Genomic DNA, 55,110 nt, shown 5'->3' with positions numbered 1-55,110 from the left:
AGACGCAACTTCCCCAGGGGAGGCTCAGCATAAGGAATGCCTAGATAGGCTGTCACAGATCCAAGACCAGACAAGAACGTCTTGCCCTTAATAGGGCCATTGCTGGTTATGACCACTGTGTCCCCATTAGAAGCAGAACTAGAAGCCAGTGGAAAGAGGAGGAGGAGGAGGCAGCGTAAGAGTGACGAGAATAGCAAACAAGGCATTGCAACAGTAGGACTAGTCAGTGGACCTGGAAAAAAATGGAACCAATATGAGAATATTCCTCTTACTGCATAAGCCCACGTAATGCCAATTCATCATTGATTTACTGTGATGGTGGGGCTCCCTTTTTGTTGATGACACTAATGGGGAGCAGGGAGTGACTTAGTCACCTTTCTCCTTCTCCATGAAGAGTCTCCAAGGTTCCAGAAGAACCGCTTAGAACTCCTGGTTACCGATCAGCTAGCTCAGCGAATTGAGTTTTTTGTGATATTATTTAAATAGTTGATTGTAGAAATCATAATCAGTCAGATGGGTGGCCTTATAAATTTGTCAAATCAATATTTTTTTTCTTTATATAGCCATCCATCTCACAAAAACAAACCCTGATGGACACACAGCGATCAATAAAATTAAACAAAATAATTTCCACAGTGGAGAAAGTCATTGAAAAACTGATTTTTTTGCCACTGTAGTCCTTTCATACATGGATACTGTGAGAAAGAAGAAGGGGATATTTTGGGGGATATTAAAAAGGCATATTTCTCCTAAAATATATTTCTCCTGGCCTGAACAAAACAAAATAAATTATTGATCACTGTTAATTTTAATTCAATTTTTTTTAAAAAAAATGTCATTGTCAATTTTAATTGGGTTTGGGATATTCTCTTTATTTATTTTTAACGTTTGTATTATGTGTTTCTTTTAATGTTGTACGCCGCCCTGAATCCTTGGGAGAAGGGCAGCATATAAATCTAAAAAACCTAAACCTAAATTAAAAATGGGAAAAATCTTAAGGGAGACAGAAACCAGAACCAGTCTCCCTGCCCAAAACAGAAACTGAGGAGGCCAGTTTATAGAAATGAAGATTTGGTAAGATTGGGTCTTTCAGATGTTCAGGTGTTAAAAAGTAAAAAGCACTGCCTTAAACTGGTTAACTGTCCTCACTATTGGAAGTTTCTCCTTAATTCCAGGTTGCTTCTTTTAGAATAGAATAACAGAGTTGGAAGGGACCTTGAGGGTCTTCTAGTCCAACGACCTGCCTAGGCAGGAAACCCTATACCATTCCAGACAAATGATTGTCCAATCTCTTCTTAAAAACTTCCAGTGTTGGAGCATTCACGACTTCTGGAGGCAAGTTGTTACACTGATTAATTATTCTAATTGTTAGGAAATTTCTCCTTAGTTCTAAGTTGCTTCTCTCCTTGATTAGTTTCCACCCATTGCTTCTTGTTCTACCCTCAGTTGCTCTGGAGAATAGTTTGACTCCCTCTTCTTTGTGGCAGCCCCTGAGATATTGGAAGACTGCTATCATGTCTCCCTTAGTCCTTCTTTTCATTAAACTAGACATACCCAACTTCTGCAACCATTCTTCCTATGTTTTAGCTCCAGTGCACATGCACGAGTTGGCCAACTGAGTTCCCTAAAGCCTCCAGAGTGCAAAAAACTGGCCCTATGGGCAAACCGGAAGTTCGGCAACGGACTTCTGGTTTGCTCGTAGAGTCATTTTTTGCCCTCCGGAGCTTTAGGAAAGCCTCCTGAATGTGCCTGAAGCCTCCGGAGGGCCTCCCGGGGGGGGAGGGGCAGAGGCTTTATAGGAGCCTGGGGAGGATGAAAAAAGCATGCAAAAAATGGGGCGAGCGCCTCTCATGCACACATGTGCACTGCGGGGATCGCCCGTTGCATTATTGGTGTGGCACACCTGCACATGCGCTCCCCCCACCTATGGCATGTGAGCCAAAAAAGGTTCGCCATCGCTGACATATACTGTATCTGTGCATTTCGTTTTTCTTACCTAAATGTTTTCTTGCCTAAATTTTGTCTGACATTCCCTTTTCTGCCAGCTGTAACGTTAATCATCTTTGGGCATTTCTAATCTTGAATTTGGTCACAGCACATATAATCCTCGACTTATGACCACAACAAAGCCCAACATTTCTGTTACTAAGCAAGACAGTTAAGTGATTTTTGCCCTATTTTTTGCGATCTTTCTTACCACAGTTGTTCAGAATCGCTGGAGCTGTGAAGTTAGTAACATGGTTGTTAAGTGAATCAAGCTTCCCCACTGACTTTGCTCAGCAGAAGGTCCCAAAAACGTGATCATATGACCCCCCCCCAGGACATGCAACTGTCATAAATACATGCCAGTTGCCAAGTATCTGAATTTTGATCCCGTGACTGTGGGGATGCTGCAATGGTTATAACCTGCCTGGAATCCCCGAGAGTGAGTTGAACAGGCATACAAAATTACAAAGTTTGGTATTTTGACTGAAGGGATTGTGGTCTCTTTGCATATGTCTAGCCTGGAATAGGACTGACAGGCTAGAAAAAAACCAAAAAATTCTAGTCCCATTCCTAAAAATAATCTTCCAGTTCTAAATGGGGGGAAAATGATATTTTAAAATTCTACAGACTTACCTGCTTGTCAGATTGAACAGGACTGCTTGTAAATATCACCTTCTGCTTATTCCAAAGGGGGGAGCAGTTTCTTAGATGATCAGACTGTATTCTGATATCGCACAAATAACGATCATGAAAAGAGAAACTTTATATATTGCAGGGATTTGCATTGACCAACTGGATTTTGCACATAAAGAGGGAGGAATCAGCAAATATTGGCAAAAGGTTTCAAAATCAAAGCGGTGGAAAAACAGAGAACTTCAATCAAAGGGGGTACAGAGGACAGTTGCTATCTCTGGTATGCAACCTGCAGCCTTGAAAAGAGCCATTACAACATCTGCCCAGATTTCAATTAAAGAACCTGAAAACAAATAACAAATATCCGAGGTGTTCTTAAACTCAGATGCTAATCAGGTTCAGTTTCCTTGCTTCTTCCTGGGTATTGTTCCTATTGAAAAAGAAGGATGAATAACTAAGCGTGTTACTAAAGGTTAATAAAAGCCATTCCTTTCATATAACTTTTTCATAGAATCATCAGGCTGGAAGGGGCCTTGGAGGTCTTCTAGTTCAACGTCACACACAAGCAGGAGATCTAGGCTTATACCATCCCAATCAAATGGTTGTCCAGTCTGATTTTTGAAAACCTGCACTAATAGAGCAACCACAAAAACAAGAGTCAAGCTATAGCACTGATTATGTTTCTTACCATGTTTCCCCGAAAATATGACATGATCTGATATTAAGGCTAAGCCACATTTTTCTGGTGAGCAAAAATATAAGCCCTCCCCCGCAAATAAGCCCCCTGAACAACCCACCTCTGGCCAGGCAGAACGCCGCTCACCAACCTAGCGGTATCCCAAAGGTGCCAATGGGGGGGGGGAGGCAAAGATTATTGTGTTGTTTGGCGCCTTCGGGATACCGCTAGGTTGGTGAGCAGCGCTGTGCCCAGCTGAAGAGAGGGGTTGCCGGGCGGCTGCTCTCTTGCGAGCAAGCTCCCAAAGAGACAGGCACAGCCTCATGGGCGAATGGCTGTGTTGTGTGTACGCTCTATGGTTGTACGCTCCACCAGCAGCTGGCCCACAATCACAGAGCATACGCCCAGAGTGGCCACTGCCGGAAGATTCGGTTTGGATGCCGCCAAAAAAGCCATGCAGCAGCGGCAGCGGAGGTACTCTTCCTCTGCAGAGAGAGCTGGGCCAGGGCATTGTAAGGCTGGGAGGCACACGAGCGGGAGTGGAACAGCCACTTGCGCAACCCCCCTCTCCAGCCATGCAGAGTATCTTTCACTGGTATTTCGAAGGTGCCAAGCCACGGGAGCTGGGCGGTGGCGAACAGGCGCTCACACTGCTTGGCAATACCCCTAGGACAGTGAATGGTGCTTTGCCCAGCTGGAAAGGGGTTTGCCGGGTGGCTGCTCGTGAGCGTGGTCTCTTCATGGCTGTTGTGCTGCGCTGCTGCAGCACAGCACCACTGTTCCCTCTAAGGTGCGCGCGTGCGCGGCCGCGCACATGGAAAGAAATCCCCGCGCAGCAGTTTCTAACTGCCACACAGAGATTTCTACCAAAGCAAACGTGGGGAAGTCCTTTGCAGGCGGCTAGAACTGGCCGCCCGCAAAGGACCTCCCCAGACTTGTTTTGATGAGCCACCAGTCCTCTTGCTTCTTCTCCTTCACCAGCAAAGCTCCCGCTGGCTTCCCCGCCCGTGGCAGAGCCCAGCTGCCGCCTCCACCTCCGCCGCTTTCCTACTAGCTCCCGCGGCCTCAAAAGCACGGCAGAGGAGGAAGGGGGAGGGATAACGCGGGAGCCAGCTCAGGTGCTCCGCGTGGAGGGAGAGGCACCACTGCCACTGCCATGGGCAGGGAAGCCAGCGGGAGCTTTGCCGGTGAAGGAGAAGAAGCAAGAGGACTGGCGGCTTTGAAATGCAACCTCCTGGTCCTGCCGGCCGCGGATTTGATTCAGCGTAAGTGGGGGCCGAACACATGCTGAGCCGACTTTGCGCAGTGAGGTGGAGTAATTCAAACCCCCCCCCAAAGAACGTGTGTGTGTGTGTGTGTGTGTGTGAGAGAGAGAGAGAGAGAGAGAGAGAGAGAGAGTTGGATCAAAATTGGTGGCCAAAGGAGTGGAGGGAGGGAGGGAAGGAAGGGAGGGAGGGAGGGAGGGAGGGAGGGAGGAAGGAAGCCCTGCCCCCTGTGAAAAAAACTGAAGATGGAGCAGTGAATGAATAAACCATAAAAGCAACAAACAGTTAATGCGTAAGTAAGCTGAGGAGCAAGTTCTCAACTAAGGAAGAAATAAAAGAAATATAAAAAGCTCAATATGCCAAAACACTTATTTTAGTCTTCATTTAATTACTTGTATTGTAGTCTGATGTAACATCTTTTTAAAGTTAACGTTAGTTAGAAAAGATAGGGTACAAAACTTAAATAATAAAAAAATTGTACATTCATTTTGAAAAATAAATGCAATACTTAATTAATTTCATATCTTTATTTAAAATAGTTTTGGCATGGCATATGATTTTATTGACTCAGTTGGAAATGATGTGGATGTTGTATCTGATTCTGAGGTATATATATTCTTAAGTAACATAACATATAGCATATTGTCCAAACTTGCTAGACTATTTAATTGATCTTACTACTTTAAAGGGGGAGAGTTTCATGATAAATTATTTTATTACATTTATGTTGCATTTATATATTATATTTATTACATTTATATTCCACATTATATATTTGTATTGTTATTTTAGTGTATATTGTCAATTTCGATAGATATTATATTGATATATCAATACTGATTTTAATCATACTAAATAACAATTACTGCTATTATTTATCAGCATTACATATTTACAGTTTTTAATATTGAGTTAGTCATATTTTAGAATAATAGCGTTATCTTTTAATAGGATAATTGGCAAAATCTAATTCACATGTGATGGGTTGCATTCCAAAGGAATGTGAGAGGACAGGTTGCCTGCAAAATGCCAGGACCCAGGACCCTGTTGGTGCCATGTCTCTCTCTAGCCAGTCTAACAATCTAAAAGCTGAGCAGAGAGCCTTTTTTTTTTCAGGGTGAGCGGAAAAGTATAGTGTTTGAGTGGCACTTTTCATGTCTGGCATTCATCGGGCTGAAACCTCGCTCGCAATTGGCACTTGACGCTTGGAAGGTTGCGCAAATGTCCCGCAGACGCGACAGCAGTTCAAACTGTGGCTCTCTTAGGTGCTCAGGCATGAAACTGTGCAGCTCACACACTATACTTTTCCGCTCACACTGAAAAAAAAATTAGAGGGAACATTGCGCAGCACAGCCATTCGCCCCTGAGGCTGTGCCCGGCTCTTTGGGAGCCCGCTCGGAAGAGAGTAGCCACCTGGCAACCCCAAAACAATAAACCCTCCCCTCATAATAAGACCCAAGCCATATTTTGAGGGTAAAAAGAAAATAAGACCCTGTCTTATTTTCGGGGAAACACAGTACTATTGAATTTCATTTTGTTGGATAGGGCCAATTGTTCAAGTCTGTCAAGATCTTTCTGGATCTTGAGCCTATCTTTTATAGATAAAGGAGGGGCCAGCCAGTGGTAGGATTTTCCAGTTCGCCAAACTGCGCAGAATCGTAACAACAGGTTCATTCGAACCAGCTGAATCCCACCCCTGATACATGGAGGGAAGGAAGCTGTGGGATACCACAAGGTTCCGTCTTAGGCCCAATACTCTTCAGTACAGTGATGTGCAGTCAGGGGAAGCAGGGGAGGCAGAGCCTCACCACTGTCATCATGAAAAGAAAAAAAATGTAAAGGAAAAAGGCTGAGGTAGTTACCGCCAGAGTCACAGTGGATGACTCTGCTTAGTGCTTAACTGTTTAAAAAAGCCTCTAAAAAAGTGCCCTCTACAGGAGGAGGCGGGAGAACCACGTGCCTCATTTAGTCTATCTTTATGATCACTCGAGCAGAGTTAAGCAAGGGTTAAAAGCTGAAAAATTCCTTATGTAGATGAGGCACGTGATTCTCTAGCCTCCTCCTGTAGAGGGCGTTTTTTTAGAGGCTTTTTTAAACAGTTAAGCAGAGTCATCCATTGGGGACTCTGGCAGCAGCTAGCCCAGCCTGACCTCAGCAGCTCTTGCCTTTTTCCTTTTATATTTTTACATTTTCATATGGCAGACAAGAGCAGAGTTGAAATCCTCTGTGATTGTGAAACAGCTGGAAAAGGTATGTGGGTCGGAGGGAGGGGGAGGAATTCAAAATTACCGTATTTATCGGCGTATAACACGCACCGGCGTATAACACGCATCCCCCATTTTAACACAAAAATTTGAGTAAAAATTTTTTTCATTAAAAATAAATGACTTGGAAGCTCGGAACTTAAATGTTGGATTAAAATTTATAACATTAGAACATGAATTATAACATTAACTCCTCTTAAAAGGCAAATATGAAATGAAAAAACACCTCTTTGAGCAAAAAGTTATTTCCATTTTCTTCCTTATATAATATTTTCTGTTTCAACATAAAGTGCCTTCCTTCCTTCCCTCCCTCCCATCCCTTTCTTTATGTTTTCTTCATGCTTTCTTTTCTTTTTCCTCTGCTCTTTTTAAATCCCCCCCCCCTTCTTCTCCTCCTCTACATTTAGGTTGGATTAGTTTGTACAACGGTCATCAAACTTCTGAAGTAAAAATAAATAAATAAATCATATTTAAGAAGAAGAAGAAAAAGGAAGACGTTTTTAGTTAAGTCAAACGTTTTAATAAAAGTTTCATCTTTTAAGATTTGTCCAACACATCCAATTGTAACCTTAACAGTAAAGAATATCACCCCAGCTGCTAAAGGTTCAACCAGTCTGAGAACCATTGAAAAGACAACAGTGCAAAATCCAAAAGACACAACTTCCTCACCGCCATTGCTTTGGTACCAAATCTTTGAGGAAGGGGCTCCAGAAAGAAGGAGGAGGAGGAGGAGGAGGAGGAGGAGGGAACCAAAGAGAGGCTTTTACCGAGTCTGCGCCCCACAGCCAGGACCGTCCTTGCGCCTCCAGCCGCGTTTCTTCCCCGCAAAGCCCTTCGGGCAACCCGAGAGTTCCGCTTGACGCCAGAAGGGCTTTGCAGGAAGAAACGCAGCGTTTCTTGTGTGTGTGTGTGTGTGTGTGTGTCTGTCTGTCTCCGCCATCCCCAACCTCTACACCTTGCAGGACTGCTGCGCCTTTGAGAAGCCGGGGTGGGGGGGAGAGGGGGACGGGAACGACGCCTAACCCCCACCCACACAACCCGGTCCCGGGGAATGCCGCTCCCGCCGTTCAGAAACCGAGGGGGAGAAAAGTTCAAAAGCCGCCGGAGCCAGCTGGAAAAGGAGCGACTTTCCCCATTAGCCGGCGCCCTCCGCCAATCCGCAACGGCCTCGCAAATTAAAAACCGAAGGAAGGCGGCGAGCTCAGCCAAGCGCGGCCAGGCAGCCAGCGGCGCGCACCGGCTTCCCCGCGCAGGGAACTTCTCCGGCGGCTGGGGGGAGGCCGTCAAGCGGAACTCTCGGGTTGCCCGAAGGGCTTTGCAGGAAGAAACGCGGCGTTTCTTCCTGCAAAGCCCTTCTGGCGTCAAGCGGAACTCTCGGGTTGCCCGAATGGCTTTGCAGGAAGAAACGCGGCTGGAGGCGCCAGGACGGTCCTGGCTGTGGGGCGCAGACTCGGTAAAAGCTCTCTTTGGTTCCCTCCTCCTCCCCCTCCTTCCACAGTCTGTGTGACGCTGCCGCCAGGCTGAGATCGGCGTATAACACGCAGGCAGGGTTTAAGCTTCCAATTTTAGTTTTAAAACTGCGTGTTATACGCCGATAAATACGGTAATGTAATTTGTAAGTAATTGTAAGTAATTTGTGTGTGTGTGTGTCTGTCTGTCTGTGTCTGTGTGTGTTTGTGTTTGTGCTTTTCTTCACTTAGAGGAAGAGGCAGGGAGGGCAGCCCGCCAGCTTTCTTTCTCTGTATCGGGGAAGCCCGCCAGCAGAGGTGGGTCTTTTACCCGCCACTGCTGGCGGACTGGCACTTTCTTTCTTTCTAGAAAGTGGCTATGCCCGACATAGAGGTGTCCCGCCTCTATGTTGAACATAGTGCCGGGGACTGCTTTATATCCGACATAGAGGCGGGATGCCTCTATGTCAGACATAGCGGGAAGGCGGCTTTTGCCCGCTTTCAAGAAAGCGGGCAATAGCCGCTTTCTTTCTTTTTGCCTCACCAGCCATAAACCTCACAGCACGTCACTGCTTCAGTATCTTCATAAATTACTTAGATGAGGGAATAGAAAGGGAATTTACCAAATTTGCAGATTATACTAAGCTGGCAGGAATAGCCAACACCCTAGGTGATGGTTCAAGATCCAAATAAAACATACGATGAACAGTTGCTGGAACTGGGCATGTCTAGTCTAGTGAAGAGAAGGACCAGGGGAGACATGACAGCAGTGTTCCAATATTTGAGGGGCTACCACAGAGAGGAGGGGTTCAAGCTATTTTCCAAAGTACCTTATGAAAAAAAGACATTTGAGTCTTAAGGTTGTAGCAAAATTTTGCAGTCAGAATTCCTGATTGCTTTATTTTTTTTTTCTTACTATATCAAGTTCTTAAGTTATTGTCAGGATAACAGGATTTTTATCCAAAGAATTCAGGCGATATTTATTAAGAGGTTATTTATTACGAGATAAGTAATTACTCCTAAGAATTTATTATTTTTACAGCAAAGATTTGGTAAGTTTTAGTTGGCTCCTTAATCATCTTCCAAGATGCCACCTAAAAGAACAATGGATCCATCTGGAAGGTTCTCTGGCACAGCTCATAGATTTTGAAGAGAAGTCTTGATTGGTTCCCGAGAGAAATAAACACATAAATGCTATTCTGAAGCCAACAAAATTATAGCTACAGCAGGTCTTCAAATGGTCCTTTAAGATTGGAAGCCTTCCACAAAGGGGTTCAGCCTAAGTGGCAGCCCTTCCTGGTAGGCCAGTTCAAGAAACAAGCAAAGCAGAGATTCCAGGATGCTCTTCTCTGTAGTAGGATAGAATGGCCGGTTTTATTTATTTATTTATATATTTGTATCCTGCCTTTATTATTTTTACAAATAATTCAAGGAGACGAACATATCCAACACAACTTTCTTCTCCTATTTCCCCCAACAACAACAATCTTGGGAAGTGAGTTGGAATGAGGGAGCATTGCTGATCCAAGGTCATCCATCCGGTTTCATGGTTAAGGTAGGACAACAACTCACAGTTTCCTGATATCTAACCTGGGGCCTTAATCTTAAACTTAAAAGTTCACCTAACGATCCAATCTGAATCAATCAATGGAACCAAGAGTTTAATCTTCCGGGTTTTTGGACTCTTGCTGGAGCCCACACTCTGGGAACTTCTCTCTTGCAGAATGTGTCTTTGGGCTATTGTATGTGTGTTATTTGGGCTATTGTATGTGTGTTCTCTGCCTGGTTGTGTGTGGCTTTTTAGTTATCCATCTAAGAAGCTCTCTCATTCCCATCTTATGCTAAACAAGGTGGGGTTTGTGGAATCAAAATTCAGCACCCAGATCAAATAATCACGGCTTGCAGCAATCTTGATTGCTAACAGTGAGGGGCCAGAGAAATTCCCTCCAGAAAATAGTGGGAGGAATTCCTGCAGTTAAAAGGATGCACTCATATTTACACATTTCAAAATGGAGGGAGAAACGATGCATGCATACGTATACATAAGTAATAACATAATATATCTCAAGTTACTTCCTGCCCTTCAGTTATCTGGAAAGGACAATGGTCTTAGTTAGAAGAAATATTTGTATCTTGAGATTCAGCTCTGTGTAATATTTTTATATGTTACTCTTAATGGCTCATTCATTTCTCTTCCGCAAAAGCCGTTAGCACCAGCTTGGAGAGCTTCCACTCCACGCAGCGAGGCTGAGTCACAAAAGTGCAACTGTTTAGAATGCCAATGGGAAGCTCTTATTTAGAAAAAAAAGTCCAGCCCCCTTCTGAAATCATCCAACTTGATCCTGATTGACAGCTGTTAAGCATTGAATTCCTACTTTCTTCATAGTCTGATGAAACAGAATCACCTTCGGACTTATCTGCAGAACAAAAAACAATGAAATATTAAGGTAAGGTGGACATCTCATCTCTAAAGAATCTGAATCTAGAAGTTGGATTCTTCCATAAGTTGGAGCAGGGGTGGGTTCCGGCAGTCGCTACTGCCGGTTCGCTCATGGCTTCGTATGCACGCTTGATAAAATTGCTCTGCGCATGCACATATGCAAAAAGCAAGATGGTGGCACCAGTTCTGGTTCTCCGGGCAGGTCTGGGTTGCTGCCGGTTCCAGTGACCCAGACCTGCCCGGAGAAACCATTACCGATTCAGCCAAACCGGTCCAAACTGGTAGGAACCCACCACTGAGTTGGAAGTATAATATATATTAAATATGTCAAACCTATTATTCATCTCATAGTCAAACAGAAGTTAGACTTGACATTTTTGGTCCAGCTATTCAGTCCTTCCTGAAGTACCTGGGAAAAGGAGATATTGTTGGATGGTGTTAAAGATACCATTGCAGGATGTACCATATTTTTCGGAGTATAAGACACACTGAAGTATAAGACTCAGCAAGGTTTTGAAGAGGAAAATTTAAAAAAATTGCACTCCACAAACCTCCCAAAAACGGGGCCCTCCCCCCCCCAAAAGGCATGAATAGCCTTTAGGCAGCTTGCAGAGTGTTCCTGGGGGTTGGGGGGCCCAAAAACGAGCAGAAAATGGCCCATTTTTCACAAAAGCAGGCCCATTTTTTGTAAAAAAAAGAAAAAGGGCATGGATAGCCTTTAGGAAGCTTATAGAGTACTCCTGGGGGCTGGGGGGGGGTAAAATTGAGCAAAAAACAGGCCACTTTTTGCTTATTTCTGCCCCTCCCCAGTCCCCAGGAGCTCTCTAAAAGCTTCCTACAAGCTATGCCTGGCCATTTTGATGAAGGGGGCAGGGTTACAGGAGTAAAAACAATGCTGTATTCAGTGTGTAAGACACACCCAGATTTTCAGCCTCTTTTTTTGAGTGAAAAAGGTGTGTCTTATACTCCGAAAAATACGGTAAGCTATTCCAAGTAAAGCTGCCTTTTGAAATTGACTAATAGGAATTTTGTCAATGCCGATGGTGGTCAAGGGGTGATGCAGATATTCTGGGATTGATTATTATCGCTATTGGTGTTATCTTAACATGAGCAACCAAGGTTTACGTAGAGCTCGCCTGAGACATAGCTAGAGATCTAACTCTTGGGATGTCATGAAAGGTTCTTGCATTGCCAAATGTATCACTAGGGTTATAAAATTGTCCAGTATAAAATAAAATTATGTTTTTTCAACCTCTGTGAGAAACTGACCCCCAATTTTTTTTTAAAGGATTTGTAACGGTCGCTCTGAATGAGATGGGTGGCCTTTAAATTTGATCTGTAAAAATAAATAAACATAAATAAGATTTTTAGAAACATATTTTTATCAGCCACTACTCCTGTCCTATAGAACAATTAATAGCCAATCTTATGTGGGTCTTCAGCCTTTGAAAAATGCTTCTTTAAAAGAACCGCAATGGTGAACAGGTCCTTTCTCCATTTCCTGGGATAAATCACTATTAAGAACAAAGAAATTCTGCTCTGTGGCATTATAGAGCGGCCACTCATCCTTGGTGGCCACCAACTCAGCGGGATTCCTATGGAGGAAGAAAAGGATTCATCAATTTTCCAAAGAGACAAGTCTTGATCTGAGAAACTGCCCTTTAGTGCCCCCTGCTGGTTGGAGACTTGGCACAGGATTCCTGAAGGATTTTAAATATCAGGAAGGGTGCAAATCACCAATCAGCACGATTGGTGATAAAGGGCAATTTCTCAGATCAAGACTTGTCTCTTACCCCCTTCCTCAGTCCAACATGATCCTTGATCAGCTTCTGGTTATGAACAGTTTAACTTTGCTCCTTGCATAGAACCAAAGAGGAAGAAGAACTTTACTTCCCTACATTCATTAAACTAACTACTACACAGATCTACAACTGGTATGAGATACATAGTAACATAGCAATAGCGCTTAGACTTATATACTGCTTTACAGTGCTTTTACAGCCCTCTCTAAGCGGTTTACAGAGTCAGCATATTGCCTCCCTACAATCTGGCTCCTCATTTTACCCACCTCAGAAGGATGGAAGGCTGAGACAACTTTGAGCCTGGTGAGATTCGATCTGCCAAATTGCAGGCAGCCGGCAGTCAGCAGAAGTAACCTGCACTACTGCACTCTAACTACTGCGCCACCATGGCTCATAGCTACAAGAAGGACAATATGGGTAGTCCTCAACTTACAGCCGATTGCTTAATGACCATTGGAAGTTACAATGGAGTTCCCCAGAGCTACTTACGACTCATTTTTGGAGTTATGATAGACACAGACGCCTTCACACACACACACACACACACACACACACACACACACACACACACACAAAATATGATCACATGATCATACTTTTATTGTTTCACAATGACTCACCTTTACCTCCATGGTCATGGAAGCTCAACCACAGCAACCAAAGTTCAACATCTCTAGAGTTGAAACTTCAGTATCTCTAGTGATTCCTTCTGGCTGATGTAGGTTTAGATTGGCAGCCAAACCTTCTGAGGGGAGGGGCAGGGCTGCTGATCCAAACCTCGGTCACCTCCTCCTTGATTCTTGAAATCTGCCAATCCCAATCCAGTCCCCCATTCCTCACACCCTGGGCACCCTCCATCTGGTGAGTTTCCCCTTCACTACCTACTCCCTTGCAAGCCTTTACTTGTTCTCCTAATGGTACAGTAACACTGTGTTTCTTATCTCCCATTCACCTTCTTCATTCCGCTTGCAGAAGTAACATAACCCTGGAATGTGTGTGATACCATTGAAATTATAAAGGAAAGATGACATAATTAAGAATCATTAAAAATGTCAGGGTTTTTCCCAGTACAATTGGGATAGTGGACTTACAGGTTGACTTACAACCATTCGTTTAAAATCGGTTCAAGTTTACAATGGCACTGAAAAAGAGACTTACAATTGGTCCTTGCACTTACAACTATTGCCGCATCCCCATGGTCATGGGATCAAAATTTGGGTGCTTGGCCGCTGGCATGTATTTACAATGGCTGCAGCATCCCAGAATCTCATGATCAGCATTTGCAACCTTCCCAGCTGACCTTCGACAAGAAAAGCTGGATTCACTTAACCATAGGACTCACTTGACGTGCAGTGATTTGCTTAACAACTATGGCTAAAAAGGTCATTAAATTGGGGATGACTCATTTCACAACCACCTTGCTTAGCAACAGAAATTGTGGTTGTAAATGGAGGATTTATCTGTATTAACTTGCCCTCTAAACATATGCAAAGGAATAGGGTGCATTACTTTATGGCTGTGTTACTTTAGATATAAAGTGCATTTGTTGAATGGAAAGGCTTCCTTTGAATTTAAAATACAAATTTATAGAAATAAAGTGAACCATTTACCCAGTTTTGGCAAATTCTGCTCAGTAATGCATCATCTTATGGCTCAGTCTGGCTTCAGCCTCTGTGTAGGTTTGATTGACAGGCAGCACTGATTCAAGAGTTCCGAAAGCGTAAGGAATCTCAGCATCACGATGTTCTCCAGTCCATTCAGACCAAACTGACCCTGAATGGTGATGTGCAAATAAATAGGCATATACAGGACTCCCCATTTTCCTGATATTTCCTGCAGCTTCAATCAATGGGCATGCAATAACCCAATCTGCAAAAAACTGGGGCAGAGCAGAGCGGTATTGTGCTGGGCCATCATTGCTCACTCCAGGAATTATGAGGTTGGTAAAATGAGGACCCAGATTGTTGGGGTAAATATGCTGACTCTGTAAACCGCTTAGAGAGGGCTGTAAAGCATTGTGAAATGGTACACACGTTTAAGTGCTTTTGCTATTGCTATTCATCATACAATTTAGCCTCCAGACCCTTTATTACCTTCATTACCTTTCTATGTTATTTCCAGAGTCTAAACATCTTTTTCCCCCCTATCATGGTGACCAAAACTGGATCCAATATTCCAAGTGTGGTCCCATCAACACCATGTAAATTAGTACTATCACTTCTTGTTGTCTTGACACTATCCCTCTGTTAATGTAACCTAGAACTGCACTGGCTTTTATGGCAGCTACAACCCACTGCTGGGTCATATTTAAATGGTGGTCCACTGGGATACCCAGATCCATCTCATAGTTCCTGCTATTAAGCCAGGTACCACCTATTTTATATCTGCACATTTGGTTTATCTTGTCTAACTGTAACACTCTACTTTTCTCACCCTTGAATTTCATTTTGTTGGATAGAGCCCAGTGTTCAAATCTGTCAAGATTTTTCTGAATCTTGAAGCTTTCTTCTAAAGTATTAGTTATTCCTCCCAGCTTGGTCTTGTTTGCAAATTTGACAAGATTCCCCTACCACATTTTTCAGACTATACGATGGACTGGAATATAAGACACACTAAGATTTTGAAGAGGTAAATTAAAAAAAAGGATTTTGCACTCGACAGGCCTCCTGAACCCTCTGCACGCCTCATTTTTGTGCAGAGAGTTTGAGAAGCCTGCAAAGTACTCCTGGGGGATGGGGGGATGAGCAAAAAATGGCCCATTTTTCATGAAAATTGGCCCATTTTTTTGCAAAAAAAACAGGGCATGCATAGGCTTTGGGAGGCTTGTAGAGTGCTCCTGAAGGCTTGGGGGGGGGAATTGACCTGTTTTTTTGCAAAAAAATAAAATAAATAGGGCATGTATAAGCTTTGGGAGGCTTGTAGCGTGCTCCTGGGGGTTGGGGGGCAAAAATGAGCAAAAAATTGCCATTTTTTGCTTGTTTTTGCCCTCCCCAGGCCCCAGAAGCACTTTGCAGCTCTCCCAAGCCCTCTGCACTTCCATTTTTGCGAAAAACAGGATGCACGGGGGCAGGGTTTCAGGAGGCCAAAAATGCTGTGTTCAGTGTATAAGATGCACCCAGATTTTCAACCTTTGAAGGTGCATCTTATACTCCTAAACAAGGTAATTTAGATCATTTATGGAGATGTTGAAGAGTCCTGGGCCCAAGATTGAAACTTGAGGACTACCCACTGAGTGTAGTTGGTTAGCCAATTGCAAATCCAATTGCAGTAGTAAAGGCTGTCTCTCCCACATTTCTCTATCTTACCAAGAAATATGTTATCTAAACTGATTTCTCCATATTAAGATATATTAAAATAAATTGGATTGCAAAACCTAGAATACCAAATCTACCCAGGGTGGGATTAGCCAGTTCGGACTGGTTCGGGTGACTATTCTGTCAAATGTTTTGCTGAAATCTAAGCATATTATTTCACTCATCCACTAATTTATTTACTTTGTTTTTTAAAAAGGCAATAAGGGTTGTCTTTAACAAACTCATGCTGGCTTCTTGTTTGTTTCTAGGTGCTCACAAATCCTACACCTAATATCTTTTCCAGGATTTTCTCAAATATGTCAAGGTGACTCCTCTATAATTTCCTGGATACGTTCCCTCCTCCTTTCTTTTTGGTAAATTGGGAGCACATCAGCTGTTTAAAGTCCTCTGGTATATCCCCCATGCTACATGAGCTTTGAAAGATTACATTCAATGGCTCCAAAATTACTTTTGCCAGCTCCATCAAAGCCATGGGATGGAAACCATCTGGTCTAGGTTATTTGTATTCATCTAGGATGGGCAGGTGTCCTCTTATTAATTCCTTGCCTGTTTTGACTTGTATATATATTATTTCTTCCTTGGTGCTGCTTTTGATAGGCTGGGTTGTTTCTTCCTTTTGCGAAAAACGATAAAAAGAAGTATGTAAGCAGTTCTGCTTTCTCCCTGTTGCTTGTTGCCTTCCATTTGCTCCCGTAAGTGGACTTATCCTTTCCTTGACTTTCTTCTTGTTCCATACATAAATTCTAAATAAGACTTTAATTACAAAGAATTCTTCCCTTGGGAAAATGTGATGTTTGGTTTTCTTTTTGGGGGGAAAAAAAACATATTAAGTTAAAAATTTAAAAATTGACCACTAGAGGGAACTAAAGGTTTCAATTAATGAAGATAAGCATATTTTTATCTTCTTAAACATTGCTACATGGGATTTCTCTAGCCTCTTTGAGCAGTATGTTCAGCCTGATCCTTGGACTTTTATAACAGTTGTGTCTTTTATATTTGACATTATCAATCGAATCCAGATCTAAAGCACAAAAAGTGGAAATGCGTCTTCCCAAATGTTCTTCAAGAGAAACATTGGAAGTTTGGGATGGGGAAAGGTGATGAAGGTGGATTCAGGAAGTGGTTACTATGGGGAAATTGTTAAATATGTAAGAAAAAAAAGGAGTAAAGACTCACCCATTGGTCCAATTTCCAGGCGGGAAATTGGGGGAATATCAGTGGCTGAACTGCCCAGACATATCCCTTTAAAAGAGGGAGCTGCTGGGAAGTAGACACGTTTTTCTTTATCCGGTCCAGATAAAGAGCGGTTTTCACCACCGACTCGTAGTGCCTCTTCCCTCAACCCACTCTCTAACAGAAATCTTTGATCAGTCCAACTATTACCAGTAGTCCAACTTCCACTGATTGGGTAATAGGTGAATCTTCCTTTCCAAATCAGAACACGTGGATCCAAGTAACTGCTAGTATCTGGGATCGAGACTTGTTTTTATAGCACATGAGAAAACATCTCTAATTAAATGGCTCACATGCTAATTTAGACATCCTGCCTACTGATTTCTCCATACAGGGCAGGGGGCGGGGCAGGCTTACTTCCGGGTCTGGTCACAAAAATCGGGACTTTTTAAGAATGCCCCGGGATGTGGGACAAATTGTGCAAAATCGTGACTGTCCCGCCAAAATCGGGAAGTCTGGTCACCTTATATTAAGATATATTAAAAATAAATTGGATTGCACTACCCAGAGTACCAAATCTGCCCATTTATTAGATTTAAAGAATTCAGTCCTATGAAAAAAGCATTAGATAATGATTTGGCAGTCAGAATTCCTAATTGCTTTATTTTATTTTTTGATACTGCATCAAGTTCTTACATTGTTGTGAGGATAACATGATTTTTATCCAAAGAATTGAGATAATGTTTATTAACATTAGAAGTAACAAATAACTCCCAACACTTTTTTTACAGCAAAGATTATGTAGGTTTTTATTCCTCTTCCAAGTTCCCACCAGTTTTTGAAAAGACAATGGATCCTTCTGGAAGCTTCTCTGGCACACCTTGTCATCATTTCTTCATTGGTTCCTGGGTGAAATAAACAAACACATAAATGCTATTCTAAAAGCCAACAAAACTGTAGCTAAGGTAAGTCTTCAAATGGTGCCCTTAACATATGACTGATGATTATGGTTGCTGTTGTTGTTTTCTATACCTTAGCAACTAAGGCATACATAGAGATCGCCTAAGACAAAGGTAGAGACCTAACTTTTGGGATGTCATGGAAGATTCTTGCACTACAAAATTCATCATGGGCATTACAAAATTGCCCACTACAAAACAAAATAAGTATGGGGTTTTTTTTCAGCCTCAGTAAAAACTGGCTGAAAATAAAAACAAGGTTTTTAGAGATAGCTCTGTGAGTGAGGTGGATGGTCTCTAAATTTGATCTGTAATAAATAAATAAATATAAATACAATTTTTAGAAATATCTTTATCATCAGTCACTGCTCCCTTCTGTTGGAAGAAATATCCATCTGGTTCACTTCCAAGCAGGGAGAAAGACACTGGAAACACAGAGGCTGATTGGAAAGATGGTTTAATGGAGCAGAACCATCAAGCACATGGTCCTGGTACAGCTGACCACATGGAGTTGAGAGAGAGAGAGAGGTATACAGGAGGGGATTCAGCCGGTTCGGGCTGGTTCGAACCGGAATTTAATTTTACATCCAGTTCAGTGAACCGGTAGTTCCGACGACCAGCTTGCCCCACCCCACCGTGCCCCTCCCCCTCCCAGGAGTCCCCACACACCCCATTCTGGCTCCCAGGTAAGTGCATGGAGGCCCCCTGGGAGAGAAAATGGGCCATAGGGGGCGTGCTGCCCACCCTATGCCCCATTTTGGCCATAGGAGGCCTCCCTGCAGCCCCCTGTGAGCAAAAACGGGCTGCAGTGGGACTGCGCTGCCCACACCCATGGCCTGTATTTGCTCCCAGGAGGCTACAGGGAGGCCTCCAAGGACCAAAATGGGGCATGGGGCGCAGCGCACCCCCCGTGACCTATTTTTTCTCCCAAGGGGGTGCAGGAGGTCGAGTGCTACCTGTCACATCCCCTGGCCATGCCCACAATGGCCACGCCCACCCAGCCAGTCATTAGGGCAGAGAACCAGTTGCTAAATTAGTTGAATCCCACCACTGGAGGTATATATACCTTCTCTTGGGCTTGGCATTTGAGCTTCCTGTTCCTGTGCAAGAGTATGCATTCTATTGGTATTGTCAGACTCCCATGGGGCTACGCAGGGATCATAGTTGGGGTTGTCTAAGCTCCCAAGTTTGGTTCAAGCTTGCTGGGTGATGATGTAATGAAGAGGCTTGTGTTCTGAACGGGTGTTGGGCAATGCTTATTGTGTCTTAATGATTTTGTCTTGATTTGGATCTTGATTGAGGGCTAATCCTATCACCCTGAAGCTGAAGGTCTTTTGTCTTGTAGATAGGTTGGCCCAGTCTTTCTTAATGGGACCAACTATCTGCTGGATGCAGGGAGCTGAGCCTGACTTTCTGTCTCCCTTAAGATTTCTATTTCTCTTTTAGGGGAAATATAATATTCTGCCTTTCTAAATATTTCTGAAAATATTTCATTCTTCTAGGAGGGGTGACTTCCCTCACTTCCAAAGGCAGGGCTTACGGCCGAACTTACGTGGGTCTTCAGCGTTGAAAAATGGCTCTTTAAAAAACCACAGTGGTGGACAAGCCCTTTCTCTGTTTCCTGGGATGACTTGGTATTAAGAACAAAGAAATTCTGCTCCGTGGCATTAAAGAGCGGCCACTCATCCTTGGTGGCCCCCAACCCAGCAGGATTCCTAAGGAGGAAGAAAAGGATACCGATTTTTCAGAGAGACAAATCTTGATCTGAGAAACTGCACCCAAGAGAAACTCCCAAAGGGGACTCTGAGGTGGAGGTGGGGATGCCCTTGAGTGCCCCCTGCTGGTTGGAAACTTGGCAGCAAGGTTATTAAGGCTTCTAAACATACAGGTAGTCCTCAACTGACAACAGTTCATTTAATGACGGTTTGAAGTTACCACAGCATTGAGAAAAGTGACTTAAAACCATTTTTCACACTTACTACCGTTACAACATCCCCCATGGTCATGTGGTTTATATTTGGATGTTTGACAATTGACTCACATTTATAGCAATAGCACTTAGACTCATATACCGCTTCATGGTGCTTTTATAGCCCTCTCTAAGCGGTTTACAGAGTTAGCATATTTACCCCAACAATCTGGGTCCCCACTTTACCCATCTCGGAAGGGTGGAAGGCTGAGTCAACCTTGAGCTTGGTGGGGTTTGAACTGCTGAACTGCAGCTAGCAGTCAGCTGAAGTAGCCTGACGTAATGCACTCTAACCACTGGGCCACCTCGGCTCTGGTTGCAGCCTCCCAGGGTTGTGTGATCTCATTTTGCAACCTCCTGACAAGCAAAGTTAGTGGTGAAACCAGATTCACTTAACAAACGTGTCACTAACTTAACAACTGCAGTGATTCAACTTAACAAATGGGGCAAAACGCATTTAACACATTTCTGATGTAGCTACAGAAATGTTGGCCTCAATTGTGGTCGACTACCTGAAATAAGAAAGGATCCAAGAGTCCAACCAGCAGGAGACTCTAAAGTTCTTCCCCATCCCTCCCTCTGATCCATGATCAGTTTAGCTTTGCTGGTTGCACAGAACCAAATTTGAAGAAAAACGTTATTTTGCTACTTTTATCAAACCAGTTGCTGTACAGATCTGCAACTAGTAGGGGTTATATAGTAAGATAACTACAAAGGAGACAATATGAGTAGTCCTCCATTTACAACAGGTTGCTTAATGACTGTTGGAAATTATGGGGTTATTTCTCAGAGAAACTTACAAACCATTTTCAGAGTTACGCTGACACCACACACAAACACACACTGTGGGGTCATATGATCATATATTTGGTGCTTGACAACCTTTACCCACCATTTACAATTTCCCACAGTCGTGGGAATGTGGTTTGCAATGTTTTTGTCAATTTCTGGCGTTTACTGCCAGTTTCTGACAAAAAAATTACCATTGGGGAAAATGGATTCACTTCACGACTGCCACACTGGCTTATCATCATAAAAAAAAAACAGTCATAACTTCAAATCCAGTTGTATGATGCTTTAACTTAAAACCACAACAGCTATGACCATAAATCCAAGGTCAAGGATTACCCATTAGCGTACTGTTAAAAATTGAAACTCAATGGGCTGGAATATCGGCGTCTGGAGCAATCAGCGACTTTCAAAACGTGTGGACTTCAACTCCCAGAATTCCCCTTGCCAGCATGCTAGCTAAGACAATTCTGAGAGTCGAAATCCACACATTTTAAAGTTGCTGAGGTTGAGAAAATCTCTCTGAAAGCTTGTCAGACCTGAAAGCCATCTTTTAATTTTTGGATTTCAGTCCTGCCACACTTTCTACTCTGGGAAAATGGGAAGGGGGATTATACAGAGTTGGGTGATCTGTAGCCATAATAACATTCTTTCTCAGAAAGTCAAGCTCGCTTTTGCCCCTGCACCTGGACAGATGTCGATGGGAGGAACCTTCCTTCGTGGCAAGGAAGGATTGGACCATGTGATGGACTTGTGGGTGTTGGGGCAAGGTTTTGAACTTTCAACTGGGTGGGAAAACCTGGAAGCTTTCAGATTTGGGTTCTCCCAGATGTGCCAACATGACAGCTCTAATAAAGTGGAACTTTGAAGAAACTCAAGCCTTGCAGTCTTCTTTCATTGGGGGTGTTTTTTGAAACTCTGACAGCTTCTTTATTGTCTCCCTCACCTATACCAACAGTTTCCTTAAAGGGACAAATCATAATAGCAATAGCAGTTAGACATATACCGCTTCATAGGGCATTCAGCCCTCTCTAAGCGGTTTACAGAGTCAGCATATCGCCCCCACAATCTGGGTCCTCATTTTATCCACTTCGGAAGGACGGAAGGCTGAGTCAACCCTGAGCCGGTGAGATTTGAACCACTGAACTGCAGATAGCAGTCAGCTGAAGTGGCCTGCAGTACTGCACTCTACCCACTGCGCCACCTCGGCTCTATGATCAACCAATGGAACAGAAATTCAGAAATTGTGGGAGCTTCATCACTGGACGTTTTCAAGAAGGGCCTGGATTGCCATTTGTCAGAAATGATGTAGGGTCTCCTGCTTGGGCAGAGGGGGGGTGGGTTTGGAGCAGGGGTGAAATTCAAAAGTTTTTCCCTACCAGTTCTGTGGCCATGGCTTAGTGGGCGTGTCTTGGTGGGGGTCATGTGACTGAGTGGGCATGGACAACTTGATGTCACTCACGGCAAAGTCGGGTGGCACCACCCCACCAAGCCACGTCCACAGAACCGGCAGAAAAGTTCAGCCAAGCCTTCTAGCTTTCAACCAGGCTGCTTCTCACCTCCTTCTCCTGTTTGCTTGGGCTGGCTGGTTGAAGCAGCACTGCAGCCGAGGCTCCCATGCCAACATTGGTGCTTCGCAGCAAGTAGAACTTTACACAGGCCATTCAAGCCCCCACTGCAGGGCAGCTGCCTGGCACAAAACCTCACAATTTTTCTCCTCCTCAGTGTCATCCCCCCTGCTCAAGCAGTGGTGGGGTCCATGGGAATCATTCCTGCCCTGGCGCAGCGAATTCTGGAAGGCTGAATGAAGTTTTCAACTGAGTTCTTCTGGAAGCACTGCGGAGCCAGGCCCTTCATAGCAGTAGCAGTAGCAGTTAGACTTATATACCGCTTCCTAGGGCTTTCAGCCCTCTCTAAGCGGTTTACAGAGTCAGCATATTGCCCCCACAGTCTGGGTCCTCATTTTACCCACCTCAAAAGGACGGAAGGCTGAGTCAACTTTGAGCCGGTGAGATTAGAACCGCTGAACTGCAGATAACAGTCAGCTGAAGTGGCCTGCAGTACTGCACCCTAACCACTGCGCCACCTCGGCTCTGATACTTCATACTTGCATCCAGCCCACTGGAATTCCCTGCGCCAGGGAAGGATTCAGGATTGATCCCCACAGATTCCCCTGCTGAGGAGGAGAAAAACCGCTTGGGAGGTAGCTAGGCAAGAAGTGAAGGAAGACTCACCAGGCAGAGATCAGCTGGGCCACATGGTCGAGGCAAGCGAAGGAATCAGGGAGCAGGAGCAGCTATGCCTCGGGCGTGAGTCTAGGCAGGCAAGGCGCGAAAAGGAGTGAGTGGAAGGGGAGGGGCCAGTCAGTGGGATTTCTCGGTTCTTCCAATGGCGCATAATTGCCGCCATTGGTTCTGTAGAACCTGTCCGAACTAGCTGAATTTCACCCCTGGGTTGGAGCAGATGACCTACATGGTCCCTTCAAACTCTGTTAATCTGAATCTCAATAATAAAACTTTTACAAACATGTGCTATATTCACAACATAGTTCAGATTCTAGCTTTTGACATGCATTCTCAACCATAGTGGCCAAAGTTCAGTATGTGGCTAGATTAAATCTGTGTCTCCTCCTTGCTGAACCAAATCCAGCTCAGCTCTTCATACTCACGTCAGACTCCTGAAATCTGCCAATCCCAATCCCCTCCCGCCCCAATTCCTCACACCCTGGACACCCTCCATCCTTTGAGTTTCCTTTTTATTACTTAACTCCCTTGCAAGCCTTTGTTCGTTCTTCTAATGGTACAGTAATGCTCTGTTTCTTATTTCCCTTGTTGTGTATTCAGCATATATAGTTGTGTTAAGTCCTGCTAAAGTGAGACTAACCTTTAGATGACCCCAACTGTTAATTCCAAATGTTTTGGAGGGAAACTTGAACATTCATATTTGGGCGGGCTTTTTTTAAGTATTATGATTGGTTAAGACCCTGTGGGCCTAGAGTATAAATTACAGGCATTTGCCTGCTGTTCCTCAGTTCCAGTTTTTGAGTCAATAAATGCTGTTGTACTATGCTGGCCTGTATCTTGCCTACTGAAGCCCATTACCCCACAGTGGCGATGAAGGTGGGAGGCTGCAGAGGAGAGAGCTGCTGCTAACCAAGAGACTGAAATCACTGTGCATCAGACCGGATAAGGGCTCGGGTGGGACCATCCTCCCTGTCCTGCCAGTAAGTCACACTGGAGGCCCAGACATACCTGAGGGATCCATCCCCAGAACTCCTAAGTGCAGCCCAGCTCCAACCGCAGTAGTACAGGCATTAACTAGCACCATAGGGGCCTTCTCAAAATGGCTAAATTGGGAAGACTCGACGAGTTTGATATTATTCACCCAGCACAGTGGAGCTCGTACGTCTCCTGAGTAGACAACTAACTCTGGGCTAACCAGATCATGGATAATGGCCTGAAGGCAGCCAACCTGCTATGTGCCTGTGGACAGGCCACATTTCATATTGCTGAAAACCTGATAGCATCGGCAAGTGTAGAGACAGTGGCCTACGGAGACCTCAAAAAATATATTAAGGGAACATTTTGAGCCTAAACTCTCTACAAACGCCCGGCACCGTACATTTAAGCAATGTGAACAGAGATCCGGCGAATCTGCAGCAGAGTTTGTGGCAGTCCTTCGCCAAGCACCGTGCCAATGCGAGTTCTCTGATCTGGAAGACTGTCTTGGAGACTGGCTCGTTTGTGGCTGCGTAACAGTGAATTACAAAAGCGCCTATTTGCCATGGAAAAACAGACTTTCCAGTTTTTCCATGGTGAATAGGAAGGAAAGGAAGGAAATCATGGTGATGGGGGCATGGAGACTCTCCAGCCACTAAAAGCACACATCTCCCCCACCCCAGAAATCCACCAAGAGACCGCCAAAAGCTCGGAGGAGGTCAGTGAGAGTGACGAAATTGACTTCTTGCAGAGAGAGACACCCAGCCATGTTACAAGAGCCGAGGTGGCGCAGTAGTTAGAGTGCAGTATTGCAGCCACTTCAGCTGACTGTTAGCTGCAGTTCCGTGGTTCAAATCTCAGGGTTGACTCAACCTTCCATCCTTCCAAGATGAGTAAAATGAGGACCCAGACCATGGGGGGCAATATGCTGACTCTGTAAACCGCTTAGAGAGGGCTGAAAGCCCTATGAAGCGGTATATAAGTCTAACTGCTATTGCTATTGCTATTCCACAGAATGAGCAACTTCCCCACAGAGCTGCGCAAGCTGTGGGGATAACATGAAGAGCGGAGTGCAGATTCCGTGCAGCAGTATGCCATGCCTGTGTAAAGCAAGGGCACATTGCCAGAGTTGCAGAGGTTGTCAGTGAGAAAAGCCCCCCAGGACAGAACAGAGTTGAATACTGCTCGGAAAGGCATAGCATCCAACACACAGGGGCCCAACACCCCATCGAAGAAAAAATAAGTCTCTAAATAAAACATCAAGGGATCCCATGCTCCATGGAGCAAGATACTGGACCAGCCATATCCTTTATCACAACATTTGAACACATTTGCAAATGTAGCCAACAGCAGGTCCCGCTCAAACCATCAAGCTTAGTGCTAATAGGCTTCCAGAATTGCCATGTTCCCGTAAGGGGTGAGGCTACCATGAGAGTACAATTCAAAGAGTTCAAGGGTCCCCTCAATGTAATGGTCATAAAGGGGCTGTGCACCAGTGTCATAGGAGTGGACTGGTTTCAGGCCATGGGCATCAGTGTAACAGGCATCTATCGAACCCAAATAGTCAATCTAGAAGCGGTATGCCAACAATACATTGATGTATTCACCACTGAGCTGGGACAATACAAAGGGGCACCCATTTCACACAACCTCAATCCAGCAATAATTCCAATCCAATTAAAACTGCATAGGGTTCCCTTTGCATTGAAGGCTAAAATTGATGCAGAACTAGACAACCTGGTGCAGTAGGGAGTGCTCCAACTTGTGGACTACAGTCATTGGGAAACTCCCATAGTGACCCCAGTTAAGCCTAATGGGGACTTTCGCATCTGCACAGACTACAAGTGCACCATAAACAAGGCACTACAGCAGCCTGCTTAACCAGTACCAGTGATAAGCCACATCCTCGCCTCGCAACAGGGAGGCCGAATCTTCGCTAAGTTAGACCTCAGCCAGGCTTACCATCAGCTACTGGTAGACTACGCTACTGCAGAAACACAAACAATAGTCACACACAGAGGTGAATTCCAAGTATGCCGCTTGCAGTTTGTTGTAAGCGTAGCACCAGGGTTGTTCCAAAGTATTATGGAACAAACACTGAAAAACATTCCCGGTGACTGCCCATACTTTGATAACATCCTGATCGCGGAGGAATCAGTGGCAGTCCTGGCAGAAGATCTCCGCACAGTACTCCAACGTTTCTGCAAGGCAAGCCTAAAACTCAAGTGGGAAAAGTGCCAGATCAACATGTAATCCAAAGAATTCCTGAGTTTCTGCATCAATGCTGCTGGAATCCACCCATCTGAAGCAAAACTAAAGGCAAATCAGCAAGTCCCCACACCAAAATCCAAGGGGGAGATTCAAGCATTCCTGGGCTTGATCAATTTTTACCACTCTTTCTTACTGCATAAGGCTTCCCTGGCAGAACATCTACACCACTTACTGGACAAACAAACACCCTGGGTCTGGATGAGCACTCAAGACAAAGCTTTTAAGGTGGTAAAATCACTGCTACAGAGACCCAGCCAGGCTCTGAGTTCCAGCAATACGCTCCTCGAAATTATGAACTCCACAAAGGATGTGTGCTATGGGGCAGCAGGGACATCATTCCACTCAGTCTTCGCTCCAAGGTGCTGGATTCCCTACACAAGGGGCATCCAGGAATTGTTTGGGTGAAGGGTCTAGCCAAGAGCTACTTGTGGTGGCCATTCCTGGACAAAGATATTGAGAATCAAGTAAGGAGCTGCCAGGCCTGCCATGAAACCCGACTGGAGATGCCACAAACACCAGTGCACTGATGGGAGACAATGCAAACCACATGGTCTCCTGTGCACATTGACTTTGCAGGTCCCTTCCAGGAGCAGATGTAGTGGACTTTTATTCCAAGTGTTTGGAAGTGGCATCGGTCTCATTGATGAAACAACCAGGGTCATCCAAGAGTTGCGCCGGCTGTTCACCACACATAGTCTGCCAGATGTAATTGTGTCCAACAATTGGGCACAATTCATGGCAAAATTTAGAATTTAGAATTTAGAATTTTATTAACATTTATAGGCCGCCCTTTTCCCTGAGGGGACTCAGGACGGCTCACATAAAATCAGGAGGGGGAATACAAACAATGACATAGACACATATAAGTAAAAAATAATGAGCAACATTCATTCATCATTCGGGAGGGGCGACTATCTTTGTCCCCAGGCCTGACGGGCTAGCCAGGTCTTAAGGGCTATGTGGAAGGCCTGGACGGTGGTGAGAGTACGAATCTCCACGGGGAGATCGTTCCAAAGGGTCGGAGCTACTACAGAAAAGGCTCTCCTCCTTGTAGTTGCCAGCCGGCATTGGCTGGCCGATGGAATTCGGAGGAGGCCCAATCTATGAGATCTAATTGGTCGCAGGGAGGTAATTGGCAGAAGGCAGTCTCTCAAGTACGCAGATCCACTACCATGCAGGGCTTTATGGGTGACTAGTAGCACCTTGAAGCGCACCCGGAGATCGACAGGTAGCCAGCGCAGCTCGCGGAGGATAGGTGTTATGTGGGTGAACCGAGGTGCACCCACAATCACTCACGCGGCCGCGTTCTGGACTAGCTGAAGTCGCCGGATGCTCTTCAAGGGCAGCCCCATGTAGAGCACATTGCAGTATTCCAGCCTAGAGGTCACAAGGGCCCGAGTGACTGTTGTGAGAGCCTCCCGATTCAGGTAGGGTCGCAACTGGCGCACCAGGCGAACCTGGGCAAATGCCCCCCTGGTCACAGCCGTCGGGTGGTGGTCAAAAGATAGCTGTGGATCCAGGAGGACTCCCAAGTTGCGAACCCTCTCTGAGGGGTGTAAAATTTGACCCCCCAGCCTGAGTGATGGAATATCGGTCGAATCTTTGGGAGGGAAGCACAACAGCCACTCGGTCTTTTCTGGGTTGAGTACAAGCTTGTTAGCCCTCATCCAGTCCATAACGGCCTCAAGGCCTCGGTTCATCACGTCTGCCGCTTCATTGAGTTGGCACAGGGCGGACAGATACAACTGGGTATCGTCCACATATTGGTGGTATCTTATCCCGTGCCTGCGGATGATCTCTCCCAGCGGTTTCATGTAGATGTTGAATAGTAGGGGGGATAAGACCGAACCCTGAGGCACCCCATATGATAGGGGCCTAGGGGTCGATCTCTGCCCCCCCACTAACACCGACTGCGACCTGTCCGAGAGGTAGGAGGAGAACCACCGCAACACGGTGCCTCCCACTCCCACCTCCCGCAGTCGTCGCAGAAGGATACCATGGTCGATGGTATCGAAAGCCGCTGAGAGGTCAAGGAGAACCAGGATGGAGGGATGTCCTCCATCTCTGGCTCTCCAAAGATCATCGGTCAATGCGACCAAAGCGGTTTCTGTGCTGTAACCGGGTCTGAAGCCTGACTGGAAGGGGTCGAGATAGCTTGCTTCCTCCAAGGACCGCTGGAGCTGGAAGGCCACCACCTTCTCAACAACCTTCCCAAGAAAGGGAAGGTTGGAGACTGAGCGATAGTTATTAAGAACAGCTGGATCCAGAGATGGCTTCTTTAGGAGGGGTCTCACCACCGCCGCTTTTAATGCGGCGGGAAAGTTCCCCTCCCGAAGAGAGGCGGTAACAACCGCCTGGATCCAGCCTCGTGTCACCTCACTGCTGTTGGTAACCAGCCATGAGGGACACGGGTCCAGTACACAGGTGGAGGCACTTACAGCTCTCATGGCCTTGTCCACATCCCCAGGGGCAACATCCTGAAACTCAACCCAGAGATGGTCTACTTGATCCTCTTGTGCCTCGGCTGGAACTGCAGAGATGGAGTCCAAGTCCGACCGAAACCGAGCAATTTTGTCCGCTAAGAATTGGGCATAATCCTCAGCTCTGCCCTGCAAGGGTTCCCCCGCTTCCCTCTTATTTAATAGGGAGCGGGTTATCCTAAACAGGGCGGCTGGGCGAGACTCAGCGGACGCAACCAAGGTGGCTATATGAGATCTTTTCGCTTCCCTAAGTGCCCTGGTGTATTCCTTGGTGCAGGTGGTTACCATTGCTCGGTTCGATTCGGACTTATCGGACCTCCATCGGTGCTCTAGGCATCTCCTCCGGCACTTCATCTCCCGGAGTTCCTCGGTGAACCAAGGAGGTCTCCGGGATCCGCCGCCTCGGAGGGGCCGTAGTGGCGCAATCCAGTCGAGGGCCTCCGATGCTGCCGAGTGCCAAGCAGCAACCAGAGTCTCTACCGGACTGTGGGCAAAAGTATCAGGAATGACCCCAAGCTCCGTCTGGAACCTTAACGGCTCCATAAGTCACCTGGGGCGGAACCACCTGGTCGGTTCCTCCTCCCTACAGTGGGGGTTTGGTCTCCGGAAGTCGAGCCTCAGTAGGCAGTGGTCTGACCACGACAGGGGTATGATGTCATTACCCCTCAGACCAAGATCACAAATCCACTGCTCCGAGAGGAATACGAGGTCGAGCATGTGACCCGCTGAATGGGTTGGGCCCCGGATTACTTGGGTCAAGCCCATGGCTGTCATGGAAGCCATGAACTCCTGCGCCCCATCAGAGTTTTCACCGAGCGACGGCAAATTATAGTCCCCCAGGACCATCAACCTAGGAAACTCAATTGCCAGCTCGGCTACCGACTCGAGGAGCGAGGGGAGGGCTGCTGCAACGCTGTTGGGAGGCAGGTACGTTAACAGCAGACTCACTTGACCCTTGAGGTCCAACTTTATCAGCAGGGACTCACACCCGACAAGCTCCGGAGCAGGGACCCTACGAGGAACTAACGACTCCCGGATAACAATGGCCACACCCCCACCCCTTCCCTGGACTCTCGGCTGGTGCAGCACCTGAAAACCTTCTGGGCACAGCTCTACAAGGGGGACTCCTCCCTCTGGGCCCAGCCAGGTTTCAGTAATACATGCCAGGTCTGCCCTCTCGTCTAAAATTAAGTCCCGGACGAGAGGAGCTTTATGTACCACAGACCTGGCATTTAGCGACAGCAGCCTGAGTCCAGGGTCCTGACTACTTGCGCCATCTGGTCTCGGAGTGGGACTCATAGGGCCGGAAGGAGGGATCTCTGTAATGTAGCGAGCCCTCCTTCCCCGGTAATGGCCTGCCCTAAAGTCCCCGCCATATCTGCCCCTCCCTGTTACGACCGTAATACTCCGACCCTCTCCCGTGTCTCTGGTCCCCTCAACCACCCCCATGGCCCCCACATCTCCTGAAAAGCGTTTCAGTCATTCCTCAATGCCAACATTCGGCATATAGTTATAGTTATAGTTATAGTTTTATTGATTTGTATGCCTCCCACTCCCGAAGGACTCCGGGCGGCTTACAATAAAACAAGGGAGGGGGAATAATACACAAACAACATTAAAATATACAACAATCACAATCTCCGGGGGGCTGGATATATCGAGAGCCCCCCGGCCTGCTGGAGCAGCCAGGACTTAACAGCTTTGCGGAAGGATGGGAGGGTAGTAAGGGTCCGGATCTCCACGGGGATATCGTTCCAGAGGGCTGGCGCTGCAATAGAGAAGGCTCTCCCCCGGGGAGTCGCCAGCCGACATTGGCTGGCAGATGGAATCCGGAGGAGACCTAACCTGTGTGATCGAATCGGTCTATGGGAGGTGATCGGCAGGAGGCGGTCCACTCCATTTCACCCAGTGACCAACAGTCAGGCTGAACGAGTGGTCAGGACCACTAAGGAGGTGCTCAGGCAATTGACGACTAGGGACTGGATCCACCATCTGGTGAACTTCCTCCTGTGCCAATACATAACTCCCAGCACAACAACAGGTCACAGCCCAGCGGAACTCCACCAGCTCACAGTGAAGCTCAACTGACTTCACCCAGACAGAGTAGCAATGGAGACGGCTCAGCCTAACACCCCATCCCCAGGAAATGACAGCTGGGTGACTTGGTCTAGACTGAAACAGAAAAACTACCTATATTAACATAATGTACAAACATAGACAAATGAACAGTGTGAATTGCTTTATTACTTTAGTTATAAAGTGTGTTTGTCAAATGAAAGGCTTCCTTTGGATTTAGAATACAAATTTATAGAGATAAAGTGAACCACTTACCCAGTTCTGGCAAACTCTGCCCAGTAGTGCATCATCATACGGCTCAGTCTGGCTTCAGCCTCTGTGTAGGTTTGATTAAAGGGCCGCACTGAGTCAAGGGTTCCAAAAATGTAAGGAATCTCAGCAGCATGAACTGCCTCAATCCATTGAGGCCAAAATGACCATGAGGAGTAATGTGCGAATAAATAGGCATATACAGGACTCCCAGTTTTCCTGAAATTACTTGCTGCTTCAATCACTGGGCATGCAATGGTCCATTCTGTAAAGAACTGGGTCAGAGCAGAGCGGTATTGTGCTGGGCCGTGATGTCCTTCACTGTACCTCCGTGCAATAGTCTGAATAAAATCTTCAGTTTCATTTGGCAGCCAGAGTTTTATCCCTTTCAGAAGCTGCTCCTGACTGATGAGATTATCAGCGACGAAAAGGTTAATAATGGCGGCAAGCAGGGCTGCTTCATCAGAGGTTTTTCCAATGAGAACAGGTTTTACCTGGATTTTCCCCTCCTCCATGAGCTTTTCTGGATCACCAAGCAAAAAATCCCCATCTACAGTTGGCATAAAGCGAAAATATGGAAAGGTGCTACCTTTCGTGAACTGAGATGCTTCGTGCCAAATTAATTCAGAAACATTTTTTGATTGCAGACATTGCAGACAATGCACTATGCTTCTAGTATTTTCTTCTAAGCAACCTAGTAGATAAGCAAATTCCAGTGAGTTTTGTTTAGTCTCCTCAGGAGTCTTCCAAGCCCAAAAGGCATTGGCTGTTCCGCTCTGGATCACCGCTTGGGCAAAAAGATCCTGGCTTTTTGGTGTGAGAAGATGGAAATTCACACAAGATGCTCCAACACCCTGGCCCAAAAGGGTCACCCGAGAAGGATCTCCCCCAAAGGCAGCTGCATTCTCTTTTATCCACTTCAGGGCCAGCTGTTGGTCCCATAAGCCTAGGTTCCCTGGCACAATTGGGGGCAAGTAAAGAAAGCCCAGAGCTCCCAAGCGATAATTGATGGTGACCACAATGACATTCTCAGTGGCAGCCAAAGGTGCCCCATTGTACACGTCCACAGAAGACGTGCCCATTAAATAAAACCCTCCATGTATCCAGACCAGAACAGGGACTGGTGAAGAAGGTTGTGGGTGTGGCACCCAGATGTTGAGGGAAAGGCAATCTTCTGACAGTGGTGTTTTAGGAGAAAATATACCTGCTTCAGGGTAATCCTCGGAAATAAATTGAGGACAGGAATTGCCAAAATTGATGGCTTCCAATGTTTGACTCCATGGCTGATGTGGAAGAGGTTTCTGGAAACGCAACTTCCCCAGGGGAGGCTCAGCATAAGGAATGCCTAGATAGGCTGTCACAGATCCAGGGCCAGTTAGGAACTGCTTGCCCTTAATAGGGCCACTGCTGGTTATGACCACTGTGTCCGCATTAGAAGCAGAACTGGAGGCTAATGGAAAGGCGAGGAGGAGGAGGCAGCACAAGAGAGACGGGCATAGCAGACAAGGCATTGCAACAGTAGGACGAGTCGGTGGACCTGGAAAAAGTTACAATCAATATGAGATTATTCCAATACTGTATAAGCACACCTTATGCCCATTCATGAATACTTTATTGTGATGGACATGGCTTTTTGCTGAGGACACCAAAGATGAGCAGGGAATGACTTAGTCCAGTGTTTCTCAACCTTGGCGACTTTAAGTCCTGTGGACTTCAATTCCCAGAATTCCCCAGCCAGCTGTGCTGGCTGGGGGATTCTGGGAATTGAAGTCCACAGGACTTAAAGTCGCCAAGGTTGAGAAACACTGACTTAGTCATCTCCATGATGTATCTCCAACGTTCTAGAAGAACAGCTTAGAACTCCCGGTTACCAATCCCTTGCTCAGCAAATGAACAGTTTTAACCCAGAATTGCTAATAGATAACAGAAGAACAAAGTTGGGAGGGACCTTGGAGATCTTCTAGTCCAGGAGGTATCTAACTCAATTTCATTGTGGGCCGCATGAGGGCTGTGGTTGACCTTGGGGTAGCTGATTTGGGCCTCTTCCCTCTTAATGTGTTCAACCCCTGAAAAGTTAATTAGCTTTGGGCCTCTCCCCTCTTGCATTATCCCACAGTATAGGTAGTCCTTGACTTATGATCACAATTAGATGATCCAGAATTTCTGTTGCTAAGCAAGACAGCTGTCACGTCAGTTTTGCTCCATTGTGCAACCTTTCTTGCCACAGTTGTTAAGTCAATCATGTGAGCCGTTAAGTTAGTAACACGGTTGTTAAGTGAATCTGACTTCCCCATGGCCTTGCTTGTCAGAAGGTTACAAAAGGGGAACACATGACCCCGGGACATTGCAACTGTCATAAATACATGCCAGTTGCCAAGTGTCTGAATTTTAATCACACAAGCGTGGGAACACTGCAATGGTCAGAAGCTGCTTGGAATCACTAAGGGTGGATTGGATGGTTCATATAAAATTTCTTAAATAAATAAATAGATTCATTATGGCTGAAGAGGTTGTTGCCTCTTTATGCATGTCTAGCCCAAAATACAATTAACTGGCCAGAAAAACAAAAAAAATTCTAGTCTTTTTCCAAAAATCATCATCTAGTTCTCTGGGAGGAAAAGTATTTTTAAAAGTTCCAGAGACTTACCCTCTTATCAGATGTAAAAAGAGACTACTTGTAAAGATCAGCCTCAGTTCATTCCAAAGAAGGAAGCAGTTTCAGAGATGATCAGACTTCATCCTGCTATCACACAAATAATGATCATGAAAAGAGAAACTTTATATATTGCAGGCAGGTGCATTGACCAACTAGATTTTGCATATAAAGGGGGAGGAAACTGCAAATATTGGCAAAAGGCTCCAAAATCAAACAGCTGGAAAAATATAACACTTCAATCAAATGGGGTTCAGAGGACAGTCGCTATCTCGGGTGTGTAACCTGCAGCCTTGAAAAGAGCCATTACAACATCTGCCCAGATTTCAAAACAATTAATGAACCTGAAAGCGAATAACAAATACCTGAGGCGATCCTAAACTGGTTCTGATCAGAATCTGATGAGATTCAGTTTTCTTGCTTCCTGTTGGGAATTGTTCCAGTTGAGAAAGAAGAACCAAGACCCATAATACACCTCTTTTTATTAAATTATAGTCTTTCATTATTTAATCATTCAATATTTCAATGTGTCATTTCTGTGACCCGTCAAAACCGCGGTCCACAAAAGCGTGATCGACGAAAGCGCGCATTTGATGTCATCACAGTGCGATGAAAAAAATTAAAAATTGAAATAAAAATAAAATTAAAGCAAGCCGATTCACATAAAGGTAAGGGTTAGGGTTAGGGTTAGGGTTAGGTTAAGGGTTAGGGTTAGGGTTAGAGCGTTAGGGTTACGTTTAGCGTTAGGTTAAGGGTTAGCGTTAGGTTTAGCATTAGGTTAAGGGTTAGGTTTAGGGTTAGATTTAGGGTTAGGTTAAGGGTTAGGTTTAGGGTTAGGTTTAGGGTTAGGTTTAGGGTTAGGTTTAGGGTTAGGTTTGGGGGGGTTAGGGTAAGGTTTTCGCTTTATTTTTACATTTTTCTATCACAGCGCGATGTTTTCGTCGCGCTGTGATGACGTCAAATGCGCGCTTTCATTGACCGCGATTTTGTTGTCCGCGATTTTGTGGTGGAACCGTCATTTCTATGCCAATCACCTTATTCTAAATATCATACCTTTTAATCCAAACAGAATATTATTAATCATATTTATTACTTTTAACAAGCTTATACAATTCTAATAATAGTGCAAACATTCATGCTAAATTGAAATCTTCCATTATTTGCTTGTTCAATTTATAACCCTTCATTATTTGGTTATTAAATATTTCAGTATGTTATTTTTATGTCAACCACCATATTATTAAAGTGTACTTAATAGTAGCCATCATTCAAATTCCAATTTTCCCTCTTATTATTACTTCTCCTTATTATATGAAAATGTGTATTTTATTAATCCCCCTCTCTCTAGTTTCCACCCCTATTTGAACTTTGATTATTCCACTACTCTATTTAAACACATTCCCTTTCTAAGCATCATTTCTGACCCACTTTAAAGCTTTAATTGTTTCTTTCTTAGCTTGCTTAAGGATTTTTTGAAATGAGTATCAGATCATTAGTATTTCTTATGTTATTATTATCACACTCTGATGCTAAGGAGTTAGACATCCTACTCCCCCTCCCCACCTGAAAAGAACTCTGTTCCAACTGCCACTTGGAGTGGAGGTGGGCATGGCCAGCACATCCATGTGGACATGGGCATCTCATCTGGCCTGTGGTCAGGGAGTTTAGACATTCTATTCCCCCTCAACTGAAAAACATTCTGATGCTAAGGAGTTATACTGAGGAAAAGAAGGGGATAAGATAGGAGAGGCCTCTGTGGGGCAAGACTGCAGGAAATTGAGTGAGCATGCACACACATGCATTTTTGGCATGCCGTAAGAAAAAAGCTCACCATCACTGAGATATACTCAATACAATACGATACAATACAATAGCAGAATTGGAAGGGACCTTGGAGGTTTTCTAGTCCAACCCCCTGCCTAGGCAGGAAACCCTATACCATTTCAGACAAATGGCTATCCAACATCTTCTTAAAAACGTCCAGTGTTGGAGCATTCACAACTTCTGGAGGCAAGTTGTTTCACTGATTAATTGTTCTGTCAGGTAATTTCTCCTCAGTTCTAAGTTGCTTCTCTCCTTGATTAGTTTCCACCCATTGCTTCTTGTTCTACACTCAGGTGCCTTGGAGAATAGTTTGACTCCCTCATCTTTGTGGCAACCCCTGAGATATTGGAACATTGCTATCATGTCTCCCCTAGTCCTTCTTTTCATTAAACTAGACATACCCAGTTCCTGCAACCGTTCTTCATATGTTTTAGTCTCCAGTCCCCTAATCATCTTTGTTGCTCTTCTCTGCACTCTTTCTAGAGTCTCCACATCTTTTCTACATCATGGCAACCAAAACTGAATGCAGTATTCTAAGTGGCCTTACCAAGGCATTATAAAGTGATATTAACACTTCATGTGATCTTGATTCTATCCCTCTGTTTATGTAGCCTAGAACTGTGTTGGCTTTTTTGGCAGCTGCTGCACACTGCTGGCTCATATTTAAATGGTTGTCCACTAGGACTCTCACAGTTACTACTATTGAGCAAGGTACCACCTATACTGTACCTGTGCATTTCGTTTTTCTTACCTGAATGTTGAACCTTACTCTTTTCACCATTGAATTTCATTTTATTAGATAGTGCCCAATGTGCAAGTTTGTCAAGATCCTTCTGTATTTTAAGCCTGTCTTCTGGAGTGTTGGCTATTCCTGCCAGCTTGGTGTCATCTGCAATTTTGACGAGTTCCCCATTTATTCTGTCATCCAAATCATTGATGAAGATGTTGAAGAGTACTGGGCGTAAAACAGAGCCTTGGGGTACTCCACTGCATACTTCCCTCCATGTAGATGCAGTTCCCTTGAGGACTACACATTGAGTGGGGTTGGTCAGCCAGTTACGAATCCATCTGGTGGTGATGCTGTCCAACCCACATTCTTCTAACTTTATCTAGTAGTAGATTATGGTCTACCTTATCAAATGCCTTACTGACGTCCAAGTAAACTATATCGACAGCATTCCTCTGGTCCACTAATTTTGTCACTTTGTCAAAGAATGCAATAAGATTAGTCTGGCATGATCTGTTTTTGACAAACCCATGTTGGCTTTTGGCTATTACTTTGTTTACTTCTAGCTGTTTGCTAATTCGTTGCTTGATTATCTTTTCCAGAATCTTTCCTGGTATTGAAGTCAGGCTCAGCTGGATCTCCTGCTGTGATATTAATGTTTAGCATCAGTCAGGTCAATGGCAGGTACATTGATTTTTATAAACTCTTTACATAAGCAATCTTGTGTTTTTAGTTGATTAATGTTAGACTATGATATTCCCCACGACGCTCTATGTAAACAAAAGTTGGAGTTTAAAGAAGCAGGATAGAAAAAGTACTGATGCCATTGAACTTTATTTTGGAAGTACCATGGGCAGCCAGGAAAAGCAACAGAATAACAGAATTGGAAGGGGCTTGGAGGTCTTCTAGTCTAATCCCCTGCTCAAGCAGAAGAGAGGAGAACCTTTGGCATGTATGCCAGAGGTGGCATGCAGCGCCCTCTCTGATGACACGCAAGCCGTCGCCCCAGTTCAGCTCCGATCTGCATGCATGCACGCCTCCCACTGGCCAGCAGGCCTTTGGGTCTGCCACGTATGCACAGGGGGCAGGCTGCACGGAGGGCATGTGTGCATACGCAGCAGGTGGGCTACACACATGGGGGGTGCATGCACAGAAAGCAGGGCATGTGGGGGGCACACACGCATGCAGGGGGTGCTTGCGGGAGGCACACACGGATGTGGGGGCAGGGCACGTGCGGGAGGGGGCATGTGTGCGTACGCGGGGAGCAGGGCGTGTGCAGGGAAACGCACATTGCAATTTGAGGGTTTGGGCACGCACACACATTTGCAGAAATATGCCCACGCTTTGGCCACTCGGTCTGGAAAAGGTTAGCCATCAGATTCCTATGGGGATCGTGTAGGGTTTATGTAGGGGTCATAGCTGGCTCTATAGGCAAAAGAAGAAATGCAAATCCTAGGTCCCAAACATCCCTTATGTCTGAGCTAATTTTATGAGTCTTTTGTTTGCTGCTTTTATGTTTCTTGTCCCAGTCTTTCTGAATGGATTACCAAATTGCATTTCTAAAAGCTGGCCTCCTCGGTTTCTGCTTGGGGTAGGGAAACTGGGGCTGGTTTCTGAATAGGCTGGCAAATCTTTTATAATGGGTACAAAATATCTGCTGAGGGCTATTAAGAAAGACTGAGTCTGCTTTCTGCCTTTAAGAACATGTTTCTCCATTTATCCTTTAGGAAAATATAACATTTTTAATGTTTCCCAAAATATTTCATGCTGGGTGTGTGTTTGTGTGCTGAGTTTCTAAACTTGTGGACTTCAACTCCCAGAATTCTCCATCCAGCCACAAGTCTTAAAGTTCCCAAGTTTGGACACCTCTGACATACCAGAAAAAGAAAGTTGAGCGTTCACAATGTTGATACCGTATGGAACAAAACAGGTTGGGAAGAGGACATGTAGCATCCCAGGCAATCCTGCAGACTTTGCTCAAACATCCCTTATATGCCATGTTCAGGATAGAAGGAAGTGAACTACCAATGATCTTTTCTACCATCCTCACCACTCTCTGCCACCGCCTTCCTCCCTCTCCGAAGCAAGTAATGCTTCCAAACCAGACACAACACACTAGTCCTGAAACCTTGTTTAAGAAATCTGGAAGGACTTCTCCAAGTTGTCACCAGGCGTCCACACTGACTCGCACGAGCCACATTTAATTAATGCATTCGAGTTTCTTACTTCGTGCGGAAGAGGGCGCTCTGCCATGCAAAAATCAGAGCCGAAACAGAAAGATCCGATGGGTTTTATTTTACTTTATTTCAATCTACTCCCTTTTCTGGTCTTTGCGTTAAGTTAGCGCAACACGTGTTTCCTAGGAAGAAAAATACGGGGCATGCGCAACTGCGCGCGGTACCCAAAGCCCTTACTTGTTTCGGAGCCCGAATGCTACCTCCCTGTTGTAGTTCAATTCAATGGAATGAAAAAAGGCACTACACTTCCCAGAAGCCTTTGTGCCACGAAACCGGGGGAGGAGAATGCACTGCGGTAGCTTCGCTTGCTAAGAGCGACGGACTCAGAGAGGCTCTTTGCGCGGGGATTAGAAACCGGTTTTATGGTACTTTAATCAGTTGGACCAGTGCAATCGCAGCGCTTGAGCTTCAGCCGAGAAAGGTAAAGGCGGATGTGGGTCATCAGAGGCTAAGTCCAAGGAAGGGATATTAATAAGAGCCTTGTATCCTCTCTGCTTTCTTTATATATTTTATGGAGTACGCAGGAATGGAGAGGATTCCTTAACAGAGTTTTGCTTTGCTTTGTTTTGTTTCTGAAACTATCAGGTCTCTTCCTTTTTCCGCGATCAAGAGTTCATCCTCCGTCTACTAAAAGAGTGCACTTGAGCAAGAAGAAGAAGAAAGCTAGTCTCCAGATCTCACAGGTGAGTGAACGGAAATGAATGATCCAAAGACGTAGCCTTTTGCCACCCATGAGATTGCACGTTATATATAGGGCTAGGGAGAAGACTGGCGTTGGGATGGATGCAAAAATGGGTAAGAAGGGTCAAAACAGTATTGTGAAAAAGGTCTATAGGTGGGAAGACACACCAACATGTTCTTGCACATCTAAGATCCCTTTAGGAGAACCGAGTTGCGTCTCTATTTTACTTTTTTTTTTTTTTTACTCTTGCCACCTCCCTCCAAAATGCAGAGTTAATGGATTGTAACAATTCATTGGGAGGTGGGATGTAGCATCCTTTAATTTTGCTATTACAAATCTAGGGAAGGGGGAAGTGAGAGAAACAAAGCGATGTGATGTTTCTCATGCTGGCTACCGCAATTGTGGGAGTTGAAATCCACACATCTTAAAGTTGCTGAGGTTCACTCATGTTTCTGAAATATGTACAACATTGCAGGAGGTGTTGCACTTGCTAGAAATGTGTTTCAAATTGCAGTTTGAGGTGCTGGTGCTACCTTCACAGCCCTACATTAGGGGTCCCCAATCCCCAGGGCCACAGTCTGGTACTGTCAGCCTCTGCTTTGCTGCTGCTTCGGCTGCCATTGAAACGGGGAGGTGAGGCATGGTATTTGGGAAGGGAATCGTTATGTGCTGGAGGAAGATTCTAGACGCTGACCTGACCATCTCATTGCGCATGTGGAGGAAGGGAGTTTCCCGCCAAGGTTAACTGTCCAGCATTCCATCCTGGTGATGTTTTTTGAAGTTATCTTCCACCTGACAGTTGGGTGAATTATAATTGGACTATGGACTGGGGTGCCAAGGGGAGGGGATTGAATTATACATGATATTCTTTGCTTTCGCGCCTAATTAACCAGATTCAGCTTAGCTTCGCTACTGTTCATTTGTAATTAGTAAAAGTACACTTAATTTCAAACAAATGGAGTTGAGTGGTTTCTTTCCTGATTATTAAATGAAGTCGCACCTGACAGGTACCAGATTGCATCAAAAAGACTTACGGTTTTTCTAAACAGATCTATCAATCATAGAATCATAAGGCTGGAAGGGACCTTGTGTCAGGGTTCCAAATAGCATCCAACATTAAATCAGAGTCCGAGGCAAAGGATTCCTCAAAGTTCCAATTTATTAGAGAGCCATGTTGGTACATCTGGGAAAACTGGAATCTGAAGCTTCCTAGTTTTCTCCACCCAGTTGAAAGTTCAAGATCTTTCCCGCACACACACCCGCAAGTCCATCACATGGTCCAATCTTCCTTTGCCATGCTGGCAATTCTACCCATCCAGTTCCGGTCCGGTGCAGAGGTACAAAGACAAAGGATGACCTTGGCTTTCTAGAAAGAATTTTATTATGTCTACATATCATCTAACTCCATACAATCCCCCCTCCCATTTCCCACAATAGAAAATGCATAGTAGAATAATAGTGTGGCAGGCCAAAGATCCAAAAGAAAAAATCGCTGCAGGCCTAACATCTTGGTGGTCTTCTAGTCCAACCCTTTGCCCCCAAGGCAGGAGTCCTTATTCCATCCTGGACAAATGGTAATCCAATCTTTTCTTGAAAACCTCTAACAATGGAGCACCCACAGCTCCAGGAGTCAAGCTATGCCACCAACTAATTATTCACTCTGTCATGGCTTCTTGTCCTCTCCTCAGAGAATAAATTGATCCCCTCTTCCCTGTGAACAATGCTTCAAGTATTGAAAGACAGCTATCATATTACCCTAAGCCTTCTTTTCGTTAAGCTAAGCATACCTAGTTCCTTAAGTGTGCATTATATGGTTTAGCCTCCATTGTCATCCTTGCTGCTCTTTGCACTCTTTCTAAGGCCTTAGCATCTTTTTTGTATTGGGATGACCAGAATTGGATGCAATGTGGCCACACTAGTGCAGAATAGAGTGGTAGTATCACTTCCTGTGATCTTGGATGTTATCCCTTTTTTGATACAGCCTAGGACTGCATTGGCTCTTTCAGCAGCTGCAGGACGCTGGTGCCTCATATTTTACTGGTAGTCCACCAGGACACCTAGATTTTTTTCACAGACACTACTGTTGAGCCATGCACTGCCTATTCTATTCCTGTTCATTTGGTTTTCCTGTCTTAAGTGCAGGACCTTCCTTTTCTCACCACTGAACTGCATCTTGATGGATACAGTCTAATGCTGAAGACTGGCAAGATCCTTCTGAATTTTGAATCTGTCTTCTAGAGTGTTAGCAATTCTTTCCAGGTTTGTGTCATCTGCAAATCTGATGAGTTCCTCTTCTATCCTGTCACCTAGATCTTGTATGAAAATGTTGAAGAACACTGGATTTCTCTTTCTCCCTCCCTCCCTCTCTGTCTCCCATCCATCCATCTATCCATATATATCTGATTCCCCTCCTAAAGAACAGTTTGAGACAAGGCTGGTCCCTTCTCTCATTGAAACTATGGTAATAAAATTTGGATTTATCTGGAAGGACTTTGGGATCAATGACACCAAAATTAATTACTGTAATTTATGATATTAATATAATTTAATATTTGTTAATGTTGCCTTATTTGTATTATATTGTGCAATTGCATAGAGTCTGTTAAGGATTAAGATGGGGATAAATCTCAGAAATAAACAAACAAAATTGACAAATCCAGATAGCCATACAGTAGCATATAGAAAGCTTTGAAATGTTTGACGCTCGAAATCCTTTGACTACTTAATGGTTATCTAAAGTTTTACTAGATCAAAAAGATCAGGACATCTGATATTATGATATCCGTCAAACTCTAAGAATCCAATCCATATATGCAAAACTTTTTAAAGAATTACTGTTGTTCATAGCCCTTTTTTGCACGCTGTTAGTTGTTTTGTCACTTAAACAATTTAAGATATCTTTATCACTTCATTGTTTTTACCAGCATGATAAAGGACAAAGAAGCCTTTCAGAGACTGAATTTCCTCTATCAGGTGAGAAGAATTTCCCAGCATACAAATTAATTTCACTGGGCTGTTTAAAATGGAGGTTGCAATGGGAAGTGACTCTTAGCTATGCCTCAGTTTCCAGTTTGCTCACAAATGCATGTGAAATTCATGTTTTCCTCTTGGGTACAGTCAGAAAGACAATTCCTTTAAAACTAATGTAGAGACAGCATGCACAGCATGGTCTCTGGAATTTTTTCCAACCTCTTTCCCAACAGCGCCAATAGGAGACATCTTTTTTTTTTCCTGTAATACAATTGTTCATGTACCTATTAACTAACTTCATTAGTTGCTTGGGTTCTCTATATGTTTCTGCCGAATGCTATATATGCGAACTAGGAAGCACAGAGTGTGCTGCCTATATATCAGGCTTGATCACATGACCAAGAGGGAGGAGGGGTTAAGAATGGAGCAGTTGGTAGAAATCTATAGGATTGTAGTGGGGTATTTTTCTTCTTCTGGATTCTTCACAATCCTAAACTTGCTTCCCATCTTTTCCCTCCTCCCATCCCACAACAAATTTGAACCTGTTTTCACATAACGATCTTTGGAGATGCGTGGACTTCAACTCCCAGAATTTTCTAGCCAATAAACCAGGGCATTCTTGTTAAGATCCAGATAGCCCTATAAGCAATCACCAAAATGAAGTACCTCATCCTTACTTGCTCTGGAAAGCAATCATCTATCATCTATCTACCTACCTACCTATCATCTATCTAGATCATCTATCTATCTATCTATCCATCCATCCATCCACCCACCCACCCACCTACCCATCTATCTGTCATCTACCTAGATCTAACTAGATCATATACCTACCTACCTACCTACCTACCCACCTATCTATCTATCTATCTATCTATCTATCTATCTATCTATCTATCTATATCTATCTTATCTATCTCATTGACTTTCAAGGCAGATTGCCCACAATATAAAAGTCATAATGGGGAAATAATGAATTTAACCCTCCCCAAAATGGGGATCACCAAGGATGAGCCACATGCCCAAGTAGTGAGAATCAGCGAAGACTTTCTCAAAGACACAGTCTTTCAGGATCTGGCCAATCAATGTCTTGTAGTAAAATAAGACACCTCTTATTTAGTGATCACATTATGCTACTCGAGCCAAGAAAATTGATGTAGCATTTAAGATGCGCCAAGATTCTTTACATGTTTTACAACCAAGGCCTTAATAGGATCGGGATGATTCCTCATAAGATTTTGTTATGAAGCAGCTGGATTGTGTAGGATGCCTTTAGCCTGGATATCTCTAGGAGGCTGTAATGATGTTTTTCTTTTTTATACAGGCAGCCCATTGTGTGCTCGCCCAAAACCCAAATAACCAAGAATTGGCACGTTTCTACTGTCACACCCAAAACAACATCAGCCGGCGGCTCGTCTTGAGACAGTGAGTAGCCATCGTTTGGGGAAGGGGGTTACAAGCAGGGTATAAATTGTAGGGTTAAGATACTTTTTCCAGTCTAGCAATGAATGGAACATTTTTTTCTTCCCATTTTTGAACCTATTTTCTCCCTGATGCCCATTTTAAAATGTACTTGTAATCTGACATGTATTATTAATACTTTATACAGATAATCGCCAGGTTACGAGCTTTCCCTTAGCCAACGTTCGAAGTTACCTGATAAGCGTCCCCTAGAGTTAATTGAGCAAGTCCCAATATTGTGAATATTGCAGCACCATGGAAGTTGTTTGCTGTTACGAATGACTGCAGAGGCTCTGCAACATTCACCCCGCCTATTTCCCCCACCACTACCAACCGGGTCTTCACAGGCACTTCACCTGTGGCGATTCACTTACCTTGCAAAGATCTCCTCTCTCTATTGCAGTTTCTTTACCTGCATTTGCAGAGAACAGAGGCCTAACATACCGCGAGATCAAACAAGATCAATAGTGTGAGATCTTGTACTACTGATCACATGTAATCTTGCACTTTAGGCCTCTATTCTCTGTGAATTGAGGCCTGGATGTTTGTAAATGGCGGGAAGCCTTTGGTCCTTCAGGCCTTCTGTCCGTTTGCCGTTTCCTTGCTGAATGCTGCAGGGAGATTATGTTCCTGTAGGCTTCAGCAGCCCTTTGCAAAAAGCCTTTGTTGGCACCAGCGGCATTTGGGAGGTGCAGGCACATCCCTCTGAAACCCAGTACCTACTGGCAAAGGCTTTTTGCAAACGGCTGCCGAAGCTTACAGGGACACAATCTTCAAGCGCTTTACCAACACTGTGTTAGGCGTTCTGTGGCTGCTTTCTCACCGGAGATCAGCTTGAAAGAATCTACTTTCTTGCTGCCAGAGGCCTCATCAAACCCTTTACTGATGAGAAAGGAGGGAAAGCAGGCAAAGGAACAGACTGGAGAAGAGACAGATCTTCATAAGGTAAGTCGCCCAGCGTGGCAGGATTTGGGGGAAGAAATTGTGGGGACATCAGGGGAGGTAGAAGGAGGTCTCTGTGGGTCGGCAGAGGCCGTGGGTAGTCAGAAGTAGGTGACCTATTCCCTCACTACCCCCCCCTATGGCCTTTCCCACCCCAAGGTTCCTCATGTGTACTTAACGAGCCGCACATTCACCCACACATTAAATTAGAGAATGCATGGGTGAAAGCAGGAAGTGATGTCATTCAAGGTATGAGATTCACTTCCACAAATTCTCAAGTTATGGATGGAATGGGCAGTGTCCATTACATTCGTAACTCGAGTACTACTATATTTATTCTCATGTTCTTTATGGGGAATATTTTGTAATTATTAACATTGCATCCAATTTAGGAGTGAGAATAGTTGGTAAGATTTCAATAAATAGATGTAGGTTTTGTCTCTACTTCATAATCACAACAAAAAATGCCAGTTTTACTGCTATCATACAGATAAATTCATGGGTACCTTGAGATTTCAATCGATGTTTGGCATATGATAGAGTTCTTGCTCTTAACTGCTCCAATATAGAAGTCACATTGCTTTTTCCCAATTAACCATTTCTCAACTCCTCTTCTTTTGATTCTCTTCTTTTAATGTTTTCTAAATTTGGCATTATAGATCAAAACTGAAATTGATCAGATTGAGCTTGGTATTTCCCAACTTGGCAACTTTAGAGTGTTTGGACTTCAACTCCCAGAGCTCCCCAGCCTGCAGGAGGAACTGAACTCCATGCCTCTTAAAATTGATGAGTTGGCAAGCAATGGTTTAGAAGAGCTGGGTGGTTTTTGGTAGCTATCTCACTTTCTGTTCATACCTCTCATTATAGCCCAACTTTGCTAACCAAAATGTTACATTTGGCTAGGTTCATGTACTGCACTGAGCCACAAGGAAACTCACATATCCTATTAAGGCAAAAACTAGATTCTTCCCTAATCAAAATCACAGTATAGCTTAGTTTGATATGAACACCCTGTCAGTGTGTGATTGGCGATAAATAGTATAAATCAGGGGTGGCCTTCAAAAATTTCAGCAACGAGTTCTATACCCAGTTGCTGGGTGGACGTCATGGTGGACGTGGTCTAGTCAGCCTCCTGCACCATGGCGGGAGGGGCACGTGTTTTTGCCTTCCCCAGGCTCCAGAGGCTTTCCTCGAGCCTCTGGGAGGGCGAAAACTGCATCCCCCGGGCTCTGGAGGCCTTCCCGAACTTCCGGGAGGTCCATTTTTCCCCATTCTGGAGCCTCTGTGCAGGCCCTGTACTTACCTCACATCCAAAACAAGCCACGTGGAGACTCCTGGGAGGGGAGGGGAGGGTGGGGCCGGCCAGGGGTGGGATTTGGAGGTTCTTTGAACTGGCCGTAACATTAGCTACGGGTTCTCCTGAGCCCGGGCGAACATGTAGCAGCCCACCCCTGGTATAGATAGACTTCAGTGAACAAGTGCAATTGAGTGCTGCATTCATCGATCACTTGATTTTGTGTGCAGGGACCCTTCCGTGAAAAGGACCATTTGCAAATCCTGCTTCTCTCTTCTCGTGCCAGGAGTCAGCTCAACTGTTCGGCAAAGAAGTTAGTATTGCATTCTTTCCCGCCTCTTTTGCAGTGCTGCCTGGATGCTTATTGGTATTATTCTTGCTCTAGAATCTGATATGGTTGACGCCCCTTCCCCATGGGGTAAATGGATGTTAGGGTTGAGATGGAGAAGAGGGACTTTGGGGGGTGGGGGAGAGGAATGACCTGCATTTCCCAGTTTGATTTCTCTCTTTTCACCCAGTGGCTACAAAGCCCCGTTTTTGCTTGTAGCCTCACATTTCAACTCAACAGCATTATAAGGCTTAAAAAGGTGATGGCTGGAAAACCTTCCCATTGTTGCATGTCTTCAGAGCCAACATTTTTGTTTCACAAGTTGTTCACATTCTGTGGGTCCAACCTTTTGACTTATCTGAGCCTAATTGAGGGATGAGGGATTTTCTTGGGCTACATATAACATATATAATATACTTAATGTACAGTGTGTGTGTGTGTGTGTGTGTGTGTGTGTGTATACACCCCTAACACGCCTCAGGGTGTGTGTTCTGTTAAGATACAGCCTGTTGTGCCTTAAAATGGCTTCTACTGTACTACTGTAAAATGACTTCTACTGTACAGCGCAGTGGAGTTGCCATGGTAACAGCTTCACAGTACTCCACAAAGGGGCTCCCTCTGGTAACAGGGGAAAATCCAACATTGGAAATTATGTTTGGTCCGGACATTTTCAACAAGGCTTTGATTATTTTTGAGGGCAAATGTATGGCTTCTGAGGGCACAGGGAAAACATTTGTAAGTAATTTAATTGTCGCCAAAGTCAGGGCTTTTCCTGTCTAATACAGGATTAGGATAAATAAATACCCAGGCAATGCTGGGTTATCAGCTTGTTATATATAATATTAAAAGTTTACTATCTTATGGGGTCACATGATTAGCTATCCAGGGCCACATGGGGCCTGTGGGCTGCAGATTGCACGTGCCTGTTCTACCACATACTATACGGTCTTTTTGATGTAGAATCCATGAAATGAAGTTGACAAGGAAACTTTTGGAGTTTGGCTAGTGATTTGGTTACAGATAGTTCTTGACTTACGACTACAAATGAGGCCAAAATTTATCTTGTGAGTTTTGCCCCATTTTACGACCTTTCTTACCACAGTTGCTAAGTGAATCACTGCAGTAGTTAAATTAATAACACGGTTGTTAAATGAAAAAGGAGATCACATGACCCTGGGACATTTATTGCCCAGCAGCCAAATTTTGATCATGTGACCATGGGGATCCTGCAATGGTTGTTAAGCGTGAAAAAGTTGCTCTTTTCAGTGCTGTTAAATGCAGACCTGCAGCCATTTTTTTTTCTTTTGGGTCTTTGGCCTGCCACACTTTCTATTATTCTGCTATGCATTTTCTATTGTGGGAAAATGGGAGGGGGGATTGTAAGGAGTTAGATGCTATGTAGCCACAACAAAATTCTTTCTAGAAATCCAAGGTCATCCTTTGTCTCGACACCTCTGCACCTGACCGGAATTGGGTGGAACTGCCAGCATGGCAGTGGGAGCTTGGACCTTGTGATGGACTTGTGGGTGTGTAGGGGGAAAGATCTTGAACTTTCAACTAGGCGAGGAAAACCAGGAAGCTTTCAGATTTGGGTTTTCCCAGATGTGCCAACATGGCTCTCTTAATAAATTGGAACTTTGAGGAATCTTTTGCCTCAGACTCTGATTTACTTTTGAATGCTGTTTGGAACCCTGACATTATAACTTTGAACGACCACTAAATGAATGGCTATAAGTCGAAGGCTACCTGGCCACTCTCTGAAATGCTGAAATTACTGCAGTTGTTAGTTAACACAATTGTTAAGTGAATCTGGCTCCCCCATTGACTTTGCTTATCAGAAGGTGGCACATAACCCTGGGACAATTGTCAAAAATACATGCCAGTTGTCAAATGTCTGAATTTTGATCACATGACCATGGGGGCGCTCAAACCGTTATAAGTATGAAAAACAGTCCTAAGCCTCTTTTTTCAGTCCCTTTGTGACTTTGAACAGTCACTAAACAAGTGGCTGTAAGTCCAGGACTACCCATATGTTTGGGGAATACAGGTAATCCTCGACTTATGACCACAGTTGAGCCCAAAATTTATGTTGCCAAGTGAGAAATGTGTTGGAGTTTTGCCCCACATTACAACTTTTCTCACCACAGTTGTTAAGTGAATCGCTGCAGTGGTGAAGTTAGTCACGCGGTTGTAAAGTGAATCTGCTCTTCTCCGTCAACTTTGCTTGTCAGAAGGTCGCAAAAGGGGATCACATGACCCTGGGACATTGCAACTGTCATAAATATGAGTCAGTCAAGCATCCAAATGTAAATCACATGAGTTCGGGGATGCTGCAACGGTCGTAAGTGTGAAAAACAGTCCTAAGTCACTTTTTCCAGTGCCGTTGTAACTTTGAACGGTTACTAAGTGGACTGTTGTAAGTTGAGGACTACCCATAGTGGGAAGGGATGGCAAGCCTTCTTTTTCCTGACCCCTTGAGGTGATTCGTTCTTCCATGTTTCCAATCAGAACGCCGCCATCAACGTTGGACTGTCGTGCAGTGTCTGAACTGTGGCCTAAGCAAGCGTTTCCTCAGTAAGCCTGACTACAAGTTGTGGTCGGAGCAGCCTGAGGCGTTGCTGGAGAACCAGACGCCAGCTGGTGCAGGCATCAAAGGTAAACCAATGCAGGGAAAGCTCTGAAAGAGAAGAGCAGCTGGGGATGGAGGAAAACGGTCGTGATTGCTTTGGGCCTGAAGGTCCCTCCTGAACAGGGGTATCAAACTCGAGGCCCGCAGGTCATATCTAATGGAATAGCCAACACTCCAGAAGAGTGGCTAAAGATACAGAAGGATCTTGACAAACTTGAACATTGAGCACTATTTAACAAAATGAAATTCAATGGTGAAAAGAGTATGGTTCTACATTTAGGCAAGAAAAACGAAATGCGCAGGTACAGTATAGGTGGTACCTTGCTCAACAGTAGTAACTGTGAAAGGGATCTTGGAGTCCTAGTGGACAACCATTTAAATATGAGCCAGCAATGTGCAGCAGCGCCAAAAAAGCCAACACAGTTCTAGGCTGCATAATCAGAGGGATAGAATCAAGATCACGTGAAGTGTTAATACCACTTTATATTGCCTTGGTAAGGCCACACTTGGAATACTGCATTCAGTTTTGGTCGCCACGATGTAGAAAAGATGTGGAGACTCTAGAAAGAGTGCAGAGAAGAGCAACAAAGAGGATTAGGGGACTGGAGACTAAAACATATGAAGAACAGTTGCAGGAACTGGGTATGTCTAGTTGAATGAAAAGAAGGACTAGGGGAGACATGATAGCAGTCTTCCAATATCTCAGGGGTTGCCACAAAGAAGACGGAGTCAAACTTTTCTCCAAGGCATCTGAGGGTAGAACAAGAAGCAATGGGTGGAAACTAATCAAGGAGAGAAGCAACTTAGAACTGGGGAGAAATTTCCTGACAGTTAGAACAATTAATCAGTGGAAAAGCTTGCCTCCAGAAGTTGTGAACACTGGAAGTCTTTAAGAAGATGTTGGATGGCCATTTGTCTGAAATGGTATAAGGTTTCCTGCCTAGCCAGGGGGTTGGATTAGAAGACCTCCAAGGTCCCCTCCAACTCTGCTATTGTATTGTATTCTATATCTAGACTGCGGGGTGCTTAAATCTGACCCACAGGGCCGGTCTGGGTAATAGCAAAGTGCCAGCCTACAGTGTTTCTGGCAGCCAAAATGGCAGAGTGTTGTCATTTAGGCCAGCAGAGTGTTGCACGAGGCCATCCAGGCCGAAAACAGGATGTGAGCCCCTCCACGCTCCACTTTAGCCGGCAGTGTGCTATAGAAGGAGTCCATCCCCCCCCACACACACACACACTATCCCCCAGGCTGGCCCGCCTACAATGGTGATTCAGCCCTTGAAAAGAATCCAGTTTGACATCCCTGCTCTTGAGCAACCTCAGTTGCCTCAGAGCTAAACCCACCATCTTAGTTGCAACTGCAAGGGTTGTGGTGACCACAAATTTGAAGCAAATTTGACAGAGGGAAGGCTTTTCAAATTTCATCCTAGTTTTTCAGGAGCATCAGAGTGTTCCTCTATGTGAAATTTATTTTAGGACCTATTTATTTTCCTCGTTGATTTTCAGCAACTAGACCTAGAAGGAAAGAAAAAAAAACAGTTTGGTATCATGGTTAAGGCACATGAAAATGGGAAACTGTGTTCTCCAGTCCGGTCTTAGGGGCAAAGCCAGCAGGGTGTCCTTGGGCCTGTCATTCTCTTAGCCCTTGGAAGAAGAAAACAAAGGGAAACTACTTCTGAAGAACTTTGACAGGAGAGAAACTGCAAGATCTTGTCCGGTCGCAATGAGTCAACAGTGACTCACACAAAAAAGTGTGGAAGGAACTCAGAAAATAAGTTTAGGAAGGACATACAGCTTGATCTTAAGGGGCCCATTCCTTCTTTTGAATATTATTGTGCAAAACATTTTTTTTTTAAATTTGCCTCTTCAAAATCTTGGTGCGTCTTATATTCTGGTGCATCTTATACTCTGAAAAATACAGTATATTGAATTTTTATTAGCTGAAGGGCAGAAATGGAGAGAGAACCAGTTTAGTATACAATACAGGTAGTCCTCGGCCTACGCCCACAATTGAACCCAACATTTCTGTTGTTAAGTGAGACATTTGTTAAGTGAGTTTTGCCCCATTTTATGACTTTTCTTGGCACAGTTCCTAAGTGGATCCCTTCAGTTGATAAGTCAGTCGCCTTGGCTATTAAGTGAATCTGGCTTCCCCATTGATTTTGCTGGTCAGAAGGCCGGAAAAAGGGGATCAATGACCCAGGGACACTGCAACCGTCATAAATATGAACCAGTTGCTATGTGTCCAAATTTTGATCACATGATCAAGGGGATGCTGCAAAGGTTGAAAAACGGTCATAAGTCACATTTTTCAGTGCTGTAATTTTGAATGGTCACTAAATGAACTTTTGTCAGTCAAAGACAACCTGTAAGTCTTAATGGGCCTAGACTAGGAATGGGGGATATCTAGTCCCACTTTGGGCCAGATCCTTCCTCTCTCTCTCTCTCTCAGCCCCAGGAAAAGGGTACTTGTCAAAAATGTCGCCAAGAAAAATGGATCCACACAACCACAGTTGGTTTGAAGGACACAATAACAATAAAAGCAAGATAGCTGAGATGACTGGCTAATTATGAACATTTATGAGCACTGATATTTGTAAGAGACAACATTAGAAGATCTTGAAACTGGATTATAGGAAAATGGGCAAGAGAAGTGATGATGTGAAGAAGTGAAGAGCCAAGGTGGTGCAGTGGTTAAATGCAGCACTGCAGGCTACTGCTAGATCAGCAGTTCAGCGGTTCAAATCCCACCGGCTCAGGGTTGACTCAGCCTTCCATCCTTCCGAGGTGGGTAAAATGAGGACCCAGATTGTTGGGGGCAATATGCTGACTCTTTGTAAACCGCTTAGAGAGGGCTGAAAGCCCTATGAAGCGGTATATAAGTCTACTGCTATTGCTGCTATTGATGTGAGAACAGGATGTTTGAATCTCTAGGGCAGGGATGGTTAAGCACGGCCCTTTTATGACTTGTGGACTTCAACTCCCAGAATTCCTGAGCCAGCAAATCATAATAGGGTAATGGTTCCCCACCCCTGCCCTACAGATAGAAACTATTGTCCATGGACTGAAGCGAGTTAAATTGGACTAAGCCCTTTGTCTTCTATCTGCCCTATCTCCCTCCCTCCTTCCCTCTCTTTCTCGCTAGTTTGAATCCCAAATAACTCAGAACAGTGTTAAACTTGGTTGAGTAGCTAAGCAAAGAATGAAGTTCTGGGTCAATTAAAATAAAATCTGTGAGAACTGGCCAAAAGGAGTGAAACTAAGGATAAACTCTGAGTGCTTCTGGGTGGGAGAGATTAATTCACAGAAAAAAGAAAATGAGATGAGAACCCAAAATTTCTATTCCTGCATCACAGTATTTCCAGTCAGCATAAATGCCATTCAGCCATCCTGTATTATCCATAAAGTCCAGTCAAAAGAATATAATTTTGCTGTAAATAAGTCCTAGATGCATCCAGGGTCTGTGGTTCCTTGTTCTAGGTTAGCTAGGGAAATGATTTGTGTTGGAACTGGGAGGAAGGAGAGGAATCACAAAAGATAAAGGGACAATTTTCATAGAATTAGGGCAAGAGAAGTGCAGGCAGCTGTTTAGCAATTGACATCCGCAGACTTGTCTTGAAACCTTCTCCTTGTGTCCCATTTTTAGGCCAGACCCCCAATCCAGCACAAAGGCCACACAAGGCCTCCCAAATGGGAAAGGCAACAGTCCCAACTTCCAGTCCGTGCAGCCATCTTGCCTCTGAGGAGATCACAGCGGGCACCCAATCAATAGGAGCAAAGAATGGGAAGTGACATCTGCCTTGGGATTATTCCATTTCCAGATAGACCAGGCGGCTATTGCCCAGAAGTGAATCCCCTGCCTTGGATGGAAGAAGCCAGCAAGATGACGTTCAGTACAGAGGAAGTCAAAAAATATACTTTCCAAAAGTTCAACTTGCTACTTGAAGAACTTCAATGAGTTGGTGATCTTAATCTCAGGATAAAGTTGGCATCCTTGCTGTTCAAATCCCTTGGGTGTTTTATTTATATTTTATTTTTTAGTTTTAACATGGCTGTTTTTGACATGTTAATTGTTTCATATATTTTTTTGCTGTACAATGCTGAAGTCGCTTCTGGTGAGATGAACAGCCACACATAATTTAATAAATAAATATACAGTCTGTACAACTAGAGAGCAGAAGAGCAGCCTGCCCCAAGAAACTCTTGAAAGTTTCTTCAGTGTATCTTATTTGTGTTTCATTTGTTTGTTAAATGTATTTGTTGCCTATTTCACTGTGGGGCTATTCCACCATCGCTGGCTAAGAATGTGCCCCCTTTTCCACCTCTGTGACCAGAGGAATGCCTCTTTTCCAATACTGCTGGTTGTAACTTCAGTTTCTGCCACTCTTTAGCTAGGTGTATGTCGGATCTGAAGCACCGCTGATGTTCCGGTCAGAAGAACTTAGGGAAAAGGCAACAATGGAAAGAAAGTTTCAGTCTCATATCACTTTTGCGTACCAGATAAATACAGGAAACTGGAAATAAATTTGTTTTTAAAACACATGTATAGTACTTTCATTGTGCTTTCTAACAAGTTGGCTCGATTTATCTTTCTTTTCTGCTTGGGGGAAGTGCTAAAGCTAAAAGTGTATATACTTTGGTTTAAAAACTATGAGACTGTCAACCCTTCAAGGTCAGGAAACAACAAGTATTGGAATTTCTACCTTTGTTGTCAGGTATAATAGCGCTTGAACACCTGCCAGTTTCCCTTTGCAGCGTCTTTTGCCATACAGAACCAATGTGGGTTTACTCTGAGTTTCTTTTATTTCTCTCCCAAGGCTGAGGTGTTGCATACTTTTATCTGCTAAAGGTTTTTGTACTGTATTCCTTTGTCAATGTTATGTCTGCCATAGAAACTTGGAACAATGTTATTGACTTGAAGTGGATAGATATGGATATCCAGGGAGACTTCTTCCTTGGACAGGAAGCCAATGAATAAAATGCGATCGGCCAGGGTGTTGGGAGAAGTCAAGTCTGAATTTTGAAGTTTCTCGATTCCATCTTGGTTCTGTCCTCCTTTATTTACAGCAAATAATCATCATCATTATCTTCTTCTTCTTTCTTTTTCATTTTTGTATGTATGTATGTATGTATGTATGTATGTATGTATGTATGTATGTACTGTGTTTCCCCAAAAATACAACACGTCCTGATAATAAGGCCATGCCACATTTTTCTGGTGGGCAAAAATATAAGCCCTCCCCTGCAAAAAAGCCCCCTGGACAACCCCCCACCTCCAGCCAGGCAGAGCGCTGCTCACCAACCTAGCGGTATCCCAAAAGTGCCAAGCCGCGGGAACCGGGGGGGGGGGAGGCAAAGGGGATCACGTTGCTTGGTGCCTTCAGGATACCGCTAAGTTGGTGAGCAGCACTGTGCCCAGCTGAAGAGGGGGGTTTCTGGGCAGCTGCTCTCTTGCGAGCGGGCTCCCAAAGAGCCGGGCACAGCCTCATGGGTGAATGGCTGTGTTGCGCTGTCGCAGCAGTGCAATACAACAGCCATGAACCGACCACGCTCATGAGCAGCCACCCGGCAAACCCCCTTTCCAGCCGGGCACAGTGCCATTCACTGACCTGGGGGTATCGCCAAGCGACGTGAGCGCCTGTTCACCTCCGCCCAACTCCCGCAGCTTGGCTCCTTTGAAATGCCAGTGAAAGGCGCTCTGCACGGCTGGAGAGGGGAGTTGCGCGAGCAGCTGTTCTGCTTCTGCTCGTGCGCCTCCCAGCCTCACGATGCCTTGGCCCAGCTCTCCCCGCAGAGGCAGAGTACCTCTGCTGCTGCTGCCGCCGCATGCTTTTTCAACGGCTTCCAAACAAAGTCTTCTGGCAGTAGCAGCTCTGGACGTACGCTCTATAGTTGTGGGCCAGCTGCCGGCTAAGTGTAACAGCCGCTCGTGCAACCCCCCTCTCCAGCCGTGCAGAGTGTCTCACTGGCATTTCAAATGCACCAAGCCGCGGGAACTGGGCGGTGGTGAACAGGCGCTCACGTGGCTTGGCGGTACTACTAGGTCAGTGAATGACGATGTGCCAGGTTGGAAACCGGGTTTGCTGGGTGGCTGCTTGTGAGTGTGGTCGCTTCATGGCTGTTGTGTTGCGCTGCTGTGACAGCACAACACAGCCATTCATCCATGAGGCTGTGTCCGGCTCTTTTCTTTGGGAGCCCGCTCGGAAGAGAGCAGCCGCCCAGCAACCCCAAAATAATAAATCCCTCATAATAAGGCCCAAGCCATATTTTGTGGGTAAAAAGAAAATAAGACCCTGTCTTATTTTTGGGAAAACACGGTATCTATATCTATCTATATCTATTGGTGGGTTC

General features: G+C 44.8%; 3 protein-coding genes across 3 annotated transcripts in view; 1 reads left to right on the top strand and 2 right to left on the bottom strand.

Annotated features, from left to right (window-relative positions):
- The window catches only part of LOC148047873 (cholinesterase-like), a 12,158-nt gene extending 9,430 nt beyond the window's left edge, over window positions 1-2,728 (bottom strand). Inside the window, exons 1-2 of the mRNA XM_087708575.1 lie at window positions 2,620-2,728; window positions 1-232 (exon numbers count right to left, since the gene is read on the bottom strand). The exon at window positions 1-232 is cut by the window's left edge and continues 1,287 nt beyond it. Of these exons, the coding sequence (XP_087564701.1) occupies window positions 1-206 (206 nt within the window). The 5' untranslated portion in view covers window positions 207-232; window positions 2,620-2,728. The remainder of the gene's footprint in view (window positions 233-2,619) is intronic.
- A 16,238-nt stretch (window positions 2,729-18,966) lies between these two features.
- On the bottom strand, window positions 18,967-33,746 carry LOC148047872 (cholinesterase-like). The gene is made up of 3 exons (XM_087708572.1): window positions 33,660-33,746; window positions 31,019-32,549; window positions 18,967-19,675 (listed from the first exon to the last, which is right to left on the bottom strand). Exons 2-3 carry the CDS (start codon window positions 32,521-32,523, stop codon window positions 19,459-19,461), a joined length of 1,722 nt encoding a protein of 573 aa, XP_087564698.1. The 5' UTR covers window positions 32,524-32,549; window positions 33,660-33,746; the 3' UTR covers window positions 18,967-19,458.
- Window positions 33,747-38,725: 4,979 nt separating this feature from the next.
- On the top strand, window positions 38,726-53,299 carry RPP21 (ribonuclease P subunit p21). Its single transcript, XM_087708654.1, has 7 exons — window positions 38,726-38,874; window positions 39,039-39,136; window positions 42,060-42,108; window positions 43,430-43,530; window positions 46,033-46,115; window positions 48,639-48,785; window positions 52,406-53,299. Exons 3-7 carry the CDS (start codon window positions 42,061-42,063, stop codon window positions 52,549-52,551), a joined length of 525 nt encoding a protein of 174 aa, XP_087564780.1. The 5' UTR covers window positions 38,726-38,874; window positions 39,039-39,136; window position 42,060; the 3' UTR covers window positions 52,552-53,299.
- The last annotated feature ends 1,811 nt before the right edge of the window (window positions 53,300-55,110 follow it).

The sequence above is a fragment of the Thamnophis sirtalis genome, unplaced genomic scaffold, assembly GCF_051295495.1.
Source record: "Thamnophis sirtalis isolate CommonGarterSnake01/CBP01778 unplaced genomic scaffold, rThaSir2_p1.2 scaffold_3, whole genome shotgun sequence".
Lineage (NCBI taxonomy): Eukaryota > Metazoa > Chordata > Lepidosauria > Squamata > Natricidae > Thamnophis > Thamnophis sirtalis.
This window is presented reverse-complemented; position numbering and strand designations above follow the sequence as displayed.

Bases quoted from the DNA above. Each gene is read 5' to 3' on its own strand.
- RPP21 (XM_087708654.1), top strand. From the start codon at position 42,061: ATGATAAAGGACAAAGAAGCCTTTCAGAGACTGAATTTCCTCTATCAG. The intron at 43,531-46,032 runs GTGAGTAGCCAT...TTTTGTGTGCAG, and splicing joins CGGCGGCTCGTCTTGAGACA to GGACCCTTCCGTGAAAAGGA. The intron at 48,786-52,405 runs GTAAACCAATGC...TCCCATTTTTAG, and splicing joins AGCTGGTGCAGGCATCAAAG to GCCAGACCCCCAATCCAGCA.
- LOC148047872 (XM_087708572.1), bottom strand. From the start codon at position 32,523: ATGCCTTGTCTGCTATGCCCGTCTCTCTTGTGCTGCCTCCTCCTCCTC. The intron at 19,676-31,018 runs GTAAGTGGTTCA...CTTCCTCCTTAG, and splicing joins GCAGAGTTTGCCAGAACTGG to GAATCCTGCTGGGTTGGGGG.